Source organism: Populus nigra, chromosome 3 (assembly GCF_951802175.1).
Source record: "Populus nigra chromosome 3, ddPopNigr1.1, whole genome shotgun sequence".
Classification (NCBI taxonomy): domain Eukaryota; kingdom Viridiplantae; phylum Streptophyta; class Magnoliopsida; order Malpighiales; family Salicaceae; genus Populus; species Populus nigra.
Window position 1 is genome coordinate 10,470,998 of NC_084854.1, and position 72,089 is coordinate 10,543,086.

The 72,089-nt window shown below is 31.1% G+C and overlaps 2 protein-coding genes and 1 pseudogene across 2 annotated transcripts; 1 reads left to right on the forward strand and 2 right to left on the reverse strand.

Moving 5' to 3' along the window:
- Nucleotides 1-2,501: 2,501 nt before the first annotated feature.
- On the reverse strand, nt 2,502-6,122 carry LOC133688501 (probable small nuclear ribonucleoprotein F; annotated as a pseudogene).
- A 9,763-nt stretch (nt 6,123-15,885) lies between these two features.
- Nucleotides 15,886-17,887, forward strand: LOC133687798 (auxin-responsive protein IAA33). Its single transcript, XM_062107125.1, has 2 exons — nt 15,886-16,826; nt 17,534-17,887. Exons 1-2 carry the CDS (start codon nt 16,381-16,383, stop codon nt 17,613-17,615), a joined length of 528 nt encoding a protein of 175 aa, XP_061963109.1. The 5' UTR covers nt 15,886-16,380; the 3' UTR covers nt 17,616-17,887.
- A 13,074-nt stretch (nt 17,888-30,961) lies between these two features.
- On the reverse strand, nt 30,962-33,600 carry LOC133688004 (GDSL esterase/lipase At5g45670-like). Its single transcript, XM_062107371.1, has 5 exons — nt 33,244-33,600; nt 32,719-32,843; nt 31,885-32,127; nt 31,542-31,791; nt 30,962-31,405 (listed from the first exon to the last, which is right to left on the reverse strand). The coding sequence occupies exons 1-5, from the start codon at nt 33,494-33,496 to the stop codon at nt 31,140-31,142; spliced, it is 1,137 nt and encodes a 378-aa protein (XP_061963355.1). The 5' UTR covers nt 33,497-33,600; the 3' UTR covers nt 30,962-31,139.
- Between the last annotated feature and the right edge of the window lie 38,489 nt (nt 33,601-72,089).

The window sequence follows — 72,089 nt, forward strand, 5'->3', positions numbered from 1 at the left end:
GTACCATTTATGATCTCAATTTTATTTCTAAATGAATGTGGCATGCTTTTATATCATGAGTCCTAACAAAATAGAAGCCCCTACTTTTAATGGTCGTCATAACCCTTGGATATTTGATATGTGGATTCGTGATATGGATCGATTTTTTGAGTGTCATAACTTATCTGATAATATAAAAGTTAGATTTGTTAAGATGATGCTCATTGGTGAAGCTAAAATTTATTGGAGAGATGTTGAGGATTGTTTAGAGATGAGAGATAAACCTTCTATAACTGATTGGATCAAAATAAAACAAAATCTTTAGGAAAAGTTCCTACCTCAGTCTTATAGGAATAAACTCTTAGACCAATGGAACAATCTAAGACAAGGGAATAAGTTTATCAATGAGTATATAACACAATTTAACGATTACATGATGAGATGATAAGAGAGAATGAAGTCATAACTTTGCGTAGATTTCGTAAAGGTTTGAATGATGATCTTAGAAGAGAAGTTGTATTTCAAAGTGTATCTACCCTTGACCAAGCTTGTACCTTAGTTCAAAACTACAAGTTGACCATAAAGAATCAGTGGAAGAATCGCCAAAACTCTTATAGTATCCCTATTAGGTCCCAATTCAGAAGTAGTGATTCTTTGTTAGGTGCTTCACTCTTACAGACCTAATCCTAGTAGCGCCCAACTTTATAAGAAAGATAAGGGCAAACGAGTTGTTAATGAAGTGTCTAAGAGGTGAGTTTAAGAGTTTTTATTAAGTGTACTAATTGTTTAGGATTTGATCATATCTCTTTAGATTACACCTCTAAACCCTTAGTCATCCAAAAATATAAGGATATAGGTAAAGAGAAAGATTGTAGTGTTGAAGTGTATGAGCCTAATCTTGAGGATTTTAGTGACCTAGATGATGAGGATATGCAAGAAAAGGGACTTAACATAATGAGTCCATGTGAGCTTGAGAATGAGGTTAAGAAAGTATCTGATATGTTTGTTTTAATGGTAGAAGAAGTTTTAGGAAACTCTTCAATGAAATCGCCTATAGAGATAAGTATGGTCTTAGAAGAGTCTTGTGATATTAGTCCTCCTAAACTACCTGATTCCTCACCCCACATGCTTGGTGTTCTGTCATAAGTTTAGAGCAACATGTTGAGCTTCCTGACCCCTTACCCCATGCACGTGATGAGGAAGATGAAGATAATCCTAGTTTACTTGATTGTGTCCATACCATATCTACACAGGTTTCAACAATGTTTGTCTCATTCCACACTTTCAATCATTTAGTGTTCATAGTTACAAACGTGAGAAGCCTTTAGAACACCTTCCCATATCTCCTCACAATAGGATGTCTAAGTCAGTTGAGTCGTTAGCATGTAGAGTTCATAATTTGCATGTTGAGATCATGAAACAAATTCAAGAAAGTAATGAACAATACAAATTTCGAGCTGATTTACTTAAGTATCATTATGCACTTAATATTGAAGATTATTTCATGATACAGATTAAACCTGAACGGTGTTCTTTGAAAACCGATCATAAATTGCAAGTAAGTAGTGCTAGACCATTCAAAGCATTACAAATAATTGAATCAAATAATTATGTCATTAAATTGCCATTAAACTTTGATATTAACTCTACTTTTGACATGAAGGACCTTGTTATATATAAAACACAACATCTTATCCCTAATGCTCCTTTTGAAACCCTTGCCTTATTATCCTTATCTTTGGCGTAAAAAAAAACATATTAATGCTACTTTAAATGCACATGTTTTTACTAGGGATTGTGAACTTCAGCAAATCTCAATATATAGGCTCGACGACTAGATTTAGACTATACTTGGATTATCAAAAAGACATCACAACAACTTGATCCTTATCTTTGAGAGTGTTATCGGAGTCGCCTTGACCTATACTCAACTGGGTCAAGTTCTTCCAACCCCAGGAGAATTGATGGGGATACCGAACCGAAAACATTGTTTATGCACGCGCATGATCATTGATGATGAAGGATAGCTCAAACCATTGAGAAATTGATCTTTAGCTTATGTTTTTGGGTTTAATTTATATGAATTTTTAGTTGATGTTTATTAATTTAGCTTTATTTATTGGGTTTGATTTAATTATTGTTAGGTATTTTATTTAGTAGGCTATAAGCCCAATCGCTTGTTCTAGTTAAGGTTTTAGTATTTATATCCTACTTTTCTAAATGTTAGGGAGTTTTTGATGATTAATGAAAATATTGCAGACTTTACATATCTTTAATCCCCTATCTTCTTTTCTTTAGCTTTCTTCTTTCTCTAAAATTTCTTTCTTTTCTTATTTTAATTCTTATTATTTGTTATTTATTATTTATTATCCCGCATCATGCAACACAAGAAGATGGAATCAGTGAGTCATTCAACTGGATCACTCTAGAACAAGTGCAAAACAGAGTGTTTGCTCAAATCCCACATGCAGGTAATCAGCAGTTAAATTAAGGTGGTATGAATTTGTCGATCATGGCTCATGTTGAAAGCAAACAGCACAACTCTGATTAAAATACATGTACAATATTAGCATATCCGAAATGAAAATCAAAACTATTGGAGTTCTCTATTAACTCAATGATTGAACATACATTAATGACCTCTTCTTAGTCTTGTTCTGCATCTTCTATCTCTTCATCCTCCGGAACTCCATGAAGGTAGAGAACATTGTTGCATCTGCAGATAACTTGCAAACAGATCCTGTAAATCTTCTCAAGGAATATGAAGCTTAATTCTAAAACACTTTCGCACGAAATAAAGCAATTTAAAAAATAATATTTTTAGAGGTTACGAGACATTTAGTACTCCTAAGTCCTAACTAAATGACCATCTCAAATTCTCAATAGCTGTTTGAAGAGTTAATGACATGCAAAAGCAACATACATTATAACATACAAATGCATTATAGAAACCAAAATTTAATGCACTATTTTGTTTGTGGTCATGACATATTGTCTGTAGCTCTCTTTTGCTTCATAATTATGCGCCACTTTGACTATAGGTGTCTGGAACTCTACCTGCACTTCTAACCTACAACCTATAGAAGAGCAACAAATACAAATATGCAGTGATGCATGTGTGTGATACACAAAAGGTTGCCTGTTTGGAGTAGACATTTTCAATGTAGAGATAAATGCATGCTTCATTGTTGTCTTTTATTACTATTTATATGCTTTATGGATGTATTAAATTGCATAAAATCTTCCAGAGTAGCCTTTAACATATTTCTTTTACAATTGCTGGAAGGGAAAAAAAAAACTCCACTTCTAGGTCTACACAACCATGAAATAAAAAGACTTTACAGTATCTGCATCTTATGTCCATCTTCCACCTCGTACTTTATTATAGACCAATACAAAGGAATCCAGCTCTGTTATAATCATTAACTGAAAGTAATTTTAGCTTTTGCTCGTAAATTTGGAAGCATGAAACATGGAAATAAATAGAAAAAAGGAGTTTGTAAACTAGTAGACCTCACTGAACATTGCAGATAGTACTCAAAGTTATAACACCACAAAACAACCACAACATGTTTGAACTTCCAGCATATTTGAGACCATAACGTAACAAAATATCACCAGTTCTGAGTTTAGTCCACCATACCTATGTGTTGTTGCGTATATTAATAATTACAAAGTCAAATCATTAAGAGCCATCTTAGGCTTAAGCATTTTTTCTCCCTGACACTGTTTCAGCTTCTATTCCCAGCTTTCTATTGGTTCCAAGCATCTAAATCAATCGATATTTCTCCCATTGTCTCAAGATTTTGGAAAAGATATTCCCTATACTTTCCATGTTCAACACACAAGTTTCAAAAAGAGGCTAAACCTTTGAAAGCTTTGAACCTAAAGAATGATATTACATGCTAAGGGTTCATTTAGTAGTAATGTTGCCTTTTCTATTGGTGTTAGGTACAGTTGAGGCAGGTAGAAGTGTATGGTAACATATGCTTCAGAAAGCCTTATGACAAAACTGATTCAAATGACAAAACAACAAAACTAGTAATCTAATCATTGACATGCAAATATTAGCATAATTTCTGAAAATCATTATTTTCTTTCATAAAGTATCAGCAAGAAGAACCAACAAAAGGTTTCATATGGAGCTTTACACTAGAAAAAACTTCAAAGGGCTTTTTGGGTATCAAACTCAATTGTCAGACAGGTTTGAGAGAATATTTAGGCTTAAAGTTCTTCTGAACACAATACAAAACAGCTCTAATTCAACAGTAGTATATTTAAAATAAAAACCTGCTGGTGTTACTAATTATACTTCGGTTACACGAGTAACTAGATTTTTAGGAGAGAAAGCTACTCCCATTTAGCATTTAGGCCTAGCCTAAGGAAGATATCTCACAACCATTCTTTCTAATCATGGTTTCAAAACTGGAACCCCTCTGTCCCTAGTTGCACAAATGATTTTAGAGAACTTTTTAATTTGACAACATCTGTTACCTCATAACTATCTCACAGCTGAATCCTGTCCTTCACCCATAAAGCTCGCAACATTACTTTGAAGGAAAAAAACCCTACCATAGATGCCACACTTCAAATGCATAGTGACATATAGATAGCATTCATCAAGTCTATTTAAACACACAAGATACTAGAAAAATAGAAACCTTAATTTCCTAAACGTTCTTGTAAGAATTAGACAAGCTCTTGGAACAAATTACCATGAGAACAAGTTCTAGGATCCCTCAAGGACAGGTCATGCTAATGAACACACACTCTCAGTCTTTAGTCTTCACAATTTTAGTGTCATGGTAAGCTTCAACTTTAAAGCATTTCTCTCTTTTGTTTGTAGTGCCATGATTCTTTTCCTCATGGGCATAAGCGCTAGCTTTCACAAGGACAAATCATGCTAATATCTGACCCTCTACCTTTTTTCTTAACAGCTTTAATCTCATGGTAAGCTTTACTTAAGAGTATTTCCCTCTTTTAGTTATAACACCAACATCTCCTTCTTCATGGGGATAAATTCTAACTCTTCATTGTTCTTCGTCTCAGGTCAAACATTTCAGTAAAGAAACAGTACTCTCATGATGGCGTGCAAGAGTTTACACAATTACTGCACACATCACTGTCATCAGAACCAAGTTTCTAAGGCCTCAATAATCAGCAATAGAGTTAAAACTTATCTCTTCCCAACTTTTAAAGCAGGTTACTACTCTATCATTCTAGTCTATAGATGAATGGTAAATGTGCAATCTTAGCTTAGCATGTTTGATATTAACCATAAAAAAAGAGAGACAAATATAAAAATCTTAACAGCGGAGCAAATATCCTACTTCTTTAACAAGTCAACAACGTCACAAAAGGCTTTACCCAATTATTGAGGAAATGGAGATACATAATTTTTTTATTTTTTTTTAAGATACAATCAGTTAAAGACCAAAGAGCTTTACTTGTACCCATTGTCCTTGAAACTTAAAGGAGCTTTGCGGTTCTCTTTGAGCTTAGTTTTCATGCCAAAAAACACATATACCAATAACATATAAACTTATGAATAAACTCTTGGTTTAAGTTACCTGATCAAAATCTCACCCAAATTTCCAGTGAACTGTCCATCGATATACTCTTCAGTATTTCCCGGCTGCAAATCACATTCCATTAAGAGTACAAAGCTCAGTAACAAAATCTGAAATTGCAAAAGGGATTCCTACAACCCAAAATAACTTAACATAAAGAATTAAAATTTAATTTGAAAAAAAAAACATGCTTGTTCAAAAGTAAGATAAGAAATTGAAAGGAAAGGCGGTACCTGGAGGTTCATGTATGAATCAACAGAAGCAAGAAAACCTGAAAGACAGACCAAGCAACCAATCAAAAGCATAAGGAGAAAAGGAGAGTAAGATATAAAAGGGAAACTAAAAAGAGGAACAAAGTTTATACCTTTGTATCCCATTCGCCATTTAAGCTTTGACAATAACAATCTTTCCAGTCAAATTGTTCAAAAAGGGCTTAGGTTTAACTGGTACAGTCTGCATGCAAACATCCAGAGACAGCAACCATCAACTATTACATTACATACGCTAAACTTTCAAAGCCATAATAATAATAATTAACGCAAGAACAAGAGCAAAGGGAACAGAGAGCAGAGAGAACTCACGGCCATGACGAAGGAAGAAGAAAGTCGAGTGTCAAGGGCTTGTTGATTTTGGGTCCAATTTTAATGACTCAAAACCCAAGGGCTTTTTCCCTATCTTTATGGAGTCGGGATATGGCCTATGTGGGCTGTCATGGCCCAAATAACTAGGGAATTAATTAGTCGTCAAGGTACTTTGACTACATTTGGGTCGCAAAATCGGTCGCAAATCTTTTAAAATAAATAAATTATATTTTGGTTGCAAGAAATTATAATATCATAATTATTATCATTCTTAAATATGAGAATTATTAATAATTTAAAATAGTAATCACCGTCATAATTTCAAATAATTGCTAGAAGTATTAATTATCACCATTGATTTAACAACCCTATCATCTTTAATTTAAATAATGAAACAAGACTTTAAATCAAATTGTTAGTCAATTTAATGAGAAACTTAATTGATAATGGGGTAAAGATTAAGATTAGAGGTGATGTGTTAAAATAAAAATGAAAGAGGTAAGAAATTAGATAGAAGGGTATAGAGGAAAGAAAATAGAAATTTGGTGTCAATTTGAAAAAGCTGAAATTTGCAACCGCTTGATTTGGGAATGCAGATCCTTAGTAATTTGAAAAAGAGAAGGGAAAATTAGTAATTTTATATTCTAACAATTAACACTTATCTTCTTGTTTTTTTAGTTTAACATGGATATCTAAGTAAGTTTACACGCACCTCAACTAATACCATAGGCCCTGAAGTTAATGATCATGTAAAACTCCAGTGACCATCATATAAGCAACCACATGGCTTAAACTTGAGATCATAGAAAGAACAAAGCTTTTAATCCCAAGTTTTTATCACTGAACCACCACCTAGATAATTAATTCACACTTATCTTATTTGACCTCCAAGTTGTACTACATAAAAATGAAATGAAAATAAATAAATAAATGTTTGCCCGACTAAGCTCAGCGTTTCATCTTTTAAAACTAATCTAAGCGATAAAATGGCTAAAAGAACTGTGGCCAATCGTACCTTAATTAACACTCACAAATTCAAGAAATTTCTCAATAAATGAGTAGTGCCGTTTCCATCTACTATTAAGACTGTTGGAAAGCAACCACATAACCCACTAATAAAAATTTAGGGATAAAACATTTATTTTTTTATAGTTTTAAGTTTAAACCATATGATTTTTAATATAATTATACTAAAAATTTATATAATTATTAATTTTATAGCCTATAAAAATAATTAAAGTGTGCATAAGGTCATAAGTTAGTCCGCAACTTTTGTTGGAAAGCTTGAAGGAAAAAAATAAAATAAAAGGAAAAGGTAATTAAAAATAAAATCATATATAAATAAAAATATATCTTCACGTAGCAGGTTAATAATAGCTTACACTCCAGAATACAATAACTGAGCATGACACCAACAGACACCCGAAATATATATATATATATATATATATATATATATATATATATATATATATATATATATTGTAAAATAATATATTAGAAAGGTAGAGATAGAAACTTTGTTTATTCCTTTTGTATTACTCTATGGAGCATCAAGGAAAAAAAAAAGGGTAATAAATAATAGTTTTATTCTTGTATAAACTTCTTTGACCGAAAATTAAGAAATTGGAAATTTAAGATTCGAATTGAATTATATTTAATAAAATTCCAACAAATAATATATAGATTCTAGTTTCACAAACATATATGGAAATTGTCGAAACTGGAAAACAATATAACAATAATAATAATAATAATAATAATAATAGAATGCTCGAAACCGTGGAAGTGATGTGAAAAGGACACGAGTAGTTCGGGGAAAATGTATATAGAAACAGAAAAATACTAGCAGTAGACTTAAAATTTAATTTCCAATTAATTAAATATTAAAAAATAAAATTAAAATTTTTTAATTATAAATAAATTAAAAAACATAGTAATTAAAAGAATAATAAAGATCAAAATTGAAACACAAAATAAATCTTATTTTTAATTGAAGGGTGAAATTGAAAAAAAAATCAATTTAACAAAATAAACTAAAAAAAATAAAAAGAATGAGAATTAAAATTAAAATAAGAAATATAAATAAATTTTTTATTGAAATGTGAAATTAAAAAAAATAAATTTAACAAAAAAAAATAATAATTAAAAGAATAAGGATCAAATTGAAAAAAAAACCTTTCAGATTGATATTGAATAATAAAATTAAAAATAAACCAAAGTTTTATAAAAAAATCAAGAACAAAAATAAAAAAATTAAAAGAATAAGGATCAAAGTAAAAATCCTTATAAATCAAAGGACAACTATGAATTTTACATAATTAGCGTAAATTTCAAGGGGAAGAGAAAGAGAAGAAGAGAGAAAAAAAACAAAAGTACTATCTATAATAAACTGTGCCACCACTAATTACACGCGCTACCTCAAAAGGAATAGTATATAACGACACTTTCAATGACATGATAAAAAAGGAATTTTGGTTGTTGTGAGGCATAGCTTGAATCAACAATTTTTTTTTATTTAATCAAATACTAAATTACCTATAAAATGAGCTAATAAAAACAAATTTTTTCTCTTGTCAAAAGATAAAAAAATCTCACTAACACCTATTTTAGATTTTTTGCTTTAATTTAAAAGTATATTGGTCATTTCACCATGCTCATATATATATGATCAAATACTAAATTTTTCATCATCTGACCTAATAATCATAAAAAAGCATTATAAAATACAAAAATACCCTTCAATGTTGGTTTTTATTTTTATACTTTGAATGATATTTTAGTAGTTTCATTTTGCTTTTGAAATGAAAAAGAACTTATCAGTCACTAATCAATTTGATAATGACTAATAGATCTTATAAAAAAATTCAAAACTTCTAAAAGTTAGCTTTAATTTTTTTTTAGTGGGATGGGTAAAACCGTGAGAACATTGTTCTTGACGCCAATTTTATTTTTTTTGCTTTTAAGAGTATTATAGATGTTTTTATTGTGCCTTTAAAATAACAAAAAATTAATTATTTTTAATAATAATATAAACCTTATAAAAAGATTTCAAAGCTCTCGGTAGCAAGTATTAAGTTTTTCAATGGGAATAGGAAAACCATGAAAACATTGTTCTATGAGCTCACAGACTCTCTGTCGAACAATGTTTCCACTCACTGTGGAGTGTTGAAACTCCTCTGTTAGCTTTTATTATAAGATCGTAAATATAAAATTTAATCCAACTAAACCTTGAGCAGACTGCTGAAAGATAATAAATGTATCATGTATGGCAATTGCTTTGTTTGAGCTATTATTATTATTATTATTATTATTATTATTAACTCGTTTATACCTATCCCAACTAATCTAATAATTGCAAGCTAGGTTCTCGGTTTTTTCTTTTTTCATTTAAGACCGCATTTTTTAGACGTTCAGTTGTTATATTACAAAATTATAATTATATAAAAAACTAGGCCAAAGGGAGTTTTTACTATTCAATATCCACTCTAGACTCTCTCAAAATCATCATAAATTAGAATAATTAATTATTTAAAAATTTAATTTGATCTTTAATTTTTTTTTTTACATAATCAACCTTTTTGAACACAAATTAATATCCAATTATGTATGTATGTATGTATATATATATATATACACACATAAAAGATTGAATTAAAAAACAAAAGATCAAAACTTCGAATCTCATGCAAAAGATTTACTCCCCCTCCATCTCATACAAAAGATTTAATTTGATCTTTAATTTTTTTTTTGCATAATCAACTTTTTTTAACACAAATTAATATCCAATTATATATATATATATATATATATATATATATATATATATATATATATAAAAGATTGAATTAAAAAGCAAAAGTTCAAAACTTCGAAACTCATACAAAAGATTTACTCCCCCCTCCCCTCCAATTTTTTTTTTCAATTAATAGATAACCAGTCCTGTTAATTTTCAAAAATTCAATTTTGGTACAAAAATTATTTTTTTATTTTTCAATTCTTTTTTATGAGAAGAGAGAGAGACTTACCAGATTCTACAGTAGAGATATAAAATCACTTTTTACACCTATTCGACCATCAAAATTGATGATTTTAATATTAATGAGTTTTTTTTGATTAAAAAAAATTTCACCCAAGTGTTTTCCTTTCTTTATCCTTGCCTGATGAGGTAGATTTGATCATGGGGACATTTGCGGGTCTAGGTTGATTTCAAGTTTTAACTTGTTTTTTTTAGATTGTTTGAAGCCATAAATATGTTTATTAAGGTATTTATTGTGTTTTCTTAGTTTTTTAGGTTAAAAATAGGTTTTTTAGCAAAAAAACCGAAGTCTTGTTTTTCTTGCAATCTATTGTTAGATTTGCAAACAATAGGTGATGCATTACTGCTTATTTTTTTTTTAAAAAAAAACAGACAACAAATCATCCACCTCTTAAAAAAATAAAAGAATAAAACCATGACCAAATGTGCGAGTTGCAGTGGAAGATCCATGTTCTAGGCATGTTGAGCCACTAGGAATGCTGGATCATCAAGCCCACACGTCAGAGCTCATTTTTGCTTTTTTTTTTTTACATTTTTAATTTTGTAAATCACTTGAGTCCATAACCCGGAGTGTAGATTTGATAAGTTAATCCACAACATTTGGATCAATCTTGTATTTTATTTTCTGATTTTTTAAAAAATTATTTGATTGAATTTTTTTAAGCATTTATTTTATTCTGAATTTGTCTTCATGATGTATATTTTTTTTTCTTTGGAATTGATTTTTTCAGATTTTATCAACATGGTTAAGTCATGAAATTCAAGTAGATCAAATATATTGTCTTCTCATTTTCTTTTTATAAAAACATATCATGCTGAAATTTCTTTAAGCTTTTATTTTATTTAAATTGGTCTTCATGATATATTTTGCTTTTTTTTAGGATTAATTGGTTTCAATTTACTTTTTATATGGTTTTTTATTATCTTGATTTTTTTTAAAAAATTCAATCCACATTATTATCGGTCACCAGTTTATCATGTTATATGACATTGAAAAAAAATATCTTGTAATCTTCATATTATTTTATGTTTTATTTTTAAATGATCCGACTAGTGACAAAAAGGGTCAAAGAACTAGTCTTATCTATATTGAAATTAGAGATTCATAAGAGTTTTATTTCTTATGGTTTAGTATGAGACTAGTTTATTGACCATGTTCTCGTTGCGGCTTGGGTCAAAAAAATTTTAACGTAACAAAATAATATCTAGATTGTCGGAAACTTTTAAGAATTGTCATGAAACTCGGTAAAATGATTCAAACTTTAAAAATTCTGACCCATCTATTTGCTAAGCCTGAATTGTTTATCAAATCATGTGGGAATTGCCTTACGTGATCTTTCTCTTTTGATAGGTTTAAAAAAAATAATCAAATCAATAATGAATGATTAAATTAAATAAAAATCCTATCTTAAAGGATATAATTATAAAAAACCATTAGATTAAAAAAAAAGGCTAAAAAAACTTTTATTATATTATAAAAAATACAAACAATTATTTATGATTAAGTTAATACTGAAAGATAAAATTAAATAAAAAACCATATGAAAGGATAGAATTAAAAATCTAAAAAAAATAAAAACCTCTAATTAAAAGATAAAATAAAAAAATAAAAAAACTCAAATTACCAATTAAATAAGCCATGTGCTTGTGTAAAATAGCCTAAGAGCTTGGGCTTGAAGGAGAAACACGTGACTGAACTATTTTTTATTTTTATTTTTATTTTTTTTCTTTCTTCTTTGAAATGAAAAATCATAGACGATATGTCGTCTATGAAATGCGATAAACTTTGCTTTCATTGCGAAGGGAACACGCGACCTCAGCTTCTCCCATGCTTTAACTACTGCTGAGCTACGACATGATATTGATAACAAAATGATTAAGAAAATATATTAATTTTTTTTGAATTGTTCATATCATTAATTTTGCTTCTATTGCGACACGCGACCTCAGCATCTCCCACACATCTTCTAACTATTGAACTACGATATGTTGTTGGTAACAAGATGATTAAAAAATATATTAATCATGTTTACATATTATTTATATGAAAAGTGAAACCAACTCTCAGATAATGTTTGGGAACAGGGTTTAATCTATGTTTTTAAAAAATTTGATTTTTATTTTTTGCTAAAATATAATATAGTTTATACGTTTTGGATCGTTTTGATGTGCTGATATCAAAAATGATTTTTAAAAAATAAAAAAACATCATTGGCATGCATTTTAGCACGAAAAGTTATTTGAAAAGCATCCGCAACCATACTGCCAAACAAGCTCTAAATTCTAAACTTTTTTTAGCTGTTTGTATAATTTAAACGTTGGTGCTCAAGGATGAAGAATTTTTTTTTTAACCATTTGACTCCTTCCCTCGTATTACTCTAATTATAGTTAGTTATGTACCTCGTGCTATACTGCACTGCAGATTAATTTTTTATTTTTATAAAAAATATTAAAAAAATTTGTGATTCAAGAATGCTTGGTCTGGTTGCAATACTGGACCTAAAAGTATTGAGTTTGATTTCAATACCATACCCAACCACAATGATAGCATGGTCACTAAAGTAGTCTCATACTAAACCATAAGAAACAAAACTCTTATGAATCACTGATCTCAATATAAATAATACTAGTCTTTTGACCCGCCTTGTCACTAGAAATACCAAATTAATCCTAAAAAAATACCAAAACAAAATATATCATGAAAACCAATTTAAATAAAATAAAAGCTTAAAGAAATTTGAGCATCATATCTAAAAATATTTTTTTAAAAAATAAGACGACAATATATTTGATCGACCCGAATTTCACAGCTTAATCATGTTGATAAAATTTGAAAAATCAATTCCAAAGAAGAAAAATAAAATATACATCATGAAGACAAATTCAAAATAAAACAAATGCTAACAAAATTTCAATCATATTTTTTTAAAATTAGAAAATCAAATATTGGATCGATCCAGATGTTATGGATTTAACTCGTCAAACCTATAACCCGAGTTATGAACTTAAGTGGGTTTACTGGTTTTTTGTATTAGATTTTTTTACCTCAATATAAAATTAAAAATTAAAATTAAAAAAGCAAAAATGAGCCAAGACGTGTGGGCCTAATGGCCCCGTTGATTTATAAAAATAATAATTATATTTATAACACAAATAATTATATTTTTAATATGAATACTTTGATTTATAAGAAAAATAATAATATTTATAGCACAAATAATTATATTAAGAAATCAAAGACCCAATAACGTTGGGTCTTGACAAATAACCTAAGAGAATCAGGTCCTGACGTAGGACCCAAGCGAAATGGGTCCTGATGTCGGACTCAACAAAATTGGGTCCAGACACAGGACCCAAGGCTAATTGGTTCTGCGTCTGGAGCACCCAAAAGAATTATAATAATAATAATAATAATAATATTTATAACACAAATAATTTTATTTTTGAGATGAATACTTTGAATTATAAGAAAAATAATAATATTTATAATATAAATAATTATATTAATAAACCCAAGACCCAAGAACCTTGGGTTCTGACAAAGAATCCAAGAGGATTGGATCCTGATGCAGGACCTGAGAGACCCGAGTCTTGCCGCAAAATCCAAGCAAAATGGGTCCTGGCGCAGGACCCAAGACAATTGGCTCCGACCCAGGACCCAAGAGACTTGGGTCCTGATGAGGACTCAAGCGAAATGGATCTTGACGCAGGACCCAAGGCCAATTGGTTCTGCATCTGGAGCACTCAAGAGAATTATAATAAAAATAATAATATTTATAGCACAAATAATAATATTTTTATATTAATACTTTGAATTATAATAAAAATAATTATATTGTTGATATGAATACTTTGAATTATAATAAAAATAATAATATTTCAAACATAAATTATAATATTTTTGATATGAATACTTTGAGTTTTGAGTTATAATAAAAATTGTAATATATATAACATAAATAATTTTATTTTTGAGATGAATACTTTGAATTATAAGAAAAATAATTATATTTATAACACAAATAATTATATTAATAAACCCAAGACTTAAGAACCTTGGATCCTGACAAAGGACCTAAGAGGATTGGGTCTCGATGCAGGACCCAAGGACTCATGAGTAGTGGGTCTTAATAGAGGATCCAAGACCAAGGCGTCCTAAGCGAGTTTGCAGCCATGCGCGCCGGTCTGGCCCCAGCGCCTAGGGCAGCCCCAACATCATATGTCTACAGCCCCACTTGGCTCCCGGGCGCCCAGGGCTTGCTAACCCCAATGCCAGGTGTATGCAGTTCGGCGTCTGCAGCGCAACCTTATCAAAACTAGAGCCTATTATTTTTTCCTCAACTATCCCTTCAATGCCATATGCATCCTTGTGAAAAGACAACCCCACCCTCCCTTTATAGTCTTTCCAACTCTCTATGACAAGGGCAGCTCTGCTATTATATTGCTCCAATCCACGGTACTTCATATATATATAAATAGTAACAAGAGTATTGAACCCTTTTAGTATATTATATATATAACTTACTCTTAGAATATAAACTGTACATGTCCTTGCTTGTATCTCTACATCTTACTTAACTTAGTTAACATGTATGTTTTATTGAGAGAATATAGTGTAATGTATGAAATAGATTAGTCTCGTTTTTTTTTAGTATATATAGAATAAATAGGTTGATTAAGTTTGAAACCCTTAATAACAGTTATATTTGACGAAATCTATGCTCATGAACTTATTAGCACATAGAATTCATATGTTATGATGAGCATATGTTCCAAATTAATGTATTATACATTATCGTTACAACCAATTCTTTTTAGATCTTGGTCAATAAATTGGAAAAAAAATGTTGGATTTTTAAGATAGATCACCTTCATATATATATATATATTTGCTTTCAGAGATAATTTTAACTAATTTATATGCTGATCAAGATTAAATTTTTATTCAAATGATTAAAAAAAAAGGGCATCGTTATGCATTCAAGAAATAAAATAATAATAACAATAACAATAAATAAATAAATGTCCTTAATTACCCAACATAACCCTTGTGGTTTCCTTTTAGCACTATTTATTTATGTATATGTTTTATATAATAAAAATAAATCATGTTTCACGGCAAAGCCAACGGGGAGTAAATGTGCTGAGCCTTGGACATTTCCGAAAGAGATGGTAAAGGGCAAGAGTTGTGATCTTTACAAGGCCCCTTGGCCCCCCTTCTTCAGGCAACCACTTAAATGACCAAAACAACCCTAGCCAACAAAATTCTATATTTCCTCTGCTTGAGTAAGGTTAGGATTTCCCCTGCCTTCACGGGGACACATTAATTAATCTTAATAGAAATAGGGTGAGATCTAGTGGCCAGAGAGAAGTATAATTTGGAGTTCCCGACCGCCTGAGAGTCAAAAAGAAGCGATGCGTTCGCCGACCGCAACGCGGTCGTTTATGCAGCCCATGCATTTCAATTTACAAGACACATTTCTTATTATTTATTTACTAAAATATTGCTTCTTAATCTATATATGTATTTATATATTCCTCATGAATTGCACTGCGCCTTTTGAGCTCGCTTTTTCTTCACGCTTTTAATCACCATCCCAATAAATATGATTTTATATTATATTTATAAGAGTAGATTTTCAATATGCCAGTTGGCACTATTATATACAACGCAACGTCCTCATAGAAAAGACAGGGCTGAGAGCTCAGGCGTCACTGGGTAGTCAAGTGCAGAACTAGGAGATGCAAGGGGAGAATAAAAGAGTTATAGATTCATACTTCACATGAAGATGACATTGATTGGTTTGAAAATGGAAAAGAAAAAGAAAACCTCTTTCAGACACCTACCTGACCTTCCCGATGCTTGAACTCTCCCTCCCTCCCTCCCTCTCTCTCATTCATTTTATATATATATATATTCTCACCAAAAACCTAACAAATACATACAATTCAAACTCACAGAGTCACCCCATTGCCCTATCAGGAGGTTCACACCTCTCTATCTCTCAACCTCTCCTGCATAGACACCAAACTCTTTTCAGTCTACTTATTACTACTAATTAACACACGCCCGCACTCACTCTGCCTCCTACACAAATCCCACCAAGGACCACACCCTTTTCAGTTTGTTAGCTACTTCTCTTTCAAAAGATCACAGACACTTTTCCATAACCCCCCAACCCAAAAGAGATATCAAGCAAGTGAGAAAAAAATGAACATGAACGGTTTTGAATCTCAACAAAGACAAGAACCCTTGAAAAGAAGATGGCAAGAGATTACAAGTGTCCCAAACATGAGCCAGTTCCCTAGGCCAACTTCTTCTTTACCCAAATTCATGACTAAGCCTATAACCTTTCCTGGCTTTGAAGACGATGATCTTGTTTCTACCATGATCCCTCCGGTGACAGTTGTTCTCGAGGGCCGTTCGATCTGCCAGAGAATTAGCCTTCATAAGCATGCAAGCTATCATAGCCTTGCGAAGGCTCTAAGGCAGATGTTTGTTGACGGAGGCAGCGATTCCGGAGGGTCGACCGCATCATCAGCATCAGAGAGTGTCAGTGATCATGATCTTGATCTCACAAATGCTGTTCCTGGTCATCTCATCGCCTATGAAGACATTGAAAGTGATCTCCTTCTTGCTGGTGACCTTAACTGGAAGTACGTATACGTTATCATTTTGACTAATTATATTGCCACGTTTTAATGTCATTGACTAAATGTACATGTCCTTTAACCAGGACTCCATATATAAATGGTTTTTATTTTTTATTTTTTATTATGAAACTCTATTTCTTTCAGCAGAAAGCAATCCTATTAAAAAAAAAAAAACTTACTTATAGTGGTATAGTTTCTTATCGCCTCATCAGTTATATGGGTCTTGTATATTTACGTACAGAGATGGATCTGATTAATATGATTATTTTAACTACACAAATTTATTGATATAACAATCAACACATCAACATATAGATCGTTATCATTGATATATATATATATATATATATATATATATATATATATATATAGCTTGATTATGCTGATGTTGATGGATCTATTAATATATTTATATTGACTATCACACCAATGAATATATTGATATATATATAATAGTCAATATATGATAAATCGATAAATATATATTTATTTTAATATGTTAATGACCACATTAGTATATCTAAGAACACGTACGGGCCCACTTCATGTTCCGTAATGAAATTGTAGCATCGCAAACCCATAACCTATAGAGATCTTTTTTTTCTTTCTTTCTTTTTCGCTCGATAAATTATTGGTTATGCCTGTATTGTAAATGGTTATGCTACACTATTGCTTGCTCTTAATTTGTCACTCTGGGTGTGAATATATAGAGACTTTGTGCGTGTGGCGAAGAGGATTAGGATACTGCCAGCGAAGGGCAATTCAAGGAAGAGAACAGGAGGGGCGGCCTAGGGGCTGGGTTGCTATATATGGTCTGGCTGTGTGATGATTGTATTGATCAAGATGTAAGAAGTCAAGGAGGTTATACAGTTTAATATTTTAAAAACGCAGGGTTTATGACTTTGCTATGGAAAATATGTCGCCTAGCTAGCTAGATCTCTTGGGAAGGACGACCTCGTTTCCTTCTTTGAATAAAAGAACTCTGATATCCCAAATTCGGTTGTTCACGGATGTTGTTTTATTTCTAGCAGCTCTAATGTATGTGGCCCATGCATTTGCCCTTATTTCTTGCCTCGCTCTGTTCATTAGAAAAGGTCAAACTTACCTTCCTAATCTCTTTGTTTTTTTATAGTAACTTACCTTCCTAGACTGTCTAGTGAGGAACGAGCACATGTACGCACCATACCCAGGTGAATCATAACAGTATCAAATCATTTCATTTATAGATTTAGTTTTCATGTCAGTATATCTTTAGCTAAATTTAGTTAATTAATAGAAGAAGACACTGTTTTCTTTTTATTGCTTTCAATTGGATATGTAAGTGGTGATGGCTTGGTATCCATGGAAATTTAACATCTTTCTTGCCGAACAGGAGTGGATGAAACTCAGCACTTGCTGCTGTCACATATAGCTGTCTTGTTCTGTTCCACTGGAACGAGTGAGAGCTAATTTATAGCAGATCAACACTTCCAATTCCATCTCTCTCTCTCTCTCAATTAATGTCGACAACTTTTGGCCAAATACTAACCGAAATGTCCGTTGGATATTTAAGTGGTTAGATAGACCAAATTAACTGCTTCAAATGTTTGAGAATTTTTAAAATGTTTTTTTATTTAAAATTATATTAAAATAATATATTTTTTTAAAATTATTTTTGATATCAAGATATCAAAATGATCTCAAAACACCAAAAAATATTAATTTCAAATAAAAAAAATTTTAATTTTTTTCAAAAATATTTTTAAAATGTAAAAACAAACAGGACTGAAATTTGATTGTTTTAAAAGTTGAAGTTTTTACAATAACTATTTTTTTTCTTTTAACATTTTTTAAATTCACAATTTTAAAATGCAAAATTAAGAGCTAGATAAATACAAAGGTAGAAAAAGAATAACATACTAAAATCAACATTAATTAATATATTGTTGGTGTTTTTTATTTATTTAACAAAGCCAATAATAATGAGAGGGAGAGAGTATAGTATAGGAAAAATATTTTACATATTTACAGAATAAATAAACAATACTGAAGTTGGCACAAAAAATAAGGGCAGCACAGCCAAATACTCCTTGCACAAGTTTAGGCAAGGTTGGAAGCATCAAATTAATCCACAAAATCACAAGAAGAGCACTATTGTTTAGCCAAATAATGAATTGTTTGGTGCATAAGGTACACTATGCTACTCAAGTTCTCCAGGATTAATTAGTTTGTAGCCGTTCTCCACAATGTGCAGTCAAATGTAGAATGAACGAGTAGCTTAAGATCTTCTCCCTAGCAAGAGCAGTGAAGATCAATTTTTACCAAAATCAGAGGGCAAATCTATTCTCAAACAAAGAAGGTCAAGGATGTATTTTGAGAATTTCAAAATCACCATTTATGTTTAGGAAAAACTCAAAGAGAAGAGAAAGAGAGGACACTTGAGAATGGAATTGGATGAAAATGGTTTCTATACGTGTTTGTACAAGTTTCTTCCGAGGATCATAAACCGCTAGTTTTCCAATGGCTGGTTTATAAAGCCCAGAAATAATCATTTAAAAAACTTGTAAATAATGAAGAATAAGGACTCAATAAGAAATTCCAAATTTTAAACGCCCATATCACATACAAATACAACAATGCCTAGGCCATCTTGATCAATGTTTGCGTATATTCTGTTTTGAAGAAAAGGAAAAGTAAAAAAAAAGGCAGACATAATCGACATTATTATATGTGTGAGACATGAGTCATTTGGGTATGTATTTGTAACAACTTGTATATAATAATAACCTAAAAAACATAAACTAATAAATTATGGATTCATCTTATATATAAGCACCATACTTTTTAACATGAAGCAAAATTTGATTCTATACAAATCTTAAAGTAAATACTTGAAATCGTTTTGAAAACTGAAACAGAAGATCACCTCTAGTAAAAACTTGATCTAAAGATAACTCACACTCTAAAACCGATAAAACCATAATATAGAATTGTTTAAAAAACTGTTTTGATGCATACATTGAAAATTTCAGTTTTCATGGATAAATCAAATCTTTTAAAGATTTCTTCTTGAAAAGATTTATGTGCTGAAACAAAATAAAAAAAAGTTCTTAAAATAAAAAAGACAAATAAAGCATTGTCAAGAGAATGATGAAAAGCAAAGTGAGCTCTACAAGAAACAAAAGCTAAAGACTTCTTCCCAAGAATGAATTAGGTAAGAGATGTAGCACATGAAATATATCTTAGTTCAAGTATACAAATTCAAACAAATAAATGAGCTCACACCATAAGGAGTTCATAGGATACTAAAAAAGGGGGGGATCTATGTTTCCAAACCAGGTAAAGATGCATGCAATTAACCCCAAAATATTGCAAAAGGTTTTATATTACAGAAAAGTTCTCAAAATCAGACTCATATGAGTCAAAAAATGATAAAAAAGGAGTTCCTGAGCTGAGAAATCAAGAAGAAGAAAGTTAACCTTGCAATCGGTGAAGGAACTACCCTCGCAATCAAAACATTTTGGATTCAGTTAAAACAATTAAGAATCTTTGTATAGTTCAGTTGAAGGGAATCACTGAATTCAGGATTTCAGGTCAACTCAACCAAAAATATGAGTATCTGAGATGATAAGACTCTGTCAGAAAAGTATTGCACAAGAGAATAGCTATGACGGTTCTCCTAGTAGCTATGAGATTTTGATTCTAGTTAAAAAGGAATCGTTAGATTGAGATATCAAGTTAACTGACCTGAAGACAAAGATTTTGATTCTAGTTAAAAGGGATCACTAGATTAGGATTTCAAGTTAAATAAGCTCTATACAAAGATTTTGGTTCCCGTTAAAAGGAATCTTTAGATTGAGATTTTAGGTTAACTAAGCTATATATAAAGATTTTGTTTTGGTTAAAAAGGATCGCCAGATTAGGGTTTCAAGTTAATCGAGTGATAGACAAGATTTTGGTTTTGATTAAAGGGGATTGCTATATTAGGATTTTAGGTTAACCGAGCTATAAACAAGATTTTGGTTCTAGTTAAAGGGGATCACCAGATTGAGTTTTCAGGTTATCCGAGCATAAAACAAAAATTTTGGTTGTGGTTAAAGAAAATTACTAGATTGGGATTTCAAGTTAACCGAGCACAAGAGACAAATTTTAGTTCTAATTGAAGGGAATCACTGAGATTCAGGATTTCAGATCAACTGATCTAAAGAGAGAGATTTTTTTGTTCTAGTTAAAGGGAATCACTAGATTAAGATTCATGTTAACCAAGTTGTAGACAAAGATTTTGGTTTTGGTTAAAGGGGATTGTCAAATTAAGATTTCATGTTAACCGAGTTATGAAAAATATTTTTGGTTCTAGTTGAAGGGGATCACTAAGATTCAGGATTTCAGGTCAACTGAGTTGAAGACAGAGATTTTGGTTTTAATAAAAAAAGAATAACCAGATTGAGATTTCAGATTAACCGAGATGTAAAACCAAAGTTGTAGTTGAAGAGAATCATTGAGATGTAGGATTTCAGGTTAGCTGAGTTGAGAACAAAAGTTATCCAAATGACATGATTCATTTCTCGATGGAAATAATTGGAAAATTATTCTGTTTGAAAGGGATTGTTATGAAAACAGAGTTTCAAGTCAACCAAACTAAAGCTCTGAGAAGATTAGGTTTGAAGAACAATTTGTCTTTACAAACTTACTACTCAAAGCATTTGACTAGTCTTTGCTTCGTAAGTATTGTAAAGAGAGGGCATTTGTCGTTATCCATTTTCAAACCCCACAAAAATATAAAAAATTGTAAAATAAAAAATACAAAAAAATGAAGAAAAAGTTGGCAAAAACAATATACATTAGTACGAAGAACATGAAGAATAACCAGAAAATTTCCAAAGACTGGTTGAACATGATCAAAATATACAAGATTAAAAAATTTAACAACATAATTTTGATTGATGAAGGCCCTATTGACAATAAAATTTTAATTCAAGGAGGAACACTCAAAATTAGATGTTTAAGGACCCATTTAGAATTTTTCAAGGATTAATTGAATTTATTGAGGGCTTAATTACAAGAAATATTGATTTTCGAAGTCAATTTAGACTTTAATTAGAGGAAATTAAAGTATGTGAGTCGAATTGCAATTTTAAAAAGAATTAATTTGGTCAAATTAGGAGCTTAAGTGTATAAATATGAAAGTTTGATAGGCAATTAGGGACTTGATTGAAGAAATCCAAAACCAAGAACCAAATAAAAAAGGTGTGTGAATGTAAAGGTTGAAATTGATCAAATTAGGGGTCCAATTAAAGAAATTCGAAGTTTGTTGACCAATTGAAGGTCAAAATTCACAATTTCATAACCAATGACTAAAATGAAACAAGCGGTCAACTTTGAGGCTGACAATTGAGTTTGGTAGGGATTAAATTGCATGAAATTAAAAACTTGAGAGGCAATTATGGGTGCAATTAAAAGAAATTGGAATAATAGGGATTGAATTGAATTTTTTTGAATCCCAAGTTAAAAAACCTAAATTTTTAAGGTTTAACTTAGACGACAAGTCATTTGGCCACTGTGTATTTTCTTCTTCGGTAATTTTGAATAATCGAGTAGGCATTTTTAGGCAAATGAATGTGGTGTTTCTGAACACTTCAAGGCTATAACTATCACCATTTGACTAAAAAACATCATATCTATAAAGATCAGATACTCTCATCAAACATTTAGTTCTCATTTTCTTCAATGATTTCAACAACATCTTGTCATCAACCAACCCTCATTACATTTTTATATTCTGGGCTGATAGAATTGGTACCTCCAAACGAATGATCTGAAGCTATAGACTTCCAAATCAAGCAAGGTTAGATCCAAACGGAAGGTGTGCACCCCCTCTACTAACTTTAGGTGGTCTGCAATAACGATGATGTCGGAGTTGCTTTAACGAAGCTTTGAAAGTGTGTAACTCAGTCATTAGTGAGTATGATACCTATTTTGTAAAACCACTAATCTTTTTCAAGCGTTCACACTTCAAAACTGCTTAAAGGTTTCTTATTAAAAATTTAAAACCCTTCTCTTAAAATTAGAAGGCTAAAAAAACTCACATTGGCCTCCAAGTCTTGCAAAAAACCATCTTTAAGTTTGTTACAAAACCACCATTGCAAAACCAACAAAGAAAAGAGTTTCTAGCTATTAACATTTTTCCAAAACCATCCCATTTCGATTAGAAGGCCAAACATTGATGAATGATGATCAATCTTTGATTGAATCCATCAAAATCCTCTTAAAACAACATAAATACCCTTGGAAAATCAAGGCAGAGGGGGTAGAGAAAAGAAAGGAAAAAAATTGAGGAAGATAGGATAAAGAAACTCTAAGTGTAAAGGTTTAAGAGCCCAATGCAAAGATTTCCTCAACTTTGAGAAAAAATAGCAAGCTTGGGAAAAAAAAGGTAGCAGTATTTGCTAGAGCTTGAAAGGTTTAAAACCTGCACTTAGTTTAGTAGATGATGTCCATGGGACATATCTCTAGCTTGTTCATGCATGTTTGATGATGTTTCCAAATATTGTTTTTATATAGCATTGATTGTTGTTTTGGTTTCAATTAGCACATAAAAATATTGTTGTTACTATTTGCCTCATGCTTAAAGTTGTTATTGATGTTATTGGATGTCAAGACAATATGTTAGTGACTGATTTTAATAAAATAAAATAGTATTGGTTTCTTCTAAAAAGTGGCAATGGGTGTTTGATGCTTTTTTCTAATTTGTTAGTGCATGTATTTGGTTCCTGAGTTTGGTTTGGGTTTCAAATGTTTAAAGAGTCAGTTTTGAAGTGAAATTTGATGTTTTTGTTGGTTGTCATTAGGGCTGCAGTTATGGAAGGTGGAACCTAATGCATGATTTTGATGATTTAATGTTTTTTGTTAGTTCTTTTGATCAACTATACTTGGTATTGATAATGTGGATTGTGAGGACAAAAAACAACATGTTTTAGAAGCCTAAAAGGCTAGTTCTGAGTTTAATAGTGTGCTGAGTTTTTCTGGGTTGCTGGGTAGTGTTCTTCATATTCTTGGGAAGAAAATTACCTTAGCTCTATGATTTGGACCAGTTTTGGTCCATTTCTTTGCACAGGACACTTTGTGTGACTTGATTAATCAATAATCTAGGGTTAGTTTACATTAATAACAAGTTTTCTAAGGGTTTTTAATCCTAGAATTTTGGTTTTGAACCAAAACCTATTTTGACTAAATCATGATTATTGGTTAATAATGATCGATGTTTGATGCTTGATTATTATTTAATGATTGATTTCTCTTTTTGTGCTTCGGATTTCATGAAATCTGGCTTGGATTAGTGTTCATGTTGTTAGGTTCGCCTTGAATATTCTTCGTGTTCTTGAGTTTTTTTTCTGCTTTTGATAAGTTTTTGGTAAAAAATATTTGTGTTTTTCTATTTTTTTAAGCTTGATTCGTTTTAAGTTTTATTTCAATTTTGGTTTAGTTTTTGGGTCACACCAATGTTTTTGGTTTGACTTATGGTTGAACCAAAGATTTCGGGTCAACTAGATTTGGTCAAAATCAGGTCAAAGAGTTAAAGACCTGTTTGGTTTGCCATTATTTTGATAAAGGGAATTTTTGTTTAAGGGTGTGTTTGACAAACAGCCCTTAGGCCTATTTTGGTAATTTTATTACAAAGAAAAATGGGTTTTGCCAAACAAAGTCTAAAAAAATAATAAGAAAATATTTTATTGTTTTCCTTGCATATGGCTAAAAATTCTAAAACTTATTTGAGCATATAAAAAGAAAACTAAAATATTTAGGCATGTTTCAAAAAATATATTGCATGGATTTTACAATAAGTTTGTAAAATTCCAAAGGATTTTTGCCTATATTTTAAAAATATTAAAAATTTATTTTTGGCAAGAGAATATATTATTCACTCTTAAGATAAGGACAAAAAACCTACAAAAGAGTTAATATCTAAAATGTTATTAGAGATAATAATTTATTATTATTCACCCTTAATATAAGGATAAAAAATTATTTAAGGATAATATTCGAAATATTATTGGGAGTAATACAACTCATTCATTTATAATATAAAGATAAAAACCTTAAAGAATTTTATTTGAAAGATTATTTGGAATGAAGCGATGTAAAAAATTCCAAGTTTATTTTGAAAAAAACTGATTAGTATTTAAAAGTGCATTCTCATTAAGACTTTATATCATCATATTGTATTTAAAGTATCATTAAATTCCCTAACTAAAGCATGTTTTCTAATAACAAGTCTGATAATATAAGATATCTTTAATTTATGGTAAATGCTTATTTTAAATGTAGGTTTATTAAAAAATTCAAAGGATTGATTGATGTGATTAACTATTGAAACTGAGAAGACAATGAAAGGGCTAGGAGAAGAGATGCTGGTTCAATTTCAACTGGAATACCATTTGGTTATTGAATCATAACTGGAGTTGTAAACCTTGGATTTAAGTCTGATTTATATGTATGGAAAGTTGAGACAATTGCCCACAACTTTCATGAATACAATGGACTCGAATATTAATGTTATCAATGATGTTTTGGCCAGCCAACAATATAATAACCAGCCAACAATGTAAAAAATCAGCTACTAAGTTAATGGTTGGCCACCAACTAAATAGTTTGTCAACCAATCAATAGTTCTAAATTTTAATCTATAAAAGGAGGCATTTGCCATGTATTTAGTCATCTTGGTTTCTAGATCAAGATCATGTTCTTGCTTTCTTTCTTTATATTTTTGTAATGCTTAAGTTTTGCTTTCATTAATCTCTTGTTTATGCTTTTCATTATAACTATGTTTTTATCTAGTTTATTTATGTTCTTCTTCTTTATTATGTTTAGTTAAGTTAATTATGTCAAGGTGAAAAGGTTTCTCTAATGGTGTTAGAATATGTATAATATAAACTCAACATGGACTTTAATGTTTATATTCAAGAAAGATTGTTATTAATATGTTTTATCTTTTTATCTTACTAATTCTTAATATCTTGATTGTTAAATGGTTAATCTAGATTTGTGTTGTATAACATTTGGTACATCAAATGCTTAATCCTTCATAGTTTTCGGTCGACATCGTTGTTATGCGAGGAACTTGATTTGTTGTTAATATAAGTTAGCATTATAAATACCTGAAAATATTTACAAGTATGGTGTTACTTAGATAAGATAATTAATATGATCATGTTAATAATTTATAATGAGCTAATAACAATAAATCATCCTATTGGAACCTTCTTTATGTGTGGTTTTCAGTTGAGTAATAAAAAGAGTTTATATTATATTTATTTGAAATATCATTAGTGGATCCTTTAAACTTGACAACTGTTTTTAACATTGTTTAGTCTTCACATCTCAAAGTCCTCTTTAAATCATCATCATCATCATCATCATCATTATCATTTATAATTTATATAGTTCATCTCCCTGTGGTTCGACCCCGGTCTTGCCGGGTTATTTATTACTTCGACACTCCTGCACTTGGAAGAAGACATCAACTCTTTGATCGTGTCAAAACTTCAATGATAATTGATCCCATTTCACCATTTTAGACCAAGTTCTTAATCTAGAAAATCAGAGTATGTTCATAGTAACAATTTCGCTATAGAAGGCTTATATGAATATCATCAGACCATAACAAATAAAAAGAAAAAACAATGCAGTTTACCTTAGGTAAGACGTACTATAGATGTTAATACCTTCAATTTACATAACAAGTTTTTTGCCTAGAATCTTTGAAAGACCAGTTACGATTCTTAGTAACCAAAATGGTAGGTGGCAACTTCCTAAACCAATCAAAAACCATTCCAAAACATCGCCCAAAAATATCGCCGCAACGTCAAGCCTCCACAAGGAGGGTACGATATGGATTATATGCCAACACTACCCGGTTTGTCAACACTACTACTCACTGTTCCTGCAGTTTTCCAGTTAACCCTAGCTGCTCTCGAAGGTCTTTTTGAATTTCAAATGTATTGTATTGTTTATTTTAAATAATGTTTAACATGTTATTGATTTTTATGAATACTATGATGAAATATTTGATTTTGATTAGTTTTTTAAAATGTTATGGTTTTTTTAGACATTTGTGATGAAATATTTGAAGTGTTATGGTCTCCACCGATGAGTGGTAACTTAAGGGTATAATGCCACTAGGGATTTATTTTTAAGGTGACATAAGGTTGGAATCAATACCTTGTATTAGGGTTAGGAGGATTGGTTGCAACCGGTTTATTCGAGGTATAATGGTTTGGTCACGGTGTGGAAATCTAATGCGTGTATATTTGTTTATTTGTTGCAATGTTTATGCTAAAATATAGATTTTCAATCAATTTTATGTTTTACATCTTACGTTTATTTTCAAGTTGTGTTGTGTACTTGGTGTCATTTACTTCAACAATTCAACCTAGGATTAGATGAAACTTGATCGACTCCTATCATTGGATGTTGATTATCAAGTATTTTAACTGACGAAAAACATTTTTATTATAGTCATGTTTGGTCATATTTGTTATGATGAATTAATTGCCATCTATTTCAAGAACTCAACCCAAAATAAAATGACTCATTGTTGGATCCTCTCCTTGAATGTTGATTATTGGATATTTGAATTGTTAAATACATGTTTTTGTCATTTTGATGTTTAAGTGTTTGTTGTTGTGTATAAATTATAATTTATTTTGAGAACTCAAACTAAGATTAGATGATCTGTTCTCAGCTTATATCTTTAGATGTTGACTATCGAATATTTGAATTGACAAATACATGTTTTATCTTTTTCATATTTGTTTGTGTTTGTGGTGGTGTATTTATTTATTTCAAGATCTCAACCTTGGATTAGATGACCCAGTTCCAGCTCATATCATTCAATGTTGACTATCAGATACTTGAATTGAAAAAAAAAAATTATATTTCTTACTTGTTTTTGCTTTTGAAATATTTTTCTTGATGTTGTGAGTATGTTTGGAGATTTGATCAACGTGATCCCAAATAAACCCATTGGGAATAAGTGTTGGCTTTTAAACCCATTAATTTCAATCAATATAATTTGAAATGAGCTCATGCCTATCAATAACTCATCATCACCACAAGTCCAACACCTGTCTTTTATTAGATGCAGATCAAGTCATTTTTAGGATTAAATTCAAAATCATTCTTTTAGTTTAATTTTAAAATAAAAACATAGTTTAGACAATTCCTAAATACAATAAATATTTTTTTTTTAAATAAGCAACAATGTAGTTTATATTAGATAAGATGTATAAAATAATTATTATCTTTTATATTATGTAAACAACCTTTTACCTAGAATCTCTAAAAAATTAACTAGAGTTTTCTAATTATTATAAAACTAGGTTATAACTAGATTTTATAATTTTTCCTATAATTCATCAATATGTCCTTAATGATTAAATGGTAGATTCATAAATTGTTATGAGTGAGGTGAATTTATAACCACCAATTGGAAAAAAAAAATCTCAAAGTACTTTACATTAAATTATTAAATATATGCAAAATGAAATGAATTGAAAAAACATACAGTGAAATGTTTGAAATAGTTATCCACGTAGGCCTCATATTTTGAAAATACTGAATGATAATTTTATTGTTAATGTTAAATATTAAAGTAAAATACAATAGATAAATAGATAAATAATACTTAAATTATATAATTCGTTTCTAATTAAAATAGATGGTGTTCTGCTTAATCATATATAAAAATATGACAAGGTAAATGTTATGAAAGAATATACAATTTTGATACTGAAATTGTATTAGCAAGAAAATAGTAAACTTAGGAGAAAAATATTAGAAATGAGAGGGCAAAATGAGATACATAGGAAGAGAACATATAACTAAGAATTTTCTAAGATTATTTTACACCAGTTTTTAGGGAGGAAAATGAATTTTACAATAAACTTTTTGAGACATTTTCATTTGATGGAATGAAAATGTTTTTTTTTTAATAATTAATATTACTCTATTCATTTTAGAGAGGAAATTAATTTTATAGGCTTAATTACACTTTGTATTAATTTCAGTGGTGTCAAATTAGGAAACCTATAACGACGATAAAATTCTAATAAAATATTACTCTATTCATTAGTTTGTCTGTATTCTAGTGGTGCCTGTCGACCCACCCTCTTAAGCCTGGATCCGGCCCTGCCTCTAATCATAGAATATAAAAAAAAATGGGATGCTTGCGGTATTGCATGCATAAATGCTATGTAGCGATTAAGGAGGTATGCATTAATTTCTTTTTCTATTAATGAAAACAGAAAATTGAAAAGTAATTGTGGAGGGTTTTCAAGAATAAGTCAGTGACAGGTTAGCAAATCCATTAAAATACCAGAAGTTGATGTTTTGATTTATAAGACCGGTAGCAAATTAATTAATTAGAGAATTAGAGGAAATTTACAAATAAAGTGTAGTAGCGGTTATTTTTAAAGTATTTTTTATTCTAAAACATATTAAAATAATATTTTATTATTTTTTTAAAAATTATTTTTGATATCAGTACATCAAAATAATCTAAAAATATAAAAAACATATTAATTTAAAAAATAAAATTTTTAATCTTAAAAAAAAAACTTTCAAAATACAATACCAGCCTAAGTAAAGTAGGTGTAAGAAAACCATTTAGATAGTGGTTCAGTGGTAAGAGCTTGGGACCAAAATGTTTGCTTTCTCTGTGGTCTCAGGTTCGAGCCCTGTAGTTGCTCATATGATAGCTACTAAAGGCTTACATGGTCGTTCACTTCAGGACCCGTGAGATTAGTCGAGGTGTACGTAAGCTGATCCGATATCCACATTAAAAAAAAAAAAGAGTGTAAGAAGCAAGATGCAATGCTAACAAATTGGTTAAAAAAACAATAGACTATTTTGAGCTAAACTACTTCAACTGGCATTTATGAGCCCACCAAAGTCAATCTCCCTAAAACATTCAAAAGACAGAGTATTAACACTAACCATACTACAGTGTTCGTGTCCATCTTTGCACGGTCCAAAACCTTGCGTTGGACAAAGTTCACCTTCAGTCCAATCCATTTGTTATGTAGCTTGGATACATGCCAATTTAACAAGATATGGTAGGAGTGTTGATGAGTTTTAAAGGAGCGTTTGACACTGCTACTGAAAAAAAAAATTAAAAAATTTATTTTTTTATTTTAATTTTTTTAAATTAATATATTTTTAATGTTTTATTATTTTGATGTGATGATATTAAAAATAATTTTTAAAAAATAAAAAAAATATTATTTTAAAATAAAAAATATCTTTAAATACAACCACAGAAAAATATAATCACCATCTACCTAGTCAAGGACACACAACAAATATAATCATCACCAAGAAAACAAAATTGCATCGTTAGTGATCTTACTCTTATCTTCGCACCTCAGGAAGGAGCAGCGGCTATCAAGATTTGAAATCAGAGAATTGTGCTGGTCCATTAATAGCACCTAACTAGTCAAGGACACCCAACCATTATAATCATCACCAAGAAAAAAAAATTGTATCGTTAGTGATCTGGTCTGGTGCGCATTGAAATTAAAAGGGTATTTCTAGCGATTATTTTTTAAATAAATTTTTATATTGAAATACATACTAATAATATTTTTTTATTTTTTAAAAATTATTTTTAATATTAGCATAAAAACGATCTCAAATATAAAAATTATATTAAATTTTAATAAAAAATAATTAAAATATTAAATTTTTAAAATTTAATATTTTTAATATTAAATTTTTTGTATGTTTTTTGAAGATTAAAATCTTTTGTGTCTTATTTTAATTCATAAATAAATTCTAATTCAATTAATGACCTATTATACTTTTTTTTATATTTGGAATAAAATACTAAATTTTTTCCACCATTCTTACAATCACCTTATTTTAATTTATTGCCGCATCTCTTCCATTAGAGGTGAGTACCATGGTTGATAATGTGAGGATAATATTTCATCACCAGCTGACACTGACATCAAATGGATAGATATATATGATGTAATAATCTTCGGGCTACCAGGCTTAATTATGAAGACATTGATTGATTCTGTTCATGATAAAATGATGAAATCTTTCGGAAGGCATAAATGCAATTTTCAATACGATGTAAGTTGCCAAAGAGATGAGAGTCTTTGAACAGAAACATGACAGCCTAGTGGTCTGTCATGTGTCTGATATTTTTATTCACTCAAACTTTTATTATCATGCAAGATAATGGAAACACATGTTTTTCCATTACCCTTACGTACAATCACAGTCCATCATTAATCACGCCTAGTACTGCTTATTGGACATTCATCTCCTACATTAGAGCTGAGCAAGGTTGACATTGTTAACATCATTATCATTAAGCTCTAGCTTAACTAGCTCACTGATATCATATGGGTGTGCATCCTGAGGTAACTGCCGTTTAAATGCTCTTTTTCCGAAGGCCCAAGCTTTAGCTTCAGTAAAATGGGCCCCGTCCCAGTACACATACTCACTCCTGTTGGCACATGGGATGGAAAGGGATTGGCATGGGACGGCACCAGATTGTAGTACCTGGCAACAGCTTTCACGGGTATGTTTGAAACCTGCAATATTGAAGCAAGAGTAATATTAGTAACGAAGGACTAACTAAAGGAAAATGTCTGTCTTCAACCATTCTCCCGAATCCAGAGAAGAAAACGAAGAAAAAATAGAGGAAAAGAAAGAGAAATTTATTAGTACCTGCATTTGTTACGTCAGAATCAATATCGTAAGAGTTTATGTAGGTGAATACAGCATCTTTATGCTTTTCATTAAGCTCTTCGAGCATTGTTTGAAGCTGACTGTTGAAAATCTTAACATCATCGTTGAGCTTGTACGCACATAAACTGTCATCTAGTTCATTAGGATTTTGTTGTATGTTGGACGGCATACACCCTACCCGAATAAGACCAAACACGGCTATCTTTCTCGCTCCTGTAGAATACAGATCCTGGCAGGAAGGAAAACGGGATTAAGAGGGGCTCCTAGTTAGTTTCTAATCAGATCAGACATTAATTAGTTATTGTCTTAAAAGAGACACTACCTCCAGTTGAGTTTTGTAAGTCTTAATGACATGTTGCGCATATTCATCAGGATTGTATATCTTGCTGCTGTTGTAGGTATCCAAGAAATAGTTGTTGAGGTAGTCGTTATGGCCCATATCAGAAACATATATGCATTTGCTCAGGTACTTCTTAGCAACGTCATCGCCTCCCAGTTGTTTGGCGATGCGTGAAACAGTTATCTTGTGATTAGATAACTGAATATTCATGGTAAACAGATCTCTCTGGCGTACACAAAAAGAAACACACACACACACACACACATATATAGTTAGTGTTGCCAAAGGACACACATGATTCCAAACTTCATATGCTCAACTATGTAAGTAATTTTATTTTTTTTAATTGAAAGAAATAAGTTGACCAATATTACTAGAACTAAAATTGATTATAGAGAGAGGAGTGGCAATGATAGAAATTAAGACACAACTAGAAAGACTATTTTATGAGAAAATAAGAAAATATGTATGTTAAATATAAATTATTTAAAATAGAAAATAAGAGCTTGTTTGGCTTATATTGAAAAAAAATAATAGAAGTAATGAACATAAAAAATCTGGTGAACCAAACGAGCTCTTATTCTATGTATTATGATTTGGGAAATAACCTTTTTCGATATTTTTCATTTTTCTATAGAATTGGAGAAATAGAAAACCAGCATTTTCTACAGAAAAAAATTATATTTTCAATTAGAAAATATGTTTTATTTAGTTTTCTATTTCCCATGAATAAACACAACTTCTCCAAAACCATACAAAACATTTCTAATAATTTTTTTAATCAACAAGAGTTTTCAATAGATCATTAATAATCACCGAAAGATATCCTGTTTCATCAAGAATGCCAGCTCCACTAGATCCGTAATTGACACCATCTAGGAAATTAGTGAAACCTCCGACACCGAATTCCGTGATGAAACTTTCGAAACCTAATTGTTCAGCTGAAACAAAACAATACAAGTTAGTTCAATAGCATCATGATTATATACCTATTTTTATGTATATAAAGAAATTTGCACCCAGAAGCTCTTAGGAGAAGGGAAAAATGGATACTGCTTGAGCAACAAGCTCATACGCGCGCGTATTTTATATATATATATATATATATATATATATATATATATATAGCATGGCCTTAGCTAGTAAAATTGGTATCAGTAAGTGATTTTTTACGTTATAAAAATTGTAAATCTCAGCAACAAAAGTATCAGTAGCAGACTTGGCCCGATTTCTAAATTTAATATAATAACTTCCTAAGGAGAATAATTATTTTCCGTTAAGTAAAGAAGAACGAAAGTGTTATGTTGTATTATTAGAGAGGAGAGCAAACTGCATGCAGACCAATGGTGTCGGCTATGTTGAGGCCATTGCTACACCTTCCTGTAGCCCCCAAAGGAAAGTCTATTCCATAAGGCAGATAATTAACTTTAACAGGTGTGGTAAGGTAGTTATTGTTTCCATTGTCAAACAAGGAGTCTCCAAAGACGAAGTAGCAAGGAACTTGAGGCGTGGCCTTTCCATAAGTCCAGTGTTGCCAGTTTGACACCAGCAATACCACAGACAACGCCCACAATGCCTTAAGCCCACTGGCCATTGAAAAGTAAGCAAAACAAGATAGAAAGGGAAGAGCTTTGCAGTCGAAAACAAGATAGAAAGAAGGAAGAAGTGAGTTCTAGGGATGAGCGCTTTGGAAAGGAACGAACCAGGGCTATATATAGATGTCTGGGGCGTCAGCTTGAAACTTTATACAATACTTAATAGGTGGCCACGTGTATTTTTCCTTTTTCATTTTCTTCCAACTTTTGTGTTATTTTTTTGAACACCATACCTACTACTTTGTTTAATACCATACCTGCTACTTTGTTTCTAATGTGCAGAGTATTATCTCTTATGAAAATAGTATTTTTATATGTCGATTCATCAAGTCCTTCATTCTCACTTATGCGTTGCTTTTGATATTTGAAGATAACAACACATAGTATACACTTTTGCCATGCAATCTTGGAGGTTTCACTCCAACTTGTAAATAATTTTTTGTTCCTCATGTTATTGAATTGTTCAACGTTTGAATTTTAAAAGTGTATTTGATAGTATGGTTGGGGTTGTTTTTCAAATAATTTTTCATGCCGAAATGCATGTCAATGATTTTTTTATTCTTAAAAAATTATTTTTGATATTAACACATCAAAACGATTTAAAACATATAAAATATATTAAATTTTAATAAAAAAATAAATTAAAATTTTTTAAAACGTGATTTACATCATGTTCTTCATAGGATGATTTACAATATTTTATTGTTACTCCATCCCCAATGTGAAATGCTTGCTCAAGAGTTAATCATCATATAATCCAAGAACATCAAAATTACACCAAGAATGACCAACTGTTTCAAACCAGACAATAGTTATTCTGCTATAATGTCCTAAAGCTAAATTCATTGTCTCCGTGGCTTTTTTCTCATTGGAAGGTCCTAACTAAAGAAACCTCACGTAGTCAAAGCGTGTTGATTTTGTAGTTGAAATATTTTTTTAAAATTAATTTTTATTTAAAAAATATTAAATTAATATTTTTCAATAAAAAATTAAAAAAATCTAAAAAAATTATCATTTAAATATATTTTTAATTAAAAAATACATTATAAATACACATGCTCCAACCTTGAAGTTAATAATGTGAAAGATCTATTCTCAATTGAAAAAATCATTTTAAAAAACTGCATTCATTGGGAACATGATTGGAAGTTGTGCTGGTTAAGCAAAAGATTTGCTCTCAAGTAATCATTTTAGGTGTATATTAATACGGATATAAATAATTAGTAATAGCGTGAATGTACTCAGAGAAAGTAAGTGGAAGAAAAGTAAGCAGAAGTATATTATAATAAGTCATTTACTTTGAGAATTTTGAAACAAGTAGCATGAGAAAAATTAATATAATAATATTTATGCAACATCATCCTAATTAATCGATATTAATATATTTCATGTAAATAGTTTATAACATATTTAAAAAATACTACATGCAACATATTGCATCATAACAATTCATAATATATTTTAAAACTATCATATATAAGATATTATTATACAATTATATATATCAAGTTCAAAGTACATTAAATATTCAACATAGAGGTTTTTATGTTACAAAAAACAATACCATAGTTATTAGAGACCAGAATATTTAATATTCATTACTTATAATTAAAAATCAATAAAATTCTAGTAAAGCAAAAACAATTATGACAATTGGCTGGTTGGCTACTTGTTTTCTCCTTCTGCTTCTCATTTGCATCCCTTGCATGCATCATTATCCCTTTTTGGTTTGGCACTAATCCTAGTTTTTATCTTCACCAACAACAAACTAATGCACTTGTTCTACATCCAAATCGAGTTGAACAAGTCTATAATTAAACTGTATAATATCTTATTACATAATCATTAGCAACTTGTCAATAACATCAATATTTTTTTCCCACTTACTAGTAAAATTATTATACTTGTTTGATAATACTTGCAATTGTTCAATTGTTCAAAACACTTAATTCTTTCCTTAGATTTAATTTTACCTTTACTTCCATTTTCTAACTCATTTCTTTTGGAAAAATCTTTTTTTTTTATCATTACCATTGTTCTTTTTCTTAAACTTAATTTTCTGAATTTCGTAGCTATGAGAGCAATATCTTCACTATTAAAATCATCATCAGAAGAATAATCATATTATTTCTTAATAGATTTAAATGCAATGGACTTACCTTTTTTTTATGAGGCAATGTAGATTCATAAGTTTATAAGGAATCTACCAATTCTTCCACACATATAGTGTTTAATTCCTTGCTTTCTTTTATGGCTTTTCTTTGGTCGAAATCTTTCAGGTAGGGATCTTACAATCTTCCTTACAATTTACAACTGCTCTATTTTTTCTCTTAGATTGAATTTGAAATTTATAATATCTTTAATTTTTACATAAAACTCATTAACAGATTCATCTTTCAACAGTCTTATCTCTTTAAATCTTAAGGTTAACATTTGTAATGTGAGACCTAAATTCTTGGACCAAACACAAGCCTATGCCTAAGTCAGCCCAAAAACCAAACCAAACCTATATATATAAAAGTATATGACCAGAGGTTTTTTTTTTCTTCTCTTGCTGTGACTTTTCTCTCAAAATACAAAGGGATTCAACTCACTTTAAACTTAAGCTTTTGGATTTTAAAAAGGGTTAGGGAAGCAAGTATTATGACTACCTTCTTTTAAGTTTTTGATTGGGGATTTGATTGTTCATGAATTAAGGAAGTGTTTTAGGGTTTTAATATGTTTAATATATATTGATTTGATATATGGATGATTTAAGGGATTTAATCTATGTATTAGGGTGTTAGTTGGACTTAAATGAATTGGGTTGATGTCTAGAATATGAGTTTATTGAAGAACATAATGCCTATTACTTTTGGGTTATGCAGATTTTTGGTTAGCAGGTTGGGATTCTGGAAATCCCGACCAACCAGTCGACCGATTCACTATTATAGCCGATTAACCCTGTAATGACAGTTAATCAGGTCTGCTAGGTTCGATTAGTTTGAGTTATGTTTGGAATCGATCAAGTGAATTCAGTTTGACTTTGTTATTACAATTTGGTCTCTAAGTTTATGGTTTGTCTTTTATGTTATGTTGCTTTGAGTTGTTTTTTAGTGTTTTCCATATCCGTTATAAGTTTTGCTGATGTTTCTCCTAGCGAGCCTCAATAATTTATGGTTTTGCATTCGTTTATCTTTTTTCTCTATTTTTCGGGTGAGTGAGATTATTTCTATTATACATTGTGTGTATGTGTGTGTGTTGGTATGAAATAATGAGTATTATTGTTATTGTTCATTATATAAGTCTCATTAGTTATTGTTATTTTGTTTTCTTCTTAAATACTCATCATATGTTTGTTTGATTTGAACATGGTCCATATATCCTTTATATTCATTCACATGTGACCATGCTTACATTGTGAATCTTGATGATAAACCATGGACTTTATATCCATGTTATTTGTTCATTTGAGCTCATGATTCTTGTTATCCTATTTAGACCATTGTTAGAAACTCCAGACTTACATAGGGTAGTTAGTTACTCCATTATAATAGAAAGTTGGTAGCCTATGTGCAAAAGGTATTATGTTTCCTAGCTAGCGAGTAGGGTGTCAGTATTGTGTGGATTCCACAATTGTGTGTGTGTGTGTGTGTGTGTGTTTCCTAGTTAATGAGTAGGATGTTAGTAATATGATAGGTAATTCTCACATGCATACTTTTTTTTATGCATCATATAATATGATACCTTTGATATACCTGTTTTGTTCGGTATTTGATTTATGTAACTGAATTCATTTATCTTAAAATATATATTAGCATGTATTATAGTTATTACCTCTCACTGAGTGTTTGGACTAACCCCTCTTTTCATATTTTTCAGGTCTTTATTTGTTATTCATAGATATTGCATATAATGATTTTAATTATGTTTTGAATTCATTTTGGATTATTTATGAAAGAGTCCAATTTTAATTTATTTATTGAATTCCTGAGTTTTGGATATTTTGTTTTATACTGTACCATTTTATGATTTTTATGATATCAAATGTGTAAGTTCCGAGGTTTAGCGTATGCAGGGCACCTTAAGGTGTTATGTTTGCATTGCCAGTCATGGATCCAGGAATCAAGTCGCGACATATAATTTGAAATTTTTTTACTGTCTTGGTTCCCTCATGAGTAACTTCAAGAATATAACAAACTTCCTTGGCTATCTCACACATCTAGATTCTTTTAAATTCAAGCCTTTATTATTCCAATTACAATCATTGTATTCATCTTTAGTCCAGTCACTAAAAGACGTTTCAGGCTTGATCCATCCATATTAAACTAAGTTCCAGGCTTTCATGTCTTGTGATTTGAAGAAAGCTTTCATCTTCACTTTTTAATAGGCATAGTTCTTATAATTCAAATTGAATTACGTTGGTGAAGTTAGTATTAACATGTTCAATAAGAAAAATAGATGTCACTCTAAAATAAGTGAACTTGCTAATCAATACCAATCATTTTGATATTTACAATAATATTCTAAAAATTATTTTTTTTCTCTTTACATGAATGTATTAGAAAAAGTAAAACTTGATTTCCCTTGCTTTCTTTGAAACAAATAAAAAATAATATTTTTCCTTCTTTTACTTTTTCTTCTTCTTCAAATTAATTTTCTTTCTATTTCCTAATAATTTTTAGTGGCCACACAAATTGTAAAATGTATTTCTTTATATGAAAAAATTGTCCATAGTTATAAAACAATATATTGCATTCAAAGAATCCTTTACCTTTTGCCAACAATCCTTTACACCTTATTACCTTTCTATAAAAAAAATAACCTTCTAATTATTTTAGTTAAAATTGATGTTCATGTAAATAGAAATTAAATAATTTTAATATGAATCGATGAAAATATCATTCTAAGTTAATAAAATATAAAACAACTATATGTTAAAACAAGGATTTGAACCTCGATAAACTTGGTTACATATTGATAAAAGTATCACCTATAACATGTGTGAACATTAATAATTTATACTTTATTAGATATTTTGCATTAATATATTAATTTAATGTGCAAAGTTCTAGCTTAATTTTGAATCCCAATTATTGTTTTCTAAATATTCTAATAAAATTTCAAAAATTAACAAAAAATGCATTTTTCATAAAAAAAAATCATTATTTTTTCCCAAATGTTAGTCATTTTAGAAGTTTTCTATATTTTTTAGGTATTTTTACTTCTTTTTATAATTTCAAATTTTTAGCTATTTTTCATTCTCTCTCCACTACGGATAACTACTAGTGATGCTAAGCATCCCGGCCCCTCTTCTTCGTCCCCTCTTCTTCTTCTTCTTCTTCTTCCCTTCTCCTCTTTTCCTTCTTGTCATTCACAAGCACGACAACCCTGCTTCACTTTCCTCCTCCAACATCGACCACTATTAGACAATGAGCAACCACCATGGCAACCTTTCTTCTTCTTGATTCATATCTTTGCCATAACCCCTTCAGGAGACCCTAGCACAATGGCAACTTGTAAGAGTTGTGGTGTAAGGAAAAGAAAAAAACCAAGGAAAAAGTTTATTTTACCTCCCTTTCCAGTTGGCCGTAAATTATAAGAGCTATCTTGTATTATAATTTCTTTGAATTTGAAACTTTTATAAACCTGCGTTACCTTACTCTGAAATTCTTAATTTAATTAATTAATTAATTTATATATATATATATATATATATATATATATATAGTCAGGGGCGGAGTTAGGTGTATTTTATAGGAGAGGCCAAAATTAATACAATAATATATATTATTAAAAAATTTATTTATTTAAATTAAAAATATTAAATAATAAAAGATTTTAAAATGTTTTGCAGGGGCCCGGGCCCTTGCTTGCCACCTCCTGGCTCCGTCCTTGTATGTAGTAGAGATAGAAACCTTTTATATCATAACTATTTCAACTAAAAAATTATCTCACTTAAACAATAATTTATATTAAAAATAAATTATAAATTAATCTCTCTAGTTTTGAAAAATAAATTAATTAATCCCTCCTGCTTCAAAAACTAATTAACTATTATTTTTTGTTCATTTCACGTACTTTTCCAAATTATTCAATTTTTTGGTTTGAAAAAATGAAAAACAAAACATAAATATATATTATGAAAAGGTTAATGAGAAATGAGCAATTTTTAAAATAAATCAATATTAAATTAAAGGTGGTCTATACTGATCAAAATTCTAAATAAAAGACAAATTATTTAATTTGTTTCTCCAAACTAGAGAATCTAATCCATAATTTAATCTAACTTACTAACATTCATTATCATATATATTTTTGGTTTTTTTAAATGAAAAGAATAAAAAGGAGTTTTTGATGGTTTATAAGCTCATTAATATTAATAAAAAAAAACTAAAGGAAGAGAGAGTTACCCTTCTTCACATAATACTATTAATTAGAATAGTGTTTTATTTCCTTTCTTTTATTTTTTTTCGAATCTTTGTTTTTTTTTTAATTTTAATTTTATCCTTCAATATTATGTTTATTGGGATTGAGCTTCATAATTGTTTTTAATTTAATTTTTGTAGGGTTATCCTAAATTCAAGATTCAAATTGTGAGTTTAACGAGTTAACTTGGTTGACTCAAGTTTTTCTTTTCTTTTTCCTAATTGATATTTGTTTCTCAATTTTATTCTTCAACATTGGGTTGACTCGAGTTTTTTTTTCTCTTTTCTATTTTTCTTTCTCAATTCCATCCTTCAATATTGAGTTGATTGAGAATTAGGTTTCGTGATTTAATTTACTTTACTTTCTATAAGGTTATCTTATCTTATGATTCAAGTATTGTACCCCTCCTTACTATTCTATTCACTTGAATGGTGTTTTGTTTTTCCTTTCTTTGTTTTTTTTTTCTAGTCTATGTGTTTTTTTTTCAATTTTAATTTTACCTTTCACCATTATATTTATAAGGTTATCTCAGACTCATGATGTAAAATGCGAGTATGATGAGTTAACTAAGTTGACTCGAGTTTTTTTTCTTTTTTCTAATTAACTTTATTTTTCTCAATTTCATCATTAAATATTGAGTTGATTGAGAATTATGCTTCGTGATTTATTTTGGTCTGTTTTCTATGAGATTATCCTCATCTCATGACTCTAATCACAAATTTGATGTGTTAACCCTATTTGACCCAAGTTAAATTGAATATCATTGTGTCCTTCTTACCTGCAATTATTATTATTTTCAAAATAAACACAAAAATAAAAGAAAAAACCTAGATAGAGGTATTTTTATAATTTTTGACAGGTATTAAATTTTATTTTTTCTCTTATTTTTAATTTTTTTTTCTTTTAACATATAGAGCAACTAATATAATATTATTAATCACCCAAAATTCCTCATAAATTTTTTCGCATGGAAGTCTCTTGTCACTTCACCATAATTATTGGCCTTTATTGGTGACTGTCTAATGGGGGACCAGACTATGCCATTTGTTTATCTTTTTTCGGGATTGATAGCAAACTACGCTGCTGGCAACATTTTGGGTCACCGTGAATTATTGGGGTGGTTATATAAATTTAGTTTTGGTTGATTTTTAAAATGTTGTTTTGTGTTGAGTTGTATTAAAATGATATATTTTTTTTTTAATAATAATATAAAATATAAAAAAATATTTATTTTTTAACAAATAAAAAACAAAAAAATAAAGTTTTTGAAAACAAAGTACAATTCCAAAAGCTCACTTACTTTTTACTTCTAAAAAATGTAGACATGGATGTGTGTAACAATTCTGGATGCATTATATGCCTGGTAAGTATAGTCAGGCTTTTTAATTAATTGCGATCACTTTTGCCTTCACCTTTTTTTCTAAATGATAAAAAAAAGTAAAAATTTGTCTTTTTCTTTTTCTTTTTGTCTTTTACCAAATAGAACACAAATGTGAGTTATTTTTTTTATTATTATTATTGGTTTTACTTTTACTTTATTTTTGTTTTCAACTTGAGCATATCTTGATTGAGTTCTTTTCTCATATTATATCCAAACTAATATTCTATGCTTTATTTAAATTTTTCATATGTATACAAAAAAGAGAAAAAAAATTATATCCATTTTTATTCATGATATACAAGTTTATTGTAAGATGTTAAGTGTGGTTATTTTCACTTTAAAATTGGTTTATTGAGTAAATATTAAAAGTTATTAATTAAGTTTTTAAAGTTGTTTTTTATATGACATTTTCAATTTGATTTAAGTTGTTTTTTTTTTTAATTTTCTTAAGAAAAGCCATAAGCATGCTTATTTAGAAATATTATTTTTATTTATATCAAAGGTTACTGATTGAGTTACACATTGATTGTTTTTAGGTTATCTTTGTATGACATTTACGATTTGATTTAAAATATTTGTTAACATTTGACTCGAAGAAAAAAACATAAGCATGTTTTGATAGAAATAACTTTTAACTTATAGATTCTCACTTACACTATATTCATTTTTTTAAAAAGTTGATTTGTGACATTTTCATCAAACATATTTCACTTGTTTTAATTTATTTTTCTTAAAAGTTATTTATGAAAAATAACTTTTGAATTATAATTTATAACGCAACCAAGAAACTAATGATAATAAGGTTTCTTAAAAGTTAAAAGTTTCAAAGACCTATAAAGTTTATTACACGTTAAAATTCTCAAAAACAAAAAAAAAAACATATAATTTTTATGAAGACACTAAAATACTTAATTTTACTCATCTATGTTTACTAAAAATACAACCTGAAATACCATGCTTATACAAATCCTAGGTCTAAATCATAATCCTTAAAAAGGAACAAAAAAATCATAGGGACTAATTATATAGTTAATGTAGAGATTCCTAAACTTAATAAAAAAAAAAAAAAATATTTTATTTTCTAAATTTGCTCTTGCATCAATCTTTCTAGGTTGCAAGGAAATCGTCCTTGAGTTCATATTATCTATATGACAATGTCTAGTATATCACTCTTTAAACAAAACCTTCTTAGTGGGAAACAGTCATCTATCATGAAAACATTCAACATAACATTCTTCGAATAGATTCTCCCCTATCAAAAACCATCTTCCATCATGAACAAGTCCTCTACAACTTTCAATCTTAATGATTCAATAGCACGCAACAAAAATCTTCAGGAATCTTAAGGTTATAATATCAGCTGATGTAGTCAGAAACAAATGGTAATGAGACTTATTACAAGTCAAAACTCTCAAAAACCCATGAGGTATATGACAATTCAAAACCCTCGAAACGGACAAAAAACATAACTATAAAGAGACACCACAATACTTAGTTTTAGTCATCCATGTTTACTAAAAATACAAGTCAAATAACCATATTTATACTAGTGTTAGATCTAAAACCTAATCTTTAAAAAATAAAAAAAATCATTGGAAACAATTATAAAGTTAATATATGGATCACAAAAGTTAATAAAAAATTAAATTATAAAAAATATTTAATTTCCCAAAATTGCTAATGTATAAGTTTTTCTAAGTTGTAAGAAATTGATCTTCAAGTTCAAATTGTCCATGAAATTATCTAAAATATCATTATTCGAGTAGAATCTTCTCATTTGGAAACCTTCATCCATCATGAAATTTTCCAATATCATGGTCTTCGAGAAGAACTACCTTTATAAAAAATTATCTTTCATTATGAATACATCCACTTCGACTTTTAATAATTATAATTTGATAATACAAAACAAAAATTATTATACATCAAAACCTTTTAAGATCAAGTTAATAAATAACTATAAAGAGAAACCAAAACATTTAATTTTAGTCATCCATGTCTGCTAAAAATATATACCAAACAACCCTATTTAGACTAGGTCTAGGTCTAAATCCTAATCCTTAAAGACAAACAAAAACCTTAAGAAATAATTATAAAGTTAATATAGGTATTCCTAAACACAATAGAAAAAATAAAATTATAAAATCAATATTTAGTTTTTAAAAATTGTTCCTGCATCATTTACAATTAAATTCATAATTCAAAAATCTGTTTCAAGTAAAATAATTTTTCCTTAGTTATTTTTATTTTGTTCTATCTAGTTTATAAAATTAAAATTATGCTTAATAATCTTAAACTTCCTAGTTAGTTTAGGATTTTTATTGTTTTTCTTTTAATTTCAGGTTTTATATATAGATTGTTTAGATTGATTTTTTTTTGCTAATTAAAGGAGTTGTAAACTTTTTGGTAAAATATTTAATATTTGATAATAAAATCTCTAAATAAAATGGCTCTCCTTTTTTTTTTTTTTACAACAATTAAATGGAAGTCAATGCCAGATCCTTCTTTTATTTTACTTTATACTGCTAAGGAAATATTGCAGATCAGGATGCGCGTTTCACATGGAACTTTGGATGCATGGAATTCATGTTTTTATTATTATTATTATTATTATTATTATTACAAGGCTGCTAAAGGAGTGCCTTTTCTTCCGCAAAAGTACTGAAATTTCTTGGACTTTTGAATTATATAAAAAGCAACACGTGATCTCTTTTACTTTTTTTTTTTTTCTCTAAATTGATTTAATTTGTTTTTTTAGCTTTTCCTTCAAGAACAGTTCATGAACATGTTAATTTGTTTAGAAATAATTTTTGAATTAATTCAAACTCTACTTTCTACAGCATTACATTAACAAAGAAATTCTAATATGAATATATATACATTCAAGTTGGTAACAGCTGTGCAATTTAAATCACAGGATTGTGTCTTCCTTAGTTTAGAATTGAGGCATGTTATTGTGATTTGATAAGTATTTTTCTGTTGCTGCATTCATGGAGGACTGAATGTTGTGATCCCTTGGAATCTCAGTCGCTGCATTCACGGGCTGATCATGTTATTGATCTTCGTTCTTGATTTTAGTAATCATAACTTGATTCTCTACACATCCATATCTGCTAAAATTATATACTAAGATCTAAATTCTAATCCTTAAAGACAAACAAAAACCTTAAGAAATAATTATAAAGTTAATATAGGTATTCCTAAACTCAATAGAAAAAATAAAATTATAAAATCAATATTTAGTTTTTAAAAATTGTTCCTGCATCATTTACAATTAAACTCATAATTCAAAAATCAGTTTTAAGTAAACTAATTTTTCCTTAGTTATTTTTATTTTGTTCTATTTAATTTATAAAATTAAATATTATGCTTAATAATCTTAAAAATTTCCTATTTAGTTTAGGATTTTTATTGTTTTTTCTTTAATTTCAGGTTTTATATATAGTTTGTTTAGATTGATTTGTTAGCTAATTAAAGGAGTTGTAACAATTAATATTTGATAATAAAATCTCTAAATAATTTTTTATATGATGACCGTATTTAATAGAATTCTAAGTTTTTTCCTTTTTTTTTCCAGCAATTAAATGGAAGTCAATGTCAGATCCTTCTTCTATTTTACTTTATACTGTAAAGGAATTTGTTGTTATCGATGTGCGTTTCACATGGAACTTTGGATGCATGGAATTCATGTTTATTTATTTATTTATTTATTTATTTATTAAAAGGCGGCTAAAGGAAGGACTTTTCTTCCACAAATTAAAGTACTGAAATCACTTGGACTTTTGAATTAAATAAAAAGCAACACGTGATCTCTTTTACTTCTTTCTTCTCTCTAAATTGATTCAATTTGTTTTTTTAGCTTTTCCTTCAAGAACAGTCATGAACATGTTAATTTGTTTAGAAATAATTTTTAAATTAAATCAAACTCTACTTGCTAAGTATTTTATGGTTATTTTTTGTATGACTTTTTCAAGTTAATTTGACTTGTTTTTTAAACTTTTGACTCAAAGAAGCTAGCGTGTCTGGTTTATTACAAAATTGAGTCAAGATTTTGCTCTAACCACAAGTTTAATTTTTTAGTTTTTAACTTGTAGATTCTATCTAACTGATACCGTAGTCCTTCTTTAAAAGCAAAGAGGATCGCGAGCTAGCACCCCATGATTAGTAGGAGAGGAGAATTGAGTCCAAATATATTTTTCAATCAAGTATAGCTGTCAAATCCATACATTTAGACACCGTTCATGGTGGAAACTGTATTCTATAAAATTTTTTAAAAAATTTATTTAGTTTTTTTTATATTTTCAGATTGTTTTGATGTGCTGATATTATAAATAATTTTTTAAAAATAAAAAAATTATTTTGATGCATTTCTAGATGAAAAGTAATTTGAAAAGCAACCATTACCACATTTTCAAACACATTCTTTAGTATCAAAAGAAAAACATCATTTTTTTTCAATCACTCTAATTTAATTGTTAGGTTATATTTACTTGTGTGTATTTAAATTTTTGGTTAAAATGATTCTTTTTAAAACAATACCATAATTTTGATGACAAAGTAATCACGAGTTTAATTCTTATAAATTTATTCTCTAATTAAATTAAAAATTACTTAAACAAACACGTTAAATAATAATATAAATTATATTCTATAGTAAAAACAAAATTAAATATTCATGTTAAAAGCTAGTTTATCATTTTCTATAATATATTTGTAAGAAAAACTAAGTATGTCGGTAATAAAAAAACTATAAAATGCCATTATTTTTCATTATATATGGACCCATTAAGTAATTTTGTAGCTATGACACCAAAAGTTAGCTTAGATATATTGTATTATTTGGATACATAAAATTGAGTTTTGGATTTATTATCAAATAAAAAAATAAAAAAAAGCTAATAAAATATATCCTAATAATATTTAATCACAAGGAAATCAATTACCATAATCATTAATTAATTTTATAATTCACAATCTATTACAATACATAAAATAAGAATTCACAAAGATCAAATAAAAATGCAGATGGTTTTAAACCGTGTGTTTATTTGTAAGAAATAAAGCAACCAAATCAAGTCATCTCGCAATACAAGGGCATTAGACTTGCAATCACGTCCCACCGCAGAAATGAACTATACCGACGTAATATTTCGTCCTTGAAAAAGCTGTTTATCCATCAGCAAAAGCATGTCTGATGGAATCGTGTAATTAGATAGAATCACGCTGATGATTTCATATCCGTTGTAATTTTATTATTAATTTAATCACTGGCCGACAAAATATTATTATTGATGATAAAAATATGTGATGATCAGTTTGTGTTGGTAAAATATTATTGGTGGACTTTTGACAGATAACATGTGAGTAATACATCTTATTTTTCTAACAGATACCCAATAAAATCATTGACAAATTATTATTATCAATTATAAAAATATACGAAGATCCGTTTTTGTTGGTATATCATTAGATAAAATATTATTGATGGACTTTTGATAGATAACATGTTAGTAATACATCTTATTTTTCTAATAAATATCCCATAAAATAATTGACACCACATTTTATCAATGATTCTGTCAGCTTATATAAAAAAACTTAGAAATTTTATGTAATTTTTTAAGAAAAATTACCATGTTTTACCGACAAAATAACCAATGCCCGTTAATGATTCTATCGATAGTGTAATATTGTTTTTAATGCTATCAAAACAATTTGATATTAAATAGTTAAACAAATAATTTAACTTGAATAATACATTTAATATTATTAATTTAACTGGAAAAATCAATTACAAATACTTATAAATATTAATTAACAAGAGGTCACAAATAGACGTAGAGGGGGGAGGAAAATCTCGGGAAGTCCATAAGAGGGAGGATAATGCAATCATCTCCTCCTATTGCTATCTTTTTTGTTCTTCATAATTTGCTTTCATTTCAGCCCTTTGATCACCAATTCATTAATCAATCAACTCCTCAAAGACTAATGATGATTGACTTGCGCTGAATTGTGGAGTGTTTACGGTCAAGACACTACAACTTGATGATACGATCAAATAATTGATGTTTTTTTTCAAGTGTAAGAGTGCTAGAGTATTAAATAACCTAGCAAGATCAAAGTTGATCCACGAATAAGTTAATTATACATAACTACACATAATAAAAGAAATAGAGTTAAAGAAATCCAAAAGATTCAATATTAATGTAAAGATTTAACAAAGATAAAACAATTGTCAATGTTAAATAATCCACTAATTGTATGTCAAATAAGTGTAGTCTAAATTCTTTCTATTACTCAACTGAAAATCATAAACAAAGGAGGTCCAATCGGATGATTTATCATTTATGGCTCGTTTAATTTATTAACGTGATCATATTAATTACTTTTTTTGAGTAACGCCAATACTTGTAAATATTATCATGTATTCATGGAGCTAACTTATGTTAACAATAAATCGAGATCCTTTCTTAGCATATGTGTTGGTTATCCATACAGTAAACTATAAAAGAATCAAGTATTTGTTGTGTCAAGGATTGTGCACCAGGAATCTAGCCTAACTACTTAACAAACAGAGTATTAAAATTGATTAAGATAACAATTATAATACATATTAATAGCAAACTTTCTTGAATTTAAACTTTAAAGTTTATGTTGAGTTTGTACTATACTTATTTTTACACCATTAGTGTAACCTTTTCACCTTGGTAAAAATGAGTTTAACTAAACTTGATTAAAAAGAAAAATAAATAAATAAACGAGATAAGAACATATCTATTATATAAATTAACTAAGTATAATAAAGGAAATTATAAGCATAAACAAAATATTAATGAGTGTTGTAACCCAATTTTAGCCCATTGCTTTTTAATTTAATTTTTACAAGGTTTAAAATGTAAAATTAAAATATCAGAGATTTATTTCGATGAAAAGTGTGATTTGTGAATTTGCGTGAAAATTAAGGACTACAATGTGCTTTTATCATTCTATCTTTATCTTCAAGATAATCCATATCTTCAAGATAATCCTTGTCTTCAAGATAATGATAGTTATCCGCTTTCAAATTTGACTATTAATCAAATTCAAACTTCAAAAAAGAGAATGAGTTTGATTGAAACTTGGTTTCTCACATGTGAAGAGACTCTAACATTATAAATACAGATCTTAGGTTATGAAAAAAAGAAGAGAGAAACCCTAAAAGAAGAGACCCCAAGAGGAGGTCATTACCAGAAACCCTAAAAGAGAGAAACATTAGGCGGCGAACCCTATACTAGCCCCCCCTCAACTCTTTTTTTAGCCTAGTGTCCCTCGACTTCGCCTCCTGCAGCCGCACGTCTAGGTAAGTTTCCTTCCTTCCTTGCTAAAATAATTATCTGGTTGCTATTACATGTATGTGTGAACCTTTCATGTATGGCTGGGCTAGATCTAGCCCAAAAAGAAAAAAAGAGTGGGCCGGGTCTGGTGACCATAATACTAGATGGTGACTCATTGAACAAGATATTTTCCCCTAAAAGAACAAGATGTCAGATATATGTTCTTTTTCCAAATCGAGATAGATTAAATTTTTTAATTGGTCGTCGCGATGTCCGGGTGTGACAAAATGACGACTCCATTAGGGACCTTAGGACTAAGCTTTGCTATTTGTCTTTTTATTACTAAACAATATTTGTTGTATCGTTTTTTCCCTTGTTGTGGTTATGTTGAGTTTATCATGTTTTATTTGTTTTTGCTCTTTTTATTGTTTTAACATGCATAGTTATTCATGGTTATCATGGATATATTTTGGATATAGATCTAAAGCCTTCACACATCACTCATCTCATTTTTAAAATACACATGATATCAACTTTAAGATAAGTGGAGGAGTAACGGCACCTCAATGACTTTAGCCTGGGTAAGGCTCGCGAAACTATCCAACTCTCGTATGATAGTTTGCTCGATAGTGGTCAATACGCCGAACTAATATTACTCAGGGCCTCTATCTTCACACTACTGGAAAACCTCATATCAACCTTTCAAGGACGATTACTGAGCATGCAAAAGACCTTTGAGACTAGATAAAAAAATTACCCTAATGCATTTAATGACTAGAACCTACCTTTTAGGTTGATCCCTGTGTAATTTCACTAAGATAAGCTTAAATGTGTAAGCATCCTTATTACAAGGCTTTTGGGTGACATAATGACCGCTATTCCTAAGATAACAACTGTAGAGTATGGACTCGAGTTTGAATCCTTGCAAATGACCGAGGGAGACTGCCCCAGACTAGATGTTGGTGAGATACCACTACTCAAAGACATTAGATGCATAATGAAAGACACCAAGAATGTGATTGAAAGCTTAGATGAAAAAACGCTAAACAGATCTCCTCTCGGCATTGCAATGAATATCGGATTTGGATCTGACCACACATTTAAAGAATAACGATCGTTATGTCACCCCCCCAAAAGGTGAATCCATACCCAATATGTTGTATTCATCTTCATGCATGTTTGAACATACAATTATGAACTGTCATAATACCGCACACCAGGTGAAATATAGGTCCCCCATACCTATAACACTCGATTGCAAAAAAAAAAGACAAATGGAAAACGAAGAAAAAAAAGCCCATTTGGAAGCCCAACATCGAAAAGAGATGGAAAGTCTTAGAGAAGAAGCACAAGGCTTACTAGCTTACTCGAACAGGCCTTGAGATCTAAACCTGAAGAAGCAAAATTTACAGCTCAGCCTGAACCTATGCTCGCAAATCCACAGAATTTGAGGGCAAATGAAGCGTCTCAATAGGTTATGTATTCCCAATTTGCTCAACCAGCATATTCCATAAAAATATCATCTACCATTGACCTTACAAAGAAGGAATCTCAAAAGAACAAGATGGTAAAAGAAGATGGCCTGGACAAATGAGTTGCCCTAGAACAAAGGCTGATGGCATTCGAGGGATCTACCCTACTTGACTATATAAATGTTGCTGAGATGTGTTTGGTACCTGACGTAGTCATTCCTAAGAAGTTTAGGGTGTTGGAGTTTGTCAAATATACAGGAACTTAATACCCTATAACTCATCTCAAAGGATACTGCAACAAAATGGTTGAGGTGGTCCATGACGAGAAATTGTTGATTCACTTCTTTCAAGACAGTTTTAGTGATGTTGCCCTTACTTGGTATATGCGGTTGGACAATACCAAGATAAAAAAAATGGAAGGACTTAGTTGATGCCTTCATTAGGCAGTATAAGTTTAATATGGATGTGGGCCATGATAGGTCAAACTTGCAAACTATGGAAAACGACAACAAGGAGTCCATAAGAGAATACACTCAAAGGTGGCGTGAGACTGTTGCACAAGTTAATCCTCCTTTATTGAAAAAAAAGATGATCAATTTGTTTGTCAACACTTTCAAGGCCCCATACTTTGAATACCTGGTTGGAAGCTCTACACAATATTTTTCTGACTTGGTTGATATAGTTGAGAGGATCGAACAAGCTATCCATTTAGGAAAGGTTGCTGACTCGACTAAGAAGAAAACGTTTCACTAGGGAAAAGAAAAAAAACTGAGGTTCACAATGGAAGGTGGTTACAAAAACGAGAGAAAGAGCTACCAAAACAAAAACATCTAAAGGTCACTCGTCCTGAAGATGAAGCTACAGTGTCACTAAGCCAAGACTGATCTATGTATGACCTTAACTGACTATTGGAAAGGTGCCCCTGTCAAGGAATTCAAAGGAGAGCGATGGTTGGAAGATTTCAGAACTTCCAATCGATGATTACTAAGTGTTTAGCCCTTTTATATGTAACCTTGCTAGTATAAGTCTTTGTTTTTGTCATTCAATTATGTCTCTTCCTTTGATTTACAACTAAAATATTCTGAAAGGGGTTCACTCTAAGAACTCACAAATACACTTTTGAAGTCTCGCATGACCTTATAGATACAATTCATCTCTTTTACCAATATCAATTTTCCTATTAGAGTTTTGAAAAATTGAACTTGCATTTTGATTTCAAAAATAATTTGGTGTTTATTTAAAACAATATTTATGACATTGTACTTGTAGAACGACACATGAATCAAACAACTCCTTCATTGAGGTGACTAAACTCTAAACTAAAATGCACGAATAGAAAATGAACTGTCATCCTCACACCATGACTCTTGAGACATGTTGTTTTAAATGTATGAATAATGGTATGTAGTGAACTCATTGCTCATAAACTCACGAAATGCATCTCTTTGCAAAGACCAAACCATCAAATTGGACGAGGCCAAAGTTTATTGATCTTAACTGCTTGCGTTTGAAATGAGGAAAGACTATCTTTGTTATTCCTTTCACATTCTAAAAAGTATATCCTTTGCAGTCCTTTTTTGAGCCTGAATAATTTTTCTTTCATGAAAAAACCCGACTAGGATCACACCCCATACTGGGGGCAAGTGAAAATTTCAAGGAAAAAAGATGAAAAAACAGTGAGAAAGCCAAAAAGGTAAAAGAGCCCAAGAAACTCAATGACTAGGGGGCATGTCCAAATTACAAGAAAGAGTGATAACCAAGATAAAGTGAGTATGCTCTAGCACAACAATGAAAAAGCAAATAAAAGAAGAGTGGTGAAAGAAAAGATGAACGACACAAAGACTCGAACTACTGATAGTGATTCTCAGTCTTTGAAACCTTGAAACACTCTTTGAGCCTTATGATCTTTTCTTTCATAACCAAAAACCTCAGCCTACATTACGTGCCTGTAGAAGTCCTTTCTAATCGAGCAAGCAAGCAACGTGGGTTAATAAGCAATGCTCTCAAAATGCAAAGAGTACTTCTTTATTAGAGTCATGAACAAGTTATTCATTATTATTCATACTGATAAAATAAGTTTTCAAAAAAGACATGTTTTTCTCAAACAAAACCTCGAGCTGTTTCTCGAGCCCTTCACTTTGGAAACCCATAAGAAATAGAAGGTCATCTCATGATGTACTTTCACCAAATACTATATCGCCAAATACAAGAGCAAATAATCTCTTTTCCAAGAAAAAACCAAGGAGTTGCCAGATTTCAAAAGCAAATGCTTTTAAACTTACATCAAAACAATTTTTGTTTTCAAAATGCAAGATTAAGATTTCAAGATTCATTCTGGATAAATATTCCTTCACCAAACTGAAAATAGGAGAAATGAGAAAATGGTCGCTTAAAAACCATTATTTGGCAGAGTTGTTGACAAAGCACACCTAAGGGCAATGACCAGTACAAAGGGGCAACATTATGTTTAGAAGGAAAAATCGATTCCTTCTAGAAAAAAGATGAACATTTCCTATAACAAGACAATGGAGCATCTTGGTTTATAAAAGGCAGCTCGATCCTTTCAAACAAGTGACAATGAATGTTTTTAAAAGTGAAACGGGGATTAATAAATGATCCTCTCAAATTATTTGACGAGATGAAAAATCTCTAGCAAGCAAGTGGGTCACGATGGGCACCATAACAGCTAAGTTGTGTAAATGAATCTGGAAAGAGACTTACATGGGCCAACTCGAGTAGGCTAGAAGCTAAACGATGAAGATGACACAAATCAGAGATAGCAAGTTATCATCAATCAAGCAAAAAGATTAAGAAGAAATGGGGGCTCATATTTCAAATCAGGTAAAGATGTATGCATATCATCTAAACTTTAAGACATTTGACAACGAGTTTTGCAAACTTCGCAAGAGAAATCTCTGACGAGATCTATCAAATGGAAGGCCACCTTGAAAGGGCCAAGTTTGAAATTGCTTTTGGAAAATTTTCACCTTTGAGAAATTTTAACTTAGGTAGGATGCCCCCAAGAATTAGGCTGCAAAAAAATCTCTCTTTTTCCACCACCTTTTCTCAACCATCCAAGGTAGTGCGTTTCCTAACCCTACCTTCTTTCAAGCGTGCCTTTGAGCCCTTACTTTCTTTTGAGCGCGCCTTTGAGCCCTCGCTTCCTTTTTTAGCGTGCCTTTAAGCCATCGCTTCCTTTCGAGCGCGCCTTCGAGCCTTCGACCATCCTTTTGAGTGCACCTTCGAGCCCTCACCTCCTTCGAGTGCGTCTTCGAGCCCTTAACCATCTTTTTGAGTGTGCTTTCGAGCCCTCATTTTCCTTTCTTTTTTTACTTGGGTAGGTCACCCATTACAATGAGACCATTTCTTTGTATTTTTTTCCACCCGGGTAGGTCACCAATTACAATGAGACCACTTCAAAAAAATAATCTCTCTCTGTATTTTCACCATCAGGTAGGTCGCCTGGAACAATGAGACAACTCGCGAAACCCTTTTCGTGTTTTATTCTTTATCGGGCAGGTTACTTGGAAAAATAAGACCACTCGCAAAATCCTTTCGCGTTGCTTCTTCCTATCGAGCTGGTCGCCTGGAACAATTAGACCACTCGCGAAACCCTTTTCGCGTTTTATTCTTCATCAGGTAGGTCACCTAGAAAAATGAGACCACTCGCGAAATCCTTCACGTTGCTTCTTCCTATCGGGCAGGTCGTCTGGAACAATAAAACCAATCGCGAAACCCTTCTCGCGTTTTATTTTTCATCGGGCAGGTCACCTGGAAAAATGAGACCACTCGCGAAATCCTTCATGTTGCTTCCTCCTATCAGGCTGGTCTCCTGGAACAATTAGATCACTCGTGAAACCCTTTTCGCATTTTATTCTTCATTGGGCAGGTCACTTGAAAAAATGAGACCACTTGCGAAATCCTTCGCGTTGCTTCGTCCTATCGGGCAAGTCGCCTGGAACAATGAGACCACTCGCGAAACCCTTTTCACGTTTCATTCTTCATTGGGCAGGTTGCTTGGAACAATTAGACCAATAAAAAAACAAAAAAAATAAAAAAAAAGGAAAAAAGGAAAAAAGGAAAGGTTTTCACAATTATTCTTCTTTACAAAACTTACTATACAAAGTCAAAAGAAAATAAATTTTCTAATGCATTTGCACTGTAAGTATTGTAAAGAGGGGGCAACTGTTGTAACCCAATTTTGGCCTATTGGTTTTTAATTTAATTTTTACAAGGTTTAAAATGTAAAAATAAAAATATCAGAGATTTATTTTGATGAAAAGTGTGATTTGTGAACTTGCATGAAAATTAAGGACTACAATGTGCTTTTGTCATTCTATCTTTATCTTCAAGATAATCCCCATCTTCAAGACAATCCTTGTCTTCAAGATAATGATAGTTATCCGCTTTCAAATTTGATTCTTAATCAAATTCAAACTTCAAAAAAGAGAATGAGTTTGATTGAAACTTGGTTTCTCACACATGAAAGGACTCTGACACTATAAATATAAATCTCAGGGTATGAAAAAAAAGAAGGAGAGAGAAACCCTAAAAGAAAAGACCCTAAGAGGAGGCCATTACCAGATACCCTAAAGTAGAGAGAAACCCTAAAAGAAGAGACCCCAAGAGGAGGCCATTACCAGAAACCCTAAAAGAAAGAAACATAAAAAAAGAAGAAGGGGGGAACCCTATACTAGCCGCCGCCCCCCTCAACTCTATTTTTAGCCCAATCTCCCTCGACTTCACCTCCTGTAGCCTCATGCCTAGGTAAGTTTCCTTCCTTCCTTGCTAAAATAATTAACTGGTTACTATTACATGTATGTGCGAACCTTTCATGCATGGCTGGGCTAGATCCAGCCCAAAAAGAAAAAAAGAGTGGGTCGGGTCTAGGCTTTAGGCCTAGCCAACCCAAATTGTGTTTGCTAAGGGTGTGCTTAGCAAAACACACCCTTATACCTTGGCCATAATTTTTATGCCCATTCTAATTTGATATTTGACCATACGAACCTCTTTTCGATAACAAAAAATTCCAAAAATATTTGGGGCCTTCTTTGATTTATTTATGGGCCCCTTGCACTTTGTTTTATTTTTTTTCTTTGTGTTTGTATTTTTTGTAAATGTGTTCAATCTGTGGACTATTACAGTTAAATGCAAATATATCGTGCAATGTTTTTTTTACTTCCATCTAAAAAGGGCAAATAATAATAAAGGATAACAAGAAAAAAAATGACATACAAAAATCTTCTTCAAATTCATTTTTTGCGAAAATATTCACTGATGCCAAAGTCAGGAGTATCGTATTTTTTGGATTTGTGTGATATTTACCAATGCTAGAGTTGAAAATATTCGTAGGAACTGTTCACTGACGCCAAAGTCAGGAACATGAAAGGAAGAATAAAAAAACAGAAAAAGGAGAACAAATTCTTAGCAATTTTAGACAAAACCAACAATGCAATCTGTCTTAGGTAGGACGCTTAAGGGGTGATAGCATCTTCCCTTTTGCGTAACCAGTCTCATACCATAGAATCTCTGTTGACTAGTTAGGGTTCCGGGTGACCATAATACTAGGTGGCGACTCCTTGAACAAGATATTTTCCCCTAAAAGAACAAGATGTCAGATATATGTTCTTTTTCCAAATCAAGATAGATTAAATTTTTTAATTGGTCGTCGCAATGTCCGGATGTGACAATGAGAATATAACATCAAATAAAACTTGGACATTGTAAAAATACAAAGAAAGAAAGTAAGAGCATAGATTTTAATATAAAAATCAAGATGTCCGAATGTATGGTAAATGTCTTCTTTTATTGACTAAAATTTAGAACTAGTGATTTGGTGGCTAGACAAAACATCATTAATAGAATCATAATTTGAACAAATGATCTTCATAAAAGTTGTAGGTATTTGTCTCAACTTTCCAACAAAAATGAATGGGATGAACACTGAATAGTTTATGGACTGATAGACAAATTTAAATTTCTTTTTTTATTGCTAAAATTTAAACTCTAAAATGACAGTATTGAGTCTTAAACTCTTCATTAATATTTTAGGCATATATCTTAGCTTTCTATCAAGTTAAACCACACCTAACTTCAATGTCTACAACACCAGTTATGACCCAAAAACCAAATAATGTACTAGTTTGAATTGAACCAACCCAACTAGAATTTATTCTATAAGCTTAGCCCTCTCTTTATTTACTCAATTTCAATAATCAAACACATCAATCAGTCCTCTAAATTGTGAGATATGCATATTTTACAAACCTGAATTTAAAACCAAACATTTACTATAAATTAAAAATATCTTATATTATTAGACTTGTTATTATAAAACATGTTTAAGTTATTTAATAATACTTTAAGTGCAATATGATAATATAGAATCTTAATAAAATGCATTTTTAAATACTTATCACCTAACCTCATATCTCAGGCTGTAGCTATAGAGATACTATAAACCCGACTCCTATTGAATCTACCGATTACTCCAACCTTGAACCATAACTCTGAATCGTATTCTAAATAGGTTGAAGGGTCCTCTTCATGTTTGGCACACATGTTGGCATTATATTGTTCCTACACAAAGTCGCACGTCACCCGTGCAGCTTTTATTGGCAATTTTTGTTTCGTTGATTTGATTCGTTGAGAGGTGCCACCTAGTATTTAATTGAAGGCTACTAGGAAACCCGGGTGTACTGTTTTGTCAGAGATTCACGGGTAAGGGACTGGTTGTGGTTAGGGAAGGTACTAGCAATTCTAACGCACCCTATCTAAGGTAAGCTGCTTCGCGATTTGATGTAATTTAAAAGGTTTTGAAAGTTATCTTACCAATGATTTCTTAAAAAAAGAAGAAAAGTTCTCCTCGGTAAGGAGATCATTATCTTATCGAATAAAAGAACCTAATTGCTCTAGCATCAATAAAAACAAACAAACTTTTCTATTTAATATCAAGAATATATCTTACGTATAAGATTATAATCCGGATACCAAACAAAAAAACATTTTCTGATATTTTTTTAAATACGAACCAAATTCAATGCAAATTAAAACATTTAAATTATTTTTTTAATTCTTTTTGACTTTTTAATTTTTTTCAATTTTAAAAACATACATAAAAAAATAAGTTAAAGAATTTTACAAATCTGAATTTAAAACCAAGCATTTACTATAAATTATGAGATATGCATATTTTACAAACCTGAATTTAAAACCAAACATTTACTATAAATTAAAAATATCTTATATTATTAGACTTGTTATTATAAAACATGCTTAAGTTAGAGAATTTAATAATACTTTAAGTGCAATATAATAATATAGAACCTTAATAAAAATACATTTTTAAGTACTTATCACCTAACCTCATATCTCATGTTGTAGCTATAGAGATACTATAAACCCGATTTCTATTGAGTCCACCGATTACTCCAGCCTTGAACCACAAATCTGAATCGTATTCTAAATAGGTTGAAGGGTCCTCTTCATGTTTGGCACGCATGTTGGCATTATATTGTTTCCTACATAGCAAAATAAACAAGTCAAAGATATGATAAAAAAAAATATTAGTCCAAACAATGTACAAAAGGTTTAAAAGGTGACTTATAATAAACTCCTCAGCTTAGTTGTCCACAAACTATTTCTCCTCATTGTGTGTATCCCCCCTTCGTATATCTGTTTCTATGTATAACTCCATTGAAATTGGCTTGTATCCAAGTTGTGTAGCCTGCAAAATAAATCCTTAGTTAAACATTATCACAAATAATAACTTTTACTTTAAGAAAAATACTCAAAATTAAAATAGGCTTACTTACTAGGCGTTTTGCATGGTTAGTAAAAGGAAGGGACTCACTAGCATGCTTGTTTATGGGACCACGAGTCTCCTTGTTTTTGTTCGATGATTAAATCTGTGAACGCCTCCTAAAACCCTCCAGCGTGAAGAACTTTAGATATCTCTCCTAATTGCTCCTAGTGATGTGGGAAAGTCTATAATTTTTTCAGTTCTCAAAGTCATCTAACTCGATATATCTTCTAGCATAAGAGTGCATGTCATACCACAAATCATGCAACTTGGCTCAAAAGTTCATAAAAAAAACTATATATATAACAAAAAAAATTCCAATTCAATATAAAAATCTAAACTTCACATATTAAAACTTACCTAGTTACATTGTGATTTTTCCAGAATTGCCATGCCACCCTATATTTTTCCTTGTCCCATTGAAATTTTTTCTTGTAATCATTTTTTTTAAAATAATTAGTTTATAAATTTAAAAACATCTTTTATTAATAAAAACAAGTATTAATCATATATGTACTAATCTTAAACTTCCCCCACATCCATTCAGGATGCCTTTTACGTTAGCTCTATCGAAACAATAGAACTTACATCGATTATTTCATAATCGATCTTATTTTTCACTCAGCTTCCATATTTATGAATCTGAAAATCAATTACTTAGTGGTTGATTATATAAACATGTAATCATTAATATAATGGTATATTTGAATTAAAATGTTTTTCTTACATGCATAAATTTAACTTCTAATCCGCTCTTAACTTGCCAGAATATGGGTCTTTGTCAAATGGAATGCTAGATTTGTGACCCGTAGTCAACAAGCTTACATCGTCAGGATATAGGTCTTTATCTTTTCATGATCGAGCCCTATATATACCGCAAGATTAGGAGCACTACTACTTGAAGATGCAAAAGCACTCCGTTTCGACTCTAAATGTTTCCTCAACATCTAAATAATATAACTAAATAATTAAGAATATTCAAATTATATTATCAATTTATGGTTTATAGTTTTTTAATTTATTGCATCTATACATTTATAAGTTTCGACAGCACCTTCTTTATACAGGACCTTGCTCAAAATTGGAGAAAAAAAAATACAACACACTCAAATCATCACCCACAAGTCAAATACACACTTACTGTGCATTCTTTTCGAGTACAAGGTTTAAGGTTATAAACTACTAAAAACTATGATATTATGGTATTTGATTTAATATAGTAAACCAAAACAATGCTCATATATGATTAAAAAAATGAACAAGGCATAATGATAACATGATATCCAAACAACATTTGAAAAGTTACCATATTTACTGTAATTCATTACTTAGCTCGTCAATCCATAACCACAATCGGGTTTAATAATATTTTTATATTAATAGCTCATCCCTTTCAAGGTTTAAATTGAAGAATTTAACCTTACTCAAAATGATTTCAATATTTTTCAATAACTATGTTAAGTGACAAGAAAAACAATTGAAATCTATATTTTGACCGCGTGTCAAGAAATTCGCAAAAAAACATGTAAAGCATGAAAATGAAATGGAGAAATGAGTTAGTCAAAAATTATTTTATATGCAGGAGCTAACTTACATGTCACGAAACACAAACATTTATTTTACAGATGTTGTCCTAGTACTATGATAACATATTTATCTACTACCGGTCTTGAAAGGGCAACTTAATTAAATTATTATAAAAATCTATATTCTAAGTGTTTGAGATGCAAATTTATTGGCGGGCATGTGGGGTTGGCGGGCATGTGGGGTTGGGAGATATAGAGACACTCCCATTTATTTCTATGGGCTCACGATCTAAAAAACAATTATAAGGAAAGAATTGTGGTTAATGCTCATTCTTTTTACTTGGTTTCTAACCTAGAATATTCAAGACATGGATAAAGAAAGCATGGGCACATGTTTCTTGTATTTTTTTTAATTTTAAAAATATAAAAATTCACTCAAAAACTAATTCAAATACATTTATTTTATGTCTACATATCTTTAATAAAAAAATATTTTTATTTTTTCTATATTTATTTATTATATTTTAGGGCATTACCTAAAAACAACATAATAACATGAATCAAATTCCTCTAAACCAAAAAAAAAAAGATACCATACATACATAATGAGAGGTCAAATTCATTCCACATGACATAATCTATGCATGTTACTCAAAAATAAAATTATTTTATCCGACTAGCTAACTAAATTATTAAAAAATCAACATCATATCTGAAAATCAATAAATAAAATTATTAAAAAATTCTTTATGTAGTCTATTTAGATCATAAATTCACATAAAATCCAAATTTGGCATAAACCTTAACTTCCCTCAAATTAGGAATTTTTCAATTTCAAACAAAAATAAGTGAGGAAACACCATTATAATTGAAGAATGATTCATAACAAAATGATAGCATGTCAACAGTAGAGTCCAAGAGCTTAAAAGAAATCAAACTTCAATAAAAGAGAAAATGTCTTCTAAAGGAGAGAGAAACAATTGACTAGAGAAGAGATAGCACTAGTGACTATTATTGTTAGAGAGAGAGAGAGAGAGAGAGAGAGGAGGGGGGGAGGAGATGAAATGTGGAACAACTAGGGATTGCCTCAATATATCTAGGTTTAAAATCACCGAAATAAATTTATGTTGGTTTATCTATTGGCAATAAACCATGTCTGCACTTTACCAATAGCTTTAACGATGGGAATTTGATATCGTTGGTGACTCTGTCGAACATTTAAATATTTCAGAACTCTTTTGAAAACCCCCAAATTCACCGATAACTTTTCATTTGTCGGTATATATCCATCGGTGAATCCAATCACCTGAATTCTTCCTTAAATACTATATAATTATCTGATGATTTTATATTCCATTAGTAAAACTTTTAGAGAATAAAATTACTTAATTCTTCTTTATAATTCACTAATGATATTGTTGTCTGTTAGTGAGTGTATCGATATTTAATATCACTGACGTAAAATAATATGTCAAAGAATCCATGTGTTGTTTTACATTCCTGAATTCTTTTCCAAACTATCTATAATTCTCCGATGATTTTATATTTTGTTAGGTATTCTGTCGGTAAATTTATAATAATTTATTTTCTTATATATTGGATATAATCCGTATCGAACCTAATTATGCAGCAACAACATGTGTATTCATAACACATTAAAATCACAATCACCATAATAAACGTTTGATAAATGTATAAAGTTAAAATATATTATACAATGACAATAAATATGTTAAATGCATAATGTTGTTTTACACCTAAAATCATTTCAAATCCACTGTTTAATCTAAATCCTCATCATCTTCATCTTCCTTTATTTGCATCATTTTCATGTCTATAATTTTCTGTATTTCCACTAGTACTCAATATATTGTTTAGCTTGTTAATATCAATATGAACATAAGTATTATTTACAATAAAATTGAATCTTCTTCTAACTGAGTAAATGAAGTGACTCAATATGAATCAACTAACTCATTTAGTTGAAATACATCTTCTCCCCTAGTTACTTCATCATTACTATCATGAATAACTTGGAATGACTCTTAAGTTTGGTTTTCATAACAAACAACTAATCAACTCTATTACAATCCTTTCTAAGTATTGAGTGTATATGTAATACACTTGTTGGTATTGTTTGGAAAATACAAAAAACATCATTAATGTTGCTAAGTCTACCTCTTTTATTGATTTCAACCAAACCATGGTGATGATCTATCATAATTTCTCTATACGTATCATACCAATAGCATTTAAATAAAAACAATTGTATTTTATGCCATATGATATTGTAATTGAATGACATTTTTCTAACTTGCCACAATAATCAACTTCAAATTCATTAAAAAATGATTCCTTAACACAAACATCACTATTATAGGTATTTCCACATTCTCTATAATCTTCAATATAAAAGACATATCCATTGATGAAATACCCATTATAACATTGAATCTTTCTTTCAGGACCTAGAGATAGTAATTTCAAACTCTTAGCATTGCCTCCTATATTGTACACCTGGTTACAAATAACAACCATTTATGATTGAGAAAAAAAATTAAAGTCAATGAATTTTTGTTACAATGAAAAATTATTATATATTTTTGTTTTAAACCATGTGGTGAATTGTTCATCTTGTATTTGAAAAATTATAGCTTTAGTGAGATGTGAATTTTGGAATAACAAAACACTATAATGTTTCTTGTAAGGAAATTAGTGATCATTTATCATAAATGAGAATACATGAGAAAATCATTTATCATTTCAAAAATTATAAACTTGAATTAATTAACAAAATGTCTCAATTCATCATAGTTAAATAGCATATAATTATATGCTTGTCTAAATTTGATGTTTGTTAAAAATTTTTTATCGAAATTGCATTATTCGACAATAGTCAACCAAGATGAGAAAATATTGATAAATTCTCATTAGAAAGTAATTCACCAGTATCATTATGTATTGGAGCACAATTGATTCTTTTTCTCATATAGGGTTCAGAATAATATATATGACATAAATGTTGAAATCTCATTAATAGTATAAGCCTCACACATTGAAGCCTCAACATATATTTTATTTTTAACTTTTTTTCTCTTAAAGTTGAACAAGTGCTTGCATTAAGATAAACATATATAGATTGAATGACTGAAAGTTTTAAAAAACACATTACTAAATTAGGATGCATGTAATCCCTAATCTCTCGAAAGGATACATCCATATAGACGGCAGAAGGCCTCTAAGTTATGCTTTATATGCTATATGTATAGGCAAATGCTCTATTAAGTTAATGAAAAAGGAAAAGAAAATCATCTAAAATTTAGAGATTATTTTAATGATGTTCCTTTTAAGCTACTTCATACATTATTATAAACGCAACTTGTTTGAGGAAACATCTCTAAAAGAATGACTAATCTTTGTAAGTGCATCATATTTTTTTTTGGAAATAAATCTTTATATGTAATTGGAATGAGTGTTTGCATAAATATATGACATTCATGACTCTTCATTCCATACAATCTGTTGTAACCTAATTTTGGATTCACCAAGATTTTCTTGAATGTTATTTTATTTCTATTATTATTTATAAAAATCCAAAAAAATTAAGAAAAAGTTTAAAATTCAAAAATATATTTTTTTTCGAGTCAACCGCATATTTCCATCAAAACCAAGTCCACCGGGTCAAACCATGTCGACTAGGGTAAAAAATGAGTTTCGAGCTGTTTCGGGTCAAAACCGTCATTTCCAACCAAAACCGAGTCCACCGAGTCAATATGGGTCAAACCATGTCGACCAGGGTAAAAAATGAGTTTCGGGCTGTTTCGGGTCAAAACCGTCATTTCCAACCAAAACCGAGTCCACCGGGTCAATACGGGTCAAACCATGTCGACCAGGGTAAAAATAAGTTTCGAGCTGTTTCGGGTCAAAAACCATCATTTTCGACCAAAACCTGGTTCACCGAGTTGATACCCATCAAATGTTTTTTTTTGGTATTTTATTTTTTTGCGATTGAAACTAGCTTTTTCTAATACTGATTTGAATTTTTTAATTTTATCTATATAAATATTTATTATTATATATAATAAAACAAAAATCAATAATTCAAAAGTAAATTTTTTCAACGGAGCAGTTTAATTATGCGAGTAGCAGTTATGTTAATATATTTTTTTATTTAAGGTAGATGGAAGGTGGATGTGATTTGTCCCCTACTCATTGGCTATAAATAGCCACGAGAGCGGGGAAGAAGAAAAAAAAAAGAGAGGAAAGAGAAAGAAGAAAGGAAAGAAGAGAGAATTGATTTTACTATTCTAGGTTTTTTTACTATTTGTTCACGAGAGTAGGATATTGATTTTTTAAAAAAACAATATGAAAAATACCAAATATATCCTAACCGTTAGATTTAATAGTGTTTAGATCTGAACCATTGATTTAATAAGATACAATAGGGCTTACCACACCCAATTAAAACCCAAATAAATCTCAGCCCTTAAAACAATTCTCCCTTAGATCCGGTGGCATCACGTCACACGGTGTACCAAGTTTTTGGTACACCGCGACACACCCGATCACACCTCAGCCCATCCGGACCGTCCGATCAACTTGCAGATCCAGCCAATCGCAGCCGCAGGATCAGTTCAACGGCAATCCAACGATTCACAACCTTCAGCTGCACCGGTGCACCGTACGCGCGTTTACACCATAGCACATCTTAGAGCCTCTCTCTCCTCTCGCCGGCGACGCTCTCTCTCCCATCCGATCTCCACTTTCCGGCCGTCTCCAGCCTCCGCACCACCACAGAAAGGTTCTCCCCTGCTGTAAAGAAAAACCCCGGTGGTTTTCATCGTTTTCACCGCCTCATCTGGCTGGAAAAAGGCTGCGATTTGCGTCGGCCACCGAAGTTTCAAACCGACAATTCTCCCTCGTCAGCCATCGACGGCCGTCGAGATCACCACCATCAGAATCCTCACCCTCAGATCTACCAGAATCAACTATTTTTCGGCCGGAAATCTCGCCAGAAAATTTCGCCGCCGCCAACAGTAGCCGAGCGTGAGCCACACGCACTGCCAGTGGCATTTTCATAAATTTCAGAGAAATCCGAGGATATTTCAGTATTTTGCCTATACAGTGGCACTCAGGTAATTTTTTAGGTTTCAACTGGTATTTTTGATATTTTTTTATATATAAATGCTTGTAAATTTTCTTGCATGTTGTAAAAAAATACAAAAACCAAAGTCGACACGTCTCTTTTTTAAAAAAGGACCGATGTCAAAAATGTAAATACCAAATATGGATTATGTCCATTATTTCTTTTGGTAACCCAGACGTAATTCTCCTTTTTAAGGTTAAAACGTCATTTTTTAGACGAGTCTCCTAATTTTTAGGGACTGATGTCATTTTTAACGCGTCTCCTATTTTAGGGACCGAAGTTAACCATTTTAAAAAACAAATTACCAATAAGCCCAAAATATAATAGCATTTGAATCAAATTAAAAAACACACAAGTAAGGGTAACCTTTCTATTGAAAGGATGTTTTAAGAGTGGTGTCTACCTTCCCTTAATCATAATTAACCCCGTACCCGAATCTCTGGGACCAGTGTTTAATTTGGGATTTCTAGTTTCCCTCAAATTACTAGATGGCGATTCCAATAAAATCTTTGTTTCCCCCAATCAAGAAAAAACCCTTTTTGTTAAATAAACGAAAAAGCGGGAGCCGTCGCCTGACGTCGTGTATCGACAGAATGGCGACTCCGCTGGGGACTTAGGGTTGAGCCAACTGCTTGTGTTTGCTTTTCATTTACTCTTTTTTATTTGCTATTTATTTTTTGGTATTTATTTTATTTGCATTATTTATTTTATGCAATATCTACTGTGATTCTTTTCAATTTTTCATATCATCACATGCATACATGTTATTTATTTGTGTATTCACACACTTCACGGTGAACCCATAAAAGCTCTGGACCCGAGCTCGTCCTGTTTAAGGTTAGAAAAGAGAGATTCAAGTGGCAAGTGTGACTTATGTCCACTGATGCTCATTTGGACTTTTGCTTGGATTGTAACTCACCCTATGCAATTAGTACCGTGGAGTCTTTCTCCCCTACTCATGTTGTATAAGGTTAAGAGGCCAATTACTTCACGAGTAATTCGGGCAATCTAAAAACAAAAAAATATCTTTAAGGATAGACTAAACTGAGCCAAACCTTATGAGCTAGATCCTATCAAGTAGGATATACCCATTAGGACACAAACAAATGTCAATGCATAAACATACATGTTCATATACATTTCATATGCTCATTAAGTCTCCACCGATCCTCAGGAAGTGTGAGATGGAAAAACCCATTACTATTGAGGAATTTTTGACCAGATCAAAATTGAGCCAACATGATGAAGGGGATTGTTTGCCATCAGAATTTGAGTCTCAGTTGCCAACACATGTTAAATTAGATGACAGACCACTTGGTATAGGACAGCTGCTAGACTGCTGGGAAAAGTTATCTCTCATGATCAAATCAGTTTTCAGAAACAATATGGGGATCTATCACATTTACTGAAAATTAGAGTCCAACATGCTTGTTTTCAGGCCATGATAGGGTTTTGGGATCCAAAATATCGGTGCTTCACATTTGATACTGTGGATATGACCCCTACTATTGAGGAGTATGAATCCCTGCTAAATTGTCCCAAGTCAGAAAAGGTGTACTTTTACACACCTATAGAGCATGCACTTTCTAACTTTGCTTGGATTACCCAGACAGACTGTCAACTAGCAAAATCACATGCAACTAAACGAGGAAATAGCCAGGGTTGGTTTTGGAATGAACTAGAGGCCATATTCAAGAGGAGATTACATGATGAAAGCAATGAAATTCGATTGAGAATTTTGGCCTTAGGGATATATGGTTTGGTTCTTTTCCCATCTGCCGAAGGAATGATCGATTTTGAGGCTGTTAATGTATTTAAAAATATGGTGACCCTTAAAATTAACCCGGCTACAACAATATTGGCAGAAACTTTCTCATCCTTGAATTATTGTAGGAAAGCCGGAAGGGGTCGTTTAAGATGTTGCTTGCAGTTGTTGTTTGTCTGGATTGTGAGTCATATGATTGAGAGGAAGATTTCAGGTTTGGTTGGTACCCCATGATATCTTTATTCTCAGCTGGAGAATTTTGCTGAAAAACACTTGCATGAAGTAGGAAGAACCACATGGGAATCAATGTTCCTAAGTCCAAGTAAATCTCAATTTCATTGGAGAAGTCGATACTCTTATTTCAAATCTTATCTGGCATGTTGTGGTGATTACCCATGGGTCCCGTTGATAGGAGCCCGCTGCTGTATTAGTTACTGTCCCAACATGGTCTTACGACAGTTTGGATTTGAGCAGTTTATTCCAAGGACTACCAAACTGGGAACATTTTATGAAGATTTCAAGACCTCGAAGAAATTATTGGAGTCAGTGAAGAAGGCATGGAAACATCCTGGTAGAGTTACTTCTGCTAAGAGAGTAGAAGGAAAAACAACTGAAGGATATCCAATATGGCAAAAAAAGAGAGGGAAAGGGTATAAAGTTCCTCCTTTTGAAAGGCCACCCAGGTCTTTGATTCAGTCTACTGAAGACATACACGAAGAAGTTCGCGCCCAACAAGAATCTTATAACCTAAGTTTGAATGCTGAAGTGGAAGAGTTATGGGCTAAAAAAAGAAAGTTAGAATCTAATCTAGCCACTCGAGAGAAAAACTTTGGCTATCATAAAACAAGAAAAGGATGACTTGTCAGCTCAGCTATAACATCAACAACTTCAGTTCCAGCAATTACAAGAAAAATATGTACTTTTGTCAGAAGATAAGAGGAAGCAAGATGTCAACATGAAGAGATGGGTTAGAAGAGCATCAAAAGCTGGGGAAATGGTATTAAAATTGGAAGATAAAAATGAATCACTTCAAGAGCAACATCAAAATCAAGATTTAGTCATTGCCAATTTAGATGAGCATGTCGACCATTTGCTTTCTGTTGAGCAAACCTTATCATCAAAAAAAGAAAATGCAGAAAGAGAAGCAAAACGTTGGACTTCTGAAGCTATGCGCTATCATGTATAAGCAGATGATGCTAAGAATTATGCTTTAGGATTAAGAGGCATAACCCAACAAATAGGAGATGGTGAGCCAATGACCAGAAATGAATTCCATCAGTTTTTTGGGTTGATCAGAGATGGAATTAATGAGATCTCAGCATACGATGGTCCAAGGCTTTGGAAAGATTGACTTATTGTACTTTTAATATTATCAATTAATAAAAGGCAATTTCATCATCATTTTGTTATGAGAAATGTTTATTTTGATTCTGATTTATGGCATCAAATTTCTCCCCCAAATCGGTTCAAGTTCTTGTGGGTTTGGAGTCCTCAGTGAGAACTTTCTTAAGAGAATCTGATCTGGTCTGTTCCTCGTCATAAGTTAAAGGAAAACTTGAAACAAATAACAAGCATGCATAAAACATATGACATTTTGCATCCATTTTTGCATTTACTTGAAGGGTTGAAACATAAGTTCCCCCACTTGCTGAGGTCTACTCGACTCATAAATCTGTCTGAATAAGTGTTGAGTTTCAAGAATAGAAAGGGAACATTTGCACAGTCTCTTGCTGGGAACACTACTTGCCCACGTTCCATTGAAGTTGCACCTCTCCTTTTTCGTCATGAACAATGACAGCAATGCCTTCAGTCATCAATTAATGACGACAACCCTTGTTCTCGTTCAACTGCACTGATAGTCGTTCAAAGCCTTCACATATTTCAAGGGCACATAATAGTTGCTAGCTTTCTGTTCCTGGTGTATTGGCTTTCTTTCCAGACATCTCTATTGTGAACATCATTCCGGTCCAGTAGTATCGGATGTTGCTCTGAGAAAAATAAGAGCAGACATTGCAACTTTAACAAAGCAGAATTCCTACTATAGGTATTTGTTTGATGTACTACTAGTGAGGAATCGAAGAGGAGACAAAAGGGTTTCAGATTCATCATTTTCTCTTCCAGTTGAGACAACGTATGATTCCACACGTCGGCAGTGGTGGTGCTGCATGTTTCTATGCGCTACCAAGATTGCCTAGCTGTTAGAAAGTTTCTACCAATCCACAAATAACCACAACAACATTGGAAAGATTGATATGATGTTGTGAGGATTGTCGAAAGATTTGAACAAGCTATGAAGAGGGGAATGATTGAAGATTCTACCAAGAATTCTAGAACAATAATGAGAGATGAATCAAAGGATGCCTCTAACGATGGGAAGCCTTAATTATGTGGTCCAACCAGGTCTCACTGTAGCATCAATTGCTCAAATGTCTTTGCCATGATTGACATACCTCAACCACTCGAGTTTGTCTACCAGCATCTGTTAGACTCTGGACTTATTGCCCTGACTCCGCCAATTTACCTCATTTTGAGTGCGCCTTTGAGCCCTCAACTCCTTTTGAGTGCGCCTTTGAGCCCTCACCTCCATTTTGAGTTCGCCTTTGAGCCCTCATCCCTTAGGTAGTGCGTTTTCTAACCCTACCTCCTTTTGAGTGTGCCTTTGAGCCCTCAACTCCTTTTGAGTACGCCTTTGAGCCCTCATCTCCATTTTGAGTGCGCCTTTGAGCCCTCATCCCTTTGGTAGTGCGTTTTCTAACCCTACCTCTTTTTGAGTGCGCCTTTGAGCCCTCAACTCGTTTTGAGTGCGCCTTTGAGCCCTTACCTCCATTTTGGGTGTGCCTTTGAGCCCTCATCCCTTTGGTAGTGCATTTTCTAACCCTACCTCCTTTTGAGTGCGCATTTGAGCCCTCACCTCCATTTTGAGTGTGCCTTTGAGCCCTCATCCTTTTGGTAGTGTGTTTTCTAACCTTACCTCCTTTTGAGTGCGCCTTTGAGCCCTCAACTCCTTTTGAGTACGCCTTTGAGCCCTCATCCCTTAGGTAGTGCGTTTTCTAACCCTACCTCCATTTTGAGTGTGCCTTCGAGCCCTCAACTCCTTTTGAGTGCGCCTTTGAGCCCTCATCCCTTAGTAAAAGATACATGAATATCATTGGGGGATTTTGTGCCATTCAGTTGAACAGTTGCAAGAATTTCAAGAATCGAGTTGAGTTTGTGAAAAATGACATCATCGGCTATATTGTCACCTTAACATCCTCAAAATGACAAGTGATCGAAATGCTTGGCAAAACACAGATATCGCTAGAAAAGCTTATCCAAGAAGAGTGTTAAACTTTCGATCCTTTTTGTTATGAGTTTTGTCATTCTGCAGTTTATTTTGGGATCACATCTCATCTTTTAACGAAACATGTCTTTTCTTTGTCCCTTTGTTGTTCTGAACGCATGAGATGTTTCTTTCAAAGGTTATTTATAAAATATTTTGATCAAGCTCCAACATGCGTTTAAGAATAGTCAATCCTGAAGATTAAAATTATATTGCTTGAATGACTCAATGCTTACTGAAATGACATGAAGTGACCAAGAAACTTTTGAGCTCACACATGAAATTGAACCACACACCATGTAGCTATGTTTTAGCAGTATGCATAATGACACGTAGTGGATTCATTAGTTATGGACTCGTGAATTATGATTCTTACAAGTCTCAACCATTACATTGGATGAGGTCAAAATTTATCGGTTCTAACCGACCTTGCTTGAAATGAGAAAAGGCCATTTTTGTTTCATCCTTTCACAATTCTTGAAATATATATCCCCTGTAGTCCCATTTTGAGCTGATAAAATATTTCTTTCATAAAAAACCCTGACTAGGATCACACCCCACACTGGGGGCAATGAGAATCTTTTCCTAGAAAAGACGAAGACAATGTTAGAGTCGATGGATAAAGGGAAGGCTTAGAACAAAAGTCCAATGATTGAGAAAGGGCTAGAAGAAGAAAGCCAAAGATTGATAAAGACACAACAAATGCCAAAAGTTAACCCGAAAAAAATTCAAGTGTGATGTCTTTTGGTGTGTCTATGATAAAGCCTTTACGATCTTCAAAAGAATTGATTGGCTATTCATCAAAGAAAAGTTGGATTTGCGTTATGACCTATTAACAAGGTTATATGTCACTGTCTCTATAAAGACAACGTGAGGAAAAGAGATTGATGAGTAATTGATGGTAATCCTAGGTTCTTGAAACCCTTAAACACCTTTTGAGCTTGTGAGATTCCTTCCATGAACCATAGCCTACATTACGTGCTTTAGAAAGTCCTTTTTAATCAAGTAAGCATTCTGAACCGATAAATGGCGATCTCAAAACTTGAAGAGTTGTTTCATACAGGTCGTGACTTCATGAATCAAGCTACTGATTATTATGCATGCTGATGAAATTGTTGCTAAGAAAAAGAAACAATCTTTCTTGATAAAGCCTCAAGTTTTGACTCGAGTACCTTGTTTTCTTGAAATTCATAAAAGGTCACCTCATCACAGACAATCAAAAGATATACCCAAAATTAAAGTTTAAAATGGATACAAAGAACCATGGAAAAAGCCATTTTAATCTTACAACGAGTCAATTTTTTCTCTCTCAAAAGTACAAGATAAGCAAAGGACTACATTCAATAGCGTGTGTTGGATCTTTAACCAATAAAGCTTGATTTCCAAAAATACTTTCAAAAATTGACATCTCTCTGATTTCATTTCAACAATCAGACTTGAATAGACATGACCTTTGAAATGTGAGATTTGATTCCAAAATAAAAAAGATTTTCAAACAAGAAAAACACCGACCAAGTTTGCAAATTCCTGACAGAAATGACATCAATTCTCCTCGACACTGCTGGGGGCAATACAATGGACCTCTGAGAAGGAAAACAAACAGTTTTTAAATCAGCTGGGGGGTAGAGATGATCAAATGATGAATCAATGAACTGAGGACAACATGGTTCAAAGAAAGATAATCAGTGAATGAGCACATGCAGATCAATTAAAGGCAATGATGTTCAAAAACAGTTTATGATCCAGTAAGCCCCGACAACAATTGAGAGCAAAGATGTACCTGAAGGACATCTTCATATCTTCATCTTGGTTTATCATCTCCAATATGGCTATGACTATTGTAAGATATTATCACATGATTGCTTTTGCATGAATGTTGGAAGGATGCACCGCACCCACCTAGACTAACCGTGGGACCATCTGATATGAAGCTCAAATACGCACTGCACCACATAAGTATGGGTGATAAAAGCAACATCATTGATGAGGCCGAGACACTTCTTTTCACAATCTGGTTAGATCAGTTGAGAAGAACTTATTGAGAAAGAAATTGCGCATACAACGATGAGCTTTTTACTGCAAAGTATAAAATGTAGGTCTGAATGACATGACAGTTCCATGAAAGTGGATGACAGCATATACTTGAAGGGTATGTTTCAACTGGAGGTAAGTCCATAACTGATTGACAATCTTGATGGGTGTTGGCACGATGCGCACAATCAATCAGAGAACAATTCTTGAAAGAATCCAGGAGATGAACGATTTGTTAAGCTTCTTCATGATAAATCAAGCAACACTACACTTGGGGGCATTGTCAAACTTAATAAACAGCGAGAGTAGTAATCATCGCGGACAACCCAATATTGGCACTGCATTTACAGCTGAGCGGATGGCTAGCACATGAATGAGCCAATGCATCGAAAGACAAAGAAGGTTTTGGAATACAAACAAAGCCACCCTA

Coding starts and splice junctions, on each gene's coding strand:
- LOC133687798 (XM_062107125.1), top strand. CDS start 16,381: ATGAACATGAACGGTTTTGAATCTCAACAAAGACAAGAACCCTTGAAA. Junction 16,827..17,533: donor GCTGGTGACCTTAACTGGAA/GTACGTATACGT, acceptor GTGAATATATAG/AGACTTTGTGCGTGTGGCGA.
- LOC133688004 (XM_062107371.1), bottom strand. CDS start 33,496: ATGGCCAGTGGGCTTAAGGCATTGTGGGCGTTGTCTGTGGTATTGCTG. Junction 32,128..32,718: donor ATGAAACAGGATATCTTTCG/GTGATTATTAAT, acceptor TGTGTACGCCAG/AGAGATCTGTTTACCATGAA. Junction 31,406..31,541: donor TTCTGACGTAACAAATGCAG/GTACTAATAAAT, acceptor TCAATATTGCAG/GTTTCAAACATACCCGTGAA.